Source organism: Dipodomys merriami, unplaced genomic scaffold, assembly GCF_024711535.1.
Source record: "Dipodomys merriami isolate MVZ:Mamm:240054 unplaced genomic scaffold, mDipMer1.0.p SCAF_21, whole genome shotgun sequence".
Classification (NCBI taxonomy): domain Eukaryota; kingdom Metazoa; phylum Chordata; class Mammalia; order Rodentia; family Heteromyidae; genus Dipodomys; species Dipodomys merriami.
The window spans coordinates 138109-208570 of NW_027203493.1; the positions used below are offsets into that span (position 1 = coordinate 138109).

The 70462-nt window shown below is 48.4% G+C and overlaps 2 protein-coding genes across 6 annotated transcripts; both read left to right on the forward strand.

Moving 5' to 3' along the window:
- Positions 1-16443: 16443 nt before the first annotated feature.
- On the forward strand, positions 16444-40043 carry LOC138833780 (organic anion transporter 3-like). Of its 3 annotated transcripts, none has more exons than XM_070032077.1 (12): positions 16444-16627; positions 18432-18511; positions 19958-20327; positions 32715-32818; positions 33211-33365; positions 34382-34550; positions 36973-37096; positions 37285-37400; positions 37755-37969; positions 39013-39121; positions 39256-39459; positions 39546-40043. In XM_070032077.1, exons 1-12 carry the CDS (start codon positions 16595-16597, stop codon positions 39643-39645), a joined length of 1779 nt encoding a protein of 592 aa, XP_069888178.1. In that variant the 5' UTR covers positions 16444-16594; the 3' UTR covers positions 39646-40043. The 3 variants fall into 3 exon arrangements, with proteins under 3 accessions (XP_069888178.1, XP_069888179.1, XP_069888180.1); XM_070032078.1 differs by having other exon boundaries at positions 19991-20327; XM_070032079.1 differs by lacking the exon at positions 16444-16627 and having other exon boundaries at positions 18360-18511.
- Positions 40044-49824: 9781 nt separating this feature from the next.
- Positions 49825-59427, forward strand: LOC138833781 (solute carrier family 22 member 6). 3 transcript variants are annotated; one of them, XM_070032082.1, is made up of 11 exons: positions 49825-50520; positions 50766-50869; positions 51115-51269; positions 53317-53485; positions 53895-54018; positions 54177-54292; positions 55879-56093; positions 56213-56321; positions 57534-57737; positions 58009-58144; positions 59093-59427. In XM_070032082.1, the coding sequence occupies exons 1-10, from the start codon at positions 50155-50157 to the stop codon at positions 58097-58099; spliced, it is 1653 nt and encodes a 550-aa protein (XP_069888183.1). In that variant the 5' UTR covers positions 49825-50154; the 3' UTR covers positions 58100-58144; positions 59093-59427. The 3 variants fall into 3 exon arrangements, with proteins under 3 accessions (XP_069888183.1, XP_069888182.1, XP_069888181.1); XM_070032081.1 differs by having other exon boundaries at positions 58009-58135; XM_070032080.1 differs by having other exon boundaries at positions 58009-58130.
- The last annotated feature ends 11035 nt before the right edge of the window (positions 59428-70462 follow it).

Here is a 70462-nt window from a genome sequence, read left to right on the forward strand (position 1 = left end):
AAATGGCAAGTGGAAGGACTTGGGGCTGAAAATGTTGGTAGAAATGTCCCTAGCTACTTCTGACATCTGGCGACTAGGTAGAGAAGTCAGGTGACAAAGGCAAGAATATAAATTCCTGTTCAGTTAATAGGTAGACAGGTATAGACATTGGATGGGCAGGCTTCTTACTTCTACTGACCTCCCGGCTCAGGTTAATTTTGAAAGGGCAGGCACAAAGTAGCTGATGTGACATCTCCTCTTACTCCCTTCCACGTTCCCTTGTTCCCTAGACTGGCTGAGTCTAGGTGCTCGTTTCTGGGATGGCTTGTCCCAGTTGGTATTCAAGATTTGAACTCAAGGCCTGGGCACTGTCCCTGAGCGCTTCCGCTCAAGGCTAGCACTGAACCACTTTGAGTTATAGTACCACTAGTATTCAAGGAGATTTGAACTCAAGGCCTGGGCACTGTCCCTGAGCACTTCTGCTCAAGGCTAGCACTCTACCACACTGAGTTATAGTACCACTTGCAGAGTTTAGCTGGGAGACGGAGTCTTAGGGATTTTTTAGCCCGAGCTGGCTTTGAACTGAAATCTTTGCCACAAAAGCCCTTTATTATTTCCGATTAAAGCAACAAGGAGATCAAGTAGAATAAGTAGAGCTTACCTGGTTCTTATCAAGAATTGTCAACAAATATTCTGAAATGACAAAACTCATTAGATGTGATGAGAATTTTAGCACAGATATGCCCAGTATTTTAGAACCACATAGTCAGTAGTAGAATACACAACACAAATCAAAAAAGGCACAACTTAAAACCTAAAATTTCGACAACGTTTAGACATCTTTGCTAACAAAGCATATCAGATGGTTGGACCTCAGTTACCAGGGCCTGTGAAAAGAGCAACTTGTTAGCAAGGCACCTTAGAATAGATGGAGTAGTAAACTTAGTGGAAGGTTAAGGGTCAGATGGGGCCAAACCCTTAAGCCACCACGTGGCCAAGATGGCGAATTCAAGATGGTGAATCTCTGAAAGAATGCAAAGAAAGCCTGAATAGATTAAGCCTACATTGGCTAGCCTTTGAGAGGGAACCTGGGGGGGGGGGGGGGTCCCTGACCCAGCCTGCGTCGCACTCTTCAAGGCACAAGCCAAAAAGTAGAGTCAGTCTGGTGAGTGAAGGAGAGCTGACCAGGCAGAAGCGGCGTCCCGACTTCCCCCAGAGCCCTCTAGAGAGAAATGGCCAAGCCCCCAAAACCAAGCGTCCTCAGCTTCAGAGGTGACCGCCTTTCAGCTAAAGGCCGTAGGAGCTCTCTGGCGTGGCGCCACGTCTGGACAGAGACTGAGTGACAGAGAGCCATAGAGTACTTTCACTCACCAGAGTAGAGAAGTGTGGACGTGGATGTGAAGGCAGCAATGGTATCGATGCGTTGATTCCGCCGCAGACAGACTGGTTCGCAAAAGGCCGTCAGAACTGCGGGTATTCCTCAGAGCAAAAAGGGAAGAACAAAAAAAAGAAAAAAGAGGAAAAAAACAGAGAAATCCCAGCTATCCTGACTTTAAGCCTTTATCCGAGTCACGGCACCATTTATGTTAGGTTTTTAAAAAGAGGTAACCGAGTAAGAACTGCACCAGCACGCACGTGGTATTCAGATAAGGGGTAGGTTTATTCAGTAGACCTGCTTGGACCAGGCAAGGGTGGCACTCCACGTGGCTGGGAAAGGCCTGGGAATGAGAGAGAGCTGGGAAGAGAGGAAAGAGAGAGAAAAGAGCAGAGAGAGGGGTAAGAACAGTAGCACTCACGTGGTATTCAGGTAAGGGGTAGACCTGCTGGGACCAGGCAAGGTTGGCACTCCACGTGGCTGGGAAAGAGAGAGAGCAAGAGAGCAAGAAAAGAGCAGCAAGAGCTAGAAATGAACAGAGAGAAAAAAGGGAGAGTCTGGGCCTGGGCTAGCCCTTATGTAGGGTATGGGTGGGGAAAGCTGTGGCCACATCAAATTCAGATGTGACCTCAGCGGATGCAGATGTGACCTCTTCCAGGTGTCCCAGTTGCCTAGGTAACGCAGGTACTGGGTGGAGACTTTGCTGCGAGGAGGGTGGAGTCTGCTCGCCATCCAGGAGCGGACCTTACACCTTATAGTAGCTGTTTAAACTAACCTATCATTTTGGTTTGAATTGGTGGCATGAATTTGGCAGGCAAAAGGCTGGGTTTACATTTTGGCGGGCAAAGCCTATTTCCTGACCCTGAGGTATCTGTGGGAAACTCGTATTGTAAATCTCAGAGGTGAGGGAGGCATTAAAGATGGGCCAGTTTGGCTCCCCCTGGACAGGTTCTATTTGAAGTCATCTCTTAGACTTCTGCTTCCTGTACCCCTAAAAACTGCCACATTTGCTGATATATCCAGTAGTGAAAAAAAAATTGCAGAGGTCTTTTTTTTTTTTTTTCTTTTTCTAGTCATGGGCTTGAACTCTGGGTCTGGGCGCTGTCCCTGAGCTCTTCAGCTCAAGGTGAGCACTCTACCACTTGAGCCACAGTACCACTTCCAGTTTTCTGATGGCTAATTGGAGATAAGAGTGTTAACGACTTTCCTGCCCAGGCTGGCTTTGAACCTCAATCCTCAGATCTCAGCTTCCTGAGTAGCTAGGATGACAGGCTTGAGCCACCAGCACCCAGTGCAGAGATCTTTATTTATTGGTGGTTGCTCAGATTAAATGACACAGAGATGAACTGTACTCTTTTGACATGGCACAAAGAGGCATTCATTTGCTGTGACAAAATCATCCTTTCTTGCCGGGCACCTGTGACTTACACCCATAATCCCAGCTACTGGCTAATATTTGAGGATCATGGTTCAAAGTCAGCTGGGGCAGGAAAGTCCGGGAGACTCTTATCTCCAATTAACCACTCAAAACTCAGAAGTGGTGATGTGGTTCAAAGTGGTAGAGCGCTAGCCTTGAGTAAAAGAGCTCAGGGACAGCACCCAGGCCCTGATTTCAAGCTTCACAATCAACACACACACACATGCACACACACACACACACACACACACACACACACACACACATCCTTTCTAAACTTTCTGGAGATTCTTGGTAGCGTTGGCTTCTGGATTATTCCACTTGGGAGGCACATCGGGAACTCATCAGAATGGAGTTTGTAAAGTTTGGGTAACAGGAGTTCCTTTGTCCACAGAGACGCAGAGCTGCCCCGCTGGGCTGGTCTCAGACAGCGCACGTCACTGGGGAGGCAGGACCAACGCTGAAAGACTGGAATGACGCTGTGGAGGCCTCGCAGACGGGTCCTCATGCCCCACACTGGTAGAGTGGGGTGTGCTGGGTGCTGTACAGAGAAGTGAACATCATCCATCACCACCCACTAGTATCAGGTCAAAAGAATAGTTCACAAGGCTGTGGCTGTCTTATCAACTCTCAGTTTGGAAGCCAGATATCTATCACCATAGCTGATCTTTCTTTTTTTGTCTTTTTTGTCCGTCATAGAGCTTGAACTCAGGGCCTGCACACTGTTTCTGAGCTCTTTTAGTCAAGGCTAGCGTTCTACCACTTGACCCATAGCTCCACTTCTACCTGTTTAGTGGTTAATTGGAGATAAGAGTCTCATGTGCTTTTCTGTCTGGGCTGGCTTTGAAGCATAATCCTTAGATCTTAGCCTCCTAGGTAGCTAGGATTACAAGTGTGAACTGCCAGCACCTAGCTTTCTCCCTCCTTTTTTATTTTAATACTTGGCAACTGGGGATTTCCTGTGGGGTATTTTCACCATTCTTGAGTGTTATGAATGGAAGTATACGTCTGTGGGGTGTGTGTGTGTGTGTGTGTGTGTGTGTGTGTGTGTGTGTGTGTGTGTGTGTGTGTGTGTATACTAGTGGTACTAGGACTTAATTCAGGGTCTAGCCTCTGTCCCTTAGCTTTTTCACTCAAGGCTGGTATTCTACCACTTGAGCCACAGAGCTCCACTTCTAGTTTTTTGTTTGTTCAGTTGAGATAAGAGTCTCATGGACTAACCTGCCTTGGCTGGGTTCAAACTGTGATCATCAGATCTCAGTTTCTTGATTACTTAGGATTACAAGTGTGAGCATCCAGCTCTTTGCTTTTCTTCTTTCTGCTAACTTATATATTGCTTTTGCAAACCAGTTCCTCATGAGATGAGACAATGTGCCTTCTCAGCTCTCCAACTTTCAGCCCTTGGTCTGCATGGATCAGAGGTCCTTCACAATAATGTACAGGTTACACCATACCCAGGAAAGGGTTAAAGCAGAACCATGGGGTTCAAAGAGGCCTTACCCTAGGGAAAGAGCAAAGAAGGGTACAGATGCAGGTCACAGCAGGTGGCCTCATAAGATACTGGTGCAGGACCCACAGGCAGTGTTAAAGGCAGCGCTCAAGGTACAGAGTGGGCAACCAGCTATATACAGAGTTGAATCCAGGCAACAAGACATTTTTCAGGCTTACCGGATCCAAACAGATGGCACTTACAGTGGGTCCTTGGAGCTGAAAAGAAGAACCCATTACATGCATGTCAGCAAAAAATAAACAGGATAGGGCTGGGAGGTAGCTCGATGGCAAAGCGCTTGCCTAGCAAATGCAACGTCCTGGGTTCAATCCCCAGTACCTGAACTAGGCCCTGAGAGGAGACTGGAGCTGGGACAGCTTCCTTACAGGTTTTGTTTTTGTTTTAGGGATTATAGGAAAAACAGGAACGTTGGCTCTAACCAGCCCAGTTCTTGGAATGAAAAGAATGCTTCTAGGTCCCCCCCTCTCCTTAACGACTTGACCCACCTTCATTGTTCTGTTAAGGACTAGCCAACTAAACAGGTAGCTGGTAATCCAGTAATCCGGCTCATGCTGTTTACTATAACCCCCGCCTTTTCACATGTATAGGTGAAACTCCACTAAACACCTTTGTATATGTTTACCTGAAGCCCGATTTACCACCGTTGAATTTGTGAGTCATTTAAACCCAAAATGATAGGCTGGTTTAAACAGCCGTTATGTGACAAAGTGTAACCTCACTGGCCACCTGCGTGTGGTCTGGTATGACTGTACAATCTTTTGGGTGTGTGACAATCTCATTGGTCACCTACATGGCCAGGCTTCACCTTGTGATTTTTGCCTTTAAAAACCTAAGCATGTGGGCCGCTCGGGGTCGCAGTCTCAGCTCCCGAGCCTGTGCTGCGGCCCTGGCCCGTCAGTGTAGGAACCTTCTCAATAAAGTTGCTTCTTTAATAACAACTTTGTTGCGGTGGGCTCTGTCACTCTGGACGGCTAGGGGGGCTTGCCTGCCTGAGTAGGGGTCTTCCTACTACAGTACCAAAAAAGAAAAGATTAAAAAAAAAAACAAAACAAGCTGGGAATGTGGCTTAGTGGTAGTGTGCTTGCCTATCATGCATAAAGTCCTGGGTCCAATTCTTCAGTACCACATAAGTAGATAAAGCCAGAAGTGGTGCTGTGACTCAAGTGGTAGAATGCTAGCCTGGAGTGAAAGGTCAGGGACAGTGCCCAGGCCCTGAGTTCAAGCCCCAAGACTGGCAAAAAAATTAAATAAAGAAACATGATAGAGCTAGTGTGTATGGCCCAAGCCTGTACTCCTAGCTACTAAGGAAGCTGAGATCTGAGGATTATGGTTCAAAGCCAGCCTGGGCAGGAAAGTCCATGAATAGAGCTGTAGTCCAGAAGTAGAGCTGTAGTTCAAGTGGTAGAATGCTAGCCTTGAGTAAAAAAAAAAAAAAAGTTCAGGGACAATGCCCAGGTCCTGAGTTCAAGCCCTAGGATTGGCACTAAAAGGAGAAAAAATATATAGAAAAAAGGAAAAGAGCTGGAATGGGTGTTAACTTCCTCCATGGTTTCATTCAAAGGGCTACTACTTCCAGGGTCTTGAGGAAGCATTCCTGGCTGAGAAGCTGGGGAGCAGCTTGCTTTTGAGACGTTTTCCTTGCCTGACAGAGAGGCAAAGAACCAACGGGCAAGGGTTCTAAAGTTAAAGGTCTGCAAAGAAGCATGGAAAGTCTCTTTCTTCCCCTTTGTTCACTGGGGGGGGCGCCTTGGGTGTTACAGCTAAGCTTATTTTCCTTTGTTTGCATTTGGATTCACCTTTATATACCCAAAACACAGCCTGGTGAGCCCTCCCCTTTCCTTTCATCTTCCCTCTGCTCTGACGGCCAAGGGGAGGAAACAGCTGGCTGCACAATGCATTCCCCCTGCTGAAAAAAGCCCAGGCCAACTTGAATAAAAGCTTCATAGTAGAGGAGAGAGGAATGTTTTCATTTAGATTTAAGTGAGGGTTCTAAGCTTTTTTTTTTTTTAACTGGTCCTGGGGCTTGAACTCTGGGCCTCAGCTCTGTCCCTGAGCTTTTTGTGCTCAACTTGAGCCACAGCTCTACGTCTAATTTTCTTGGTACACTAGTAGGAGACAAAAGTCTCACTGACTTTCCTGCCCAGGCTGGCTTTGAACCATAAGCCTTAATCTCAGCCTCCTGATCACCTAGGAGTCCAGTTGTGAGCCACTGGCACCCAGTACATCCAAATTTTTGAAGATATAGTAAAATTGAAAGAGCAGTATAATCAATACTTATTTAATTTGCCACTTAGATTCAAAGTTAGTAAACTGCATGTATTGTGTGTCCATGGAGAATTGGCTCTATGGTCCACTTCAGATGCCAAAATCCATGGTTGCTCAAGCCACTTAGATAAAATGTATGACTAAGGCTGGGAAGGTGGCTTAGTGGTAGAGTTCTTGCCTAGCATGCATGAAGCCCTGGGTTCCATTCCTCAGTACCACATACATAGTAAAAGCCAGAAGTGGCGTTATGGCTCAAGTGGTAGAGTTTTGCCTTGAGCACAGAGAGGCTCAAGGACAGTGCTCAGGCCCTGAGTTCAAGCCCCAAGACCAGCAAGAAGAAGAAGAAGAAAAAGAAGAAGATGAGGAGGAGGAAGAGGAGGAGGAAGAAAGAAAGAAAGAAAGAGCTGGGTGCCAGTGGCTCAGACCTGTAATCCTAGCTACTCAGGAGGCTGAGATCTGAGGATCACAGTTCAAAGCCAGCCCAGGCAGGAAAGTCCGTGAGACTCTTATCTCCAATAAACCACTAGAAAAAAAAAACACTTCTGAGTGGCACTGTGGCTCAAGCAGTAGAGCATTCGCCTTGAGCTGAAGAGCACAGGGACAGCGCCTAAACCCAGAGTTCAAGCCCCACAACCGACCAAAAAGAAAGAAAGAAAGAAAGAGAAAAAAGGAAGGAAAGAAAGAAAGAAAGAAAGAAAGAAAGAAAGAAAGAAAGAAAGAAAGAAAGAAAGAAAGAAAAAGAAAATGGATGACTATTTATATTAAATCTACAGACAAGCTAGGTGAGGTGGCTCAAGACTATAATCCTAGATGCTTAGGAAGCAGGAATTGAGGTCCAAGGTCATCCCTTGTCAAAAAATAAAAGCAAATAAACACACACACACACACACACACACCACACAAAGAGCTGGGCATGATGGCACAAGGCTGTCATACTAGCACAGTACACAAGCACAAATAGGAAGATTAAAATCCAAGCCAGCTGGGCATAAAGTGAGACTCTATCTTGAAAATAAGCATACCAAAACACATTGTACTCATGACCTAGCTTATGGGCTTGAAATCTCTTTGCACAATTACAGAAGAAGGAGAAGGGGAAGGAGAAGGAGAAGGAGAAGAAGGAGGAGGAGGAGGAGTATGGGGCGGGGGGGGGGGGGGAGGAGGAAGTGGGGAGAAGAAGAATCAACACTGAAAGGGGCTGGAGGCCTGGCTCCAGTGGTAGAGTCCCTGCCCAGCAAGCAGCCGGACCTCAGTTCAAATCCCAATAATGCCGAAACAAAAACAAACCCCAAAAGCCTACATATCCCCTCCCAAATTCCTTAAGTCATCTTTAGACTATCTGTAATACCCAGTACAATGTAAATGTGACCTCGGTGGGTTTTACCCCATACTGTTTAGGGAATGGTGAAGTGAGCAAAAGAGACAGATACAAAAGGGAGGCAGAAAATTCGAGGGCAGATGTTAACAGCAGCAGTTTTCTATGTTCCTGTTATAATTCTAAACTCACTGAACAATAACTCACTCCTTTCCTCTCCTCTCAACCTGGGAAAAGCTCTATTCTACTTTCTGCCTAGTTTAATTTCCCTTCTCTAGGCGGTTCCTGTGAGCAAAAAGTATACACCATTTCTGTGCCTGGCTCCTGCGTCTCACTTCGCACAACATTTTTCAAGACACATCTGTGTTGTAGCATGTGCGGGCCTTCTTCTTTAAGGCTGAATCATGCTCCATTGTATGATTGTGCCATTTGTGTTTACGTGTTGATTGAAGGCTGGGATTCTTACAAAAATGTCTGTCCCGGTCAAGTCCTATGCCTGCCGGAGCTGCTCTAAAAACCTCCACCATGGCCACCAGGGGGCGCACTAGGAACGCCAAGGTCCCTGCACAGAAGCTGGTGGGAGGCAGAGGAGCAGGGAACCTTGCACATACCAATGCACATGTAGGAGCATGCAAATGAGAACAAAGCTGATGGGAAGGGCTGGGAGTCGAGGAAGAAAGCCAGGAGCTCAGCACAGTGAGAGGGCACCTCTGAAAGCATGGCCCAGTCCCCCAAATAGAAAGACACCACAGGCCACCCAGCCTGTCCTCCAGCCCAGAAAACCAGGCACTAGGTGAAGTGGTGAGAGGGAGATTGCTCCCCGCAAGGCTTGGACTCCGTTCTTGCCTCTTTCCAGCATCAGTGTCTTGCATGTATCTCAGATAAGGAAACTGAGGCTTGGTTCTTAATAGATTGTCCTGAATAAGTACTGGAGGTATGAGCTGTTGGGGCCCCATTGGCTCACACCTGTCATCCTAGCTACTCAGGAGGCTGAGATCAGAGGATCTCAGTATAAAGCCAGTCCGGGAAGGAAAGTCTGTGAGACTCTTATCTCCAATTAACCACTAGAAAGAAGTGGAGCTGTGGCTCAAGTGGTAGAGCACTCGCCTTGAGCACAAATGCTCAGGGACGGTGCCAAGGCCCTGAGTTCAACCACATGGACCGCATAAACTTAGCTGCTCCAGGTCCAGTGGCCTGATTTCTTCTCCCATGCCTATGACGTGTGTGTGTGGAGCCTGGGTCCCTGGTTCATCTGTGAGTCTTGAATCTGACGAGACCTGTGGCTTGCTCCCGAGCACAGCGCCTCTGTGCCGCCCAAGCTCATCCTCGCTGCTTTTGGAAGTCATCTTAGGCTGACCAAAATTTCCACCAGTGTAAATACTTCCACTTTTCTCCCATGCGTTGGTGCTAAGCCCATCACTCCCCCTTGTCTTTGGATCCGAGTCCAAGAGCTGACATTTATCCCTGTCAAATTCTTGTTCACTCAGCTGACAAACATTTGTTCGGTGCCCACGCTGTACTGTGCACTGGGGATACAGAATCGAAAGACAAGTCCCCTCTCCTTAAGAACCTCACACATGCTGGGCGCCCATGGCTCACGCCTGTAATCCTAGCTACTCAGGAGCCTGAGATCTGAGCATGGCAGTTCAAAGTCAGCCTGGGCAGGAAAGTCCATGAGACTCTTATCTCCAATGAACCACCAGAAAACCTGAAGTGGCGCTGTGGCTCAAGTAATAGATTTCTCATTTTGAGCTGAAAAGCTGAGGGACAGCGCCCAGGCCCAGAGTTCAAGCCCCATGACTGACCTAAAAAAAGGAGCTCGCACAGACCAGTGCCAGTGGCTCATGCCTGAAATCTTCACTACACAGGAGGCTGAGATCTGAGGATCACCATCAGAAGACAGTCCAGGCAGCAAAATCCATGAAACTCTTATCTCCAAGTAATGACTGAGAAGTTGAAAGTGGAGCTATGGCTCAAGTGGCTCAAACCTTGAGCCCAAAAGCTAAAGGACAGTGCCCAGACCACCAGCATCAGACACAACAGTAGCCACCAGGGCAGAAGCATCTGCTATGTGCCAGCTGCACGGGCTGTCATTATGGCTGCAGTCCAAGTGATGCTGTCCCCATTTTGCAGATGAGAACATCAAGATTCAAAGAGTTCTGTGGCTGTTGGGTTGGGAGGCATACATAGCTCAGTGGCAGAGCGTTTGCCTGCCATGTGTGGCCCTGGGTTCCATTAAGAATGGAACCACACACACAATAAAAGTGACATGTGAGAGGTGTCCCCTCCCCTGTCTGACATCTCCCCCACCCCAACCCAGGAGGGAGATTGATTGGAGGCAGGACAGGGAGATGGAGCTGCCCAGGCTCTAACATCTTCCCCTATGTCTGCCTCTTCTCTCTTGCATCATTTTCTCCCAGAGGCTGAGTGCATCTTGGATCACTCAGCCCTACTGCCACGCAGAGGGAGACCAGAGCAGAGCAGGCCTGTGCAAAGACTTCAGGCCAGAAACAAGCCCTCCCCCCCCCCCCCCCCCCCGCAAAAGGCTCCACACTCTCAACCAGAACCCAGAGGTATAGAGACAGGATGTGGGTAGACAGCTTCACGGCACCACCTGTATCTTCACAGCCCCATAGAGCTGGAACTGCCACTGAGCCTGTGCAGTTTGGGGGTTTTGTTTTGTTTCGTGTTGTTGGGTTTTTTGGGGGGAGGAGGGAGTTGGTTGTTTTGGGGGGGTTGGTTTTTGTGCAGATTTTTGGTACTAGAGTTGAACTCAGGGCTGCATGCTTACTAGGCAGATGCCCTACCACTTCAGCCATGCCTCCAGCCATTTTTACTGTAGCTATTTGGGGCATAGGGTCTCGTGTTCATGCCCAGGCCAGCCTGGACTGTGATCTTCCTATTTATATTTTCCACATAGCTAAGCTAGCAGGCCCTCACCATCATGTTGACATTATGGTCTCACTAAGTTTTTGTCAGAGGTCAGATATTCCTGATTTCTGCCTCCTAAGTAGCTGGGATTACAGGCATGAGCCACAACTCTCAGTTCACTGTGCCCGTTTTGTAAGTGAGAAAAGTAAGATTCCAGGATTGATCACTCTTCTGCTGAGACTGATTCCTAAAATCAGATTGGGGGCTTCTGTTACCCCCCAAAGGGTAACAGCAAGACTCTGCCATGGATAAACACACAGAGCAACAAAGACCTGTGAAACACTGTTTAGAAACCACCAGTTTATACCTATTATCCTAGCTACTCAGGAGACTGAGATCTGAGGATCGCAGTTCAAAGCCAGCCCAGGCAGAAAAATCCTCAATACTCTTATCTCTAGTAAGCCACTAAAAAGCCAGAAGTGGAGGTATAGCTCACATAGTAGAGCACTAGCCTTAAGGGAAAAAAAAAAATGCTAAACAGGCTGGGAAGGTGGCTCAGTGGTAGAGTGCTTGCCTCACATGCATGAGGCCCTGGGTTCCATTCCTCAGCATCACATTAGCAGAAAAAGCCAGAAGTAGCGCTGTGGCTCAAGTGGTAGAGCGCTAGCCTTGAGCTGAAGAACTGAGGGACAGCGCCCAGGCCCAGAATTCAGGTCCCATGACCAACCAAAAAAAAAAAAAAAAGCTAAGCAAGAACCTAAAGCCCTGAGTTCAAGCCTCAACACTGGCACCTAAAATGAATTTATGTAAACTCCCCAGTATAGATTTTCATCCTAATAGCGCATCTGCTAAATGTGAAATCACCACATTCTGAACCATGACTTCAAATAGCAGCACATACACCAGAGCCAGGGTCCATCTTCACCCCGTCCCACTGGGCCGGAAGAGGACGGGCAACAAACCAGCACCTGATACATGATAAATGCTACCCCAAAATAAGGCATGGCTGGAGTTAGGATACTGCCTGCAATACTGTGGCCCAGAAAGGCTTCCCAGGGGAGGTGACACTTAAAGAGACAAGGAGGAGGCTTAGGGGAAAAAAATACAATCTAAAATCCAGGCATTGGTGGCTCATACCTGTAATCCTAGCTACTCAGGAGGCTGAGATCTGAGGATCATGGTTTGAAGCCAGCCCAGGCAGAAAAGTCTATGAGACTCTTTATCTCTAGTTAACCACCAGAAAACAGGAAATGGCTCTTAGGCTCAACAAGATCGAGTGCTAGCCTTGAGCAAAAGCTCAGGAACAGCATCTAAGTCCTGTGTTCAAACCCATCTCACACACACACACACACACACACACACACACACACACACACACACACACACACACACACACACACAGAAGGAGGATGACTGCCATGAGGGGACAAATCCAGCTACTCCTATCATGTGGTATAACAGAGAGGAAACCACAGAGGAAGAAAGTGAGTGGGACAATATCCCCAGGGTGCCTGCCACCTAACCCAGTCCACGGATTCCTGCCCTGCCATTCTCCTCTGTGGGTCTTTGAACCTCCAAAGCAATGCTGTATGCATCTTCTCCATCTCCCTCCCCATCTCCTTCTTTCAATGTCCCTTGGTGCACAAAGCCCAAACTAGAGAAGGTGCTAGATAAAATGTCTGCCCAATGAATAACTTCCTGATGTCCAGCAAGGGAGGGATAAAAGAGCAAATCCAAGATGGAGCTAGCTTCTTCTGTAAGAACGCACTTCACTTGGGGTTTGAGGCCCTCTGCATGGTGCAAGCAGAGAAGGCAGAGGGATTCCAGAAGGGGGAAAGGAGGGAGTCGCCTACACAATTGGAAAATTTTCACACAAACGTCCACATTTCAAGCTATTTTTAAAATATCTGAAGATCTAGCAACCCGATGCCTGCAGATCTCCACGGCAACACCAGCTGGTGGCCGGCAGCAGCTGCCCCCTTCAGGCTGGACGTGCTCTCTGCAGACTCCTCACCACCCCCAAGACTAACCCTGGATCAAACAAGACATTTCCATGAGCAAAAAGCCATGGGAAGCATGCTATCTGTCCCTTTAGCTTGCAGCTAAACAGCATTGGCCTGGACTGAAGCCCTTAGTCTGGACACTTGTTCTTGGTGGGGAGGGGGAAGGCGGGTATGAATAAGGAAGATATGCAGATCCACATAAAATCCTGTGCCCTGGGCTGGACTTTTCTGAGAAGGAAAGGCTCCAAAACAACTACTCCATTTTGAGGAAAGACATGCCGTTTGCAAAGTCTACCAGCAGGGGGAGACTCTCCCCTCCATTCCTTCAGTGCCTCCCAGCTCTGGGCCATTCCTAAACTTCGCCCAGATTGCTAGGATCCAATGACAGGAGTAGGTATAATCCTAACCATCTAGATCCAGGGAGAGGCCTGCCTCCCTGTCCTTTGTCACTTGAGGTGATGCCGAGGCCCAGCCTACCTGATAATATGAAGGTCTCAGACAGGGCTGGCTGAGCCAGAGCCTGTGCCACTGCCCCGGGAGCTCTCCAGAGTCCCATCCATCTCAGAGCCCTTCTTTAGCCTGTGCCCTCCATATGGACGGACACCCTTCCTGTCCTTCCTTCTCCCCACAGCATTCTCTTCCTCCTCTTTGTCCAGAAAGACCCTAAAATTAAATACCATGTGCTTTTCTCTGTGTTCAGGCTTTATACACTCTCTACAAAAACCTCAGTGGTATTTTACAGGTAAGGAAATTTAAGCCTTCACAGATTTTAGTTTTGGTTTTTCATCTTCCCGAGACCACCAGGTAAGAAGATAGTAGGACCTTCTGGAACCCCTACTCTCTTCTTTCCCCAATCTCCATTCCAGGAAGGGAGTTTTAAAATCAGCCCACAGATGGGAGGAGGACCAGGCCCTGGGTGGAGGGCATCCTGAAGCCATCTCACACAAGACAGCTATTCTACAAGAGTTATCAAGAACAGGGACTGGATCTGGGGGTCTCTAACAAGCAGGAGATGAAGTCCAGGGCTGAGAAGCCACTGGGAAGTTCCTTGAGAATTCACTAATTACCTTCAGGGGATATTATGAGTTGTCGGACAGGACCACATGTGCTACTACAGCTCCTGCTTTAAATTCTTGACAGCTGGATAGCAGGTGAGGGGCAGCTAGCAGCCAGCTGCTGGAAGTTGTGTAAGAAGCAAGAGACCTAGACTCTGCACAGACTAAGCTTGACACAGTCAGCTCTTGGGGCCCAGTGGATCAAAAACCTCCAGGGCTTTCTTGTTCCCATTCCTAGCAAAACAGAGAAGCCAAGAGGATCATCAGCCCCTCAGATGCTGTTAGAGATGTCCCAGCCCCTAAGACCAAAGCTGCCAGCCCAGGGTAGGAAGATAAATGTGTGTGTGTATGTGTGTGTGTGTGTGTGTGTGTGTGTGTGTGTGTGTGTGTGTGTGTGTGTGTGTGCCAGTACTGAGGCTTGAACTCAAGGCCTGGGCACTGTCCTGAGTAGCTAGGATTACAGGTGTGAGCCACCATATTGGGCCTATTAGTCATTTTTTTTTTTTGTCACTGTGACCAAATACCTGACTGAAACAACTTAAGGGGAGGAAAGGTTTATTTTAGTCCATCATGGGGGGGGGGAGGGGGCGCAATGAGCAGCTCACATGGTGGTGGGCAGAATGCCTGGGAGGACTTTTCCTTTTCTCATTTTATCCCCTTGCCGCTGGGATACATGGCCCCCACATCATAGCCTCTAGAAATACCACCATATCCACTTGTATACTTTACAAATCTCCCCTCGAAATGATCCCGCATGACAGCTGCTGACCAAACTAATTTTATCTTCTATTTTATCTCCTATGCACTCTCATCTCTCCCCAATTCTGCTGACCTCATTCCACCCCAATCCTCAGAGCTCAGTGCCAACGCCACCTTCTCCACACAGCGCGCTCACCCTCTCCTCCACTCTGGTCATCTCCTGCAGCACTGAAATCAGCCTCCTTTGTGCTATAATTGTTTCTAAACTGCTGTCTGCTCTGACTAGCAGACTGGAGGGAAGTGGAAGTACCATAGCATGGGCCCTCAGATGTACAAGCTCATAATATACGCTAGGTGGATGGATAAGTAGATGAGTAGATGGGTGGGTGGGTGAAAGAATGAGTGAATGAGTGGGTAGATGGATGGATGAGTGGATGGGATGGATGAATGGATGGATGGATGGTGGGTTAGATGGATGAATGGGTGGATGGATGGGTGGGTAGATGAGTGGATGGATGGATGGTGAATGGACAAATGAATGAATGAGTGGTAGGCGCATAGAAAATTCAGTGAGGTTCCCTGGTATCCTACTACTCCTGAGAAGGGAAGTAAGATTTCCCTTTCTCAGTCTTTCCCCATCTGGTGAAGCTGAGGTCCACTTGCATTCCCACAGATAAGATGACCTTAGACTAGATGGTTTCAGAGAAAAATATGCGCTCCTACTAGGATCTAACAGAGCACTAGGGAAACTAACTGAACCTAGATCAGCTTGAAGGAGATTCTGAGTGTTTAAACAAAGATGAAAAAAAGGAAAAAGGAAGGAGAAGGGGGAACAATTTCAATATCTTAAATTAATTTTTTAAAAAAGCCAGGTTGGATGAAGTAAATTTAGGACCACAGCAGGTAAGAAAAGATGGGTCTCCCAACAGAGGAGAGGCGTTGGATGGGGGCAGCTCGAGACAGAGGATGCCAACAAGAAGGGTAACTGAGGGGTAAGAGAGGAGGAGGGGGCTCTGGATGCCAAAGCAGCTCTTCAGTCCTCTGCTTTATATAGCTACCTTATGAACCCAATATATTGTTTGAATAAAAAGTTTTGAGGGGCAGGCACCAGTGGCTCACACCTGTAGTCCTAGCTACTCAGGCAGCTAAGATCTGAGGATCATGGTTCAAAGCCAGCTGGGGCAGGAAAGTCCATGAGACGCTTAATGGACCACCAAAAAGCAAGAAGTGGAGCTGTGGCTCCAGGGGTAGAGTGCCCACCTTAACCAAAAAAGCTCAGAGACAGTGCCCAGACCTTGAGTTCAAGCCCCAGTACCAGCACACAGAAAGCGGAAGGTGGGGGAGGCACTTTGATGTCTTTTGGTGGTGGTTGTCGTAGGACTTGAACTCTGGGCCTGGGCGCTGTCCTCAGCTCTTCAGCTCAAGGCTAGCGCTCTATCACTTGAGCCACAGCGCCACTTCCAGTTTTCTGGTGCTTAATTGGAATAAGAGTCTCATGGACTTTCCTGCCCAGGCTGGCTTTGAACCGCTATCCTTAGATCTCAGCTTCCTGAGTAGCTAGGATTATGGACATGAGCCACCAGCACCTGGCTTTTCTTTTCTTTTCTTAAAAACACCATTTACCTAATGAAGAGAAGCCAGAGAACAGAGAAAAGCAATTCCCCCCTCTGCCTGGCCCAAGGTTAGACCAGTGCATCCCACAATCCTTAATATAACCTTAAATCTGGTTCAGGTACCAGGAGTCCAGCGCCATCCATTAAGCACTGGAGGCCAGGCGGGGACACAGGACTCCTCTCCGGCCCCTCGCTGGGCAGTTGGGGATGTGCAGGCTGTGGCTCCACCCCAGTGACCTCAGGGAAGTCACCAGGCTTCTTTAAACAATGCCAGGGGGGCCTCGACGACCCAAGCCAATTAAGAACCTGACATTTTCTAAGCCCAGTGAACAGCGGAACCGGAGGGGAGACCTACGTCCACAGCCCAACTTCTCCTGCAAGCCTCCCCGTCAAAAATACCTTCCTACCACAAGCCCACGGCTGCCTTGGGGGCATAATTTAATCTTCCTTTGATGACTGCGGGATGATCTTGCCCTGGCTCCGGCCACTTGGATGAAGAACGTCAATAACTGCTCAGCCCAGGTGGTAAGGAGAGAGGAGGGGTGAAACCCGAGTTAACCAGCTGACCCCACACAGGGCGGGGGGGGGGGGGGTAAAGCACTGGCTGGCACCCCAGAGGGAGGAGCCATGGGAGGCTGGATGCCATTTTCATGGAGGAAGGAGACCCAGAAGAGAATGGAAAAAAAGCTCACCCCAGCCAAAAAAAAAGGGAGCACTCAGTGGGTCCCTCCCTAGCATTGCTCCTGGCCCTCCCAAGAGCAGATGGGATTTGCGGGGAAGCAGTTTCCAGGGGGTTCTAAAAGTAGATATGGATCATTAGACTTCATAGAAAACTTGGGCTCACCTTTCCTGCCATTTTCTGGCTGGGAGATGCCAGGCAAGTGACTTACCTCCTTGCTTTTCCCATTGGTAATGCAGAACAGTAACAGGGCGGCTATGAGGGGTAACTGCCCCCAAGGGGGCTGCTTGAAGATGGGGTTTGAGATGTAAGTCTCTACCAGAAAGGACTCGAAACTGAGGGACTCTCCTGGGCTGGATGTTTGGTTTGCTTCAGTTGGTTTCGTTTGTCAAAGCGTCCTACATTTTGTGCAAGAAAATAATACACTGTGTGCACACACACGTGTGTGCGAGCTTGGACTTTGGCTTTCTGGTTCCAGGCTGGTGCTCTACTAGTTGGAGCACAGCTCCACTTCTGGCTTTTTGCTGGTTAATTACAGAGAAGCGTCTCATGGACTTCCTTGCCCAGGCCAGCTTCAAGCCTCCTGATTTGATTTCAACCTCCTGGGTAGCTAGAATTTACACATGGGAGCCACCAGCACCTGGCTTCAAACACACAGTGTTGGGAAAATAAAGGGAAAAGGATGGAAACAGGCTGGACTGGATCTTCCACAGGCAAGGACTGTTTATTGAGATAGAGCAGCGAGGGACACAGCCTTCCTGCCGGCTTGGAGACTGTGTGTACGGCTAGGACAGGAGCTGGGTTTTATGAGGTCTGAGCAAGGAGGCAGAGGTTAATGAAAAAGCCACTAGGTCAAGGGAGGTGGGGGGGGGTGCTTTTCGGTTGGGCCCATGATGGAATGTTTACAGCCAGGCTTAGGTAGATTACACTGCCGGCGTCAGGCCATCTGCACCTATGTTTGGTGGCTTGCCTGGTATCTGTATGCACCTGGGAAAACAGGGTGGGAGTCGACCCTTCCCACAGTATATTAGATCATTTAAATCATACTCAGGGGAAAGAAAAGGAAATGCAGTGGGTCCCCCCGCACTGCAAGCACCTAGCAGAAGAAGAGCAAGGTCGTGGAGTACCGGTGGGATGGAAGGCTGGCCAACTGAGTTGGGGAAGACGCAGACCAGAGGCTCTGTCTGCTCCATGGGCCCCAGACATGGCGGTCCTGAGGCAGCAAGGACACCTCCTGGAAAGCGATCCCCATATATCTAGCCGTGGGCAGGAGACGGTGATATAATGGAGAATTCCCAATGACTGGTCTCAGGACATGAGCTTTGAAGGCCACAGGACCCTCACGCCAGACAGACCCCTTCCCAGACTGTTCCCTGGGAGAGCCTGCCTGCTAAGCCGTCTGTCCAGGCAGCAGCCCTGTAGGCTGAGCCATGCCGTTCCCTCACCCCCCCAACCCCCGGCCCTGCCAGCCTTCGCTGAGGCAGCCCTTTCAGGCTGGGCTTGGTGGGTTCACAAAAATTCTCCCTGCCAGTGATATTAATCCTCTAAAGAAAGTCAAACATTAGCCCAGGAAACAGCTTATGCCTTATATAAGGCCCCCCTGGGGGAGGTACAAACACAGCTTGTTGGAGCTGAGCTATTGTCCAACAGCGGCCAGACCCCAAGAAGGAAAGAGCACGGACTCAGCTACCTCTGCGCCCAGCCCCGCCGGAGCCAGCCCGAGCCAGCAGGTAAGAATGGAAGGAGGGTCTCTCAGCCCAGAACCCAGGGCTCACTGCCCCCTCCCCCCACGCCAGGCCCCGCTTCCTCAGTGTGGCCCGTGGAGGCCCAGATGCCCTCCAGGACCTACCTGGGCTCTTTCGGATATTCTATCTACGGGGAACAAAGCCAGGAATGGAGGCTCTGGGCTGGGGGAGGCCCTTGCGCGTAGTTAGCCCTGGTGGGTCTGCCAGCGGCAACGGGGGTTGTCCCCCACCCACTTCCGCTGCACATCCTGTAGAGCCAACATCTAAGACTTGGCCATGTACTCCCTGCTATGCGGCCTGCATTGTGTGGACTGCATTGTGTGGATGTGTGAATGCAGCATGTGTGACCAGCCTAGGGGAGCATGTGAGTGTGCACACACATACACACACATGCACACCCATCCATGCATACATACACACAGGCACACGTACACAGATGCACACACATACACACACAGTACATATACTAGCCTAGGGAAGCATGTGTGTCCATGCATGCACATACACACGTGCATGCACATACACTCATGCAGCAAGTATGACTAGCTTGGGGAAGTGTGTGCATATACATAGACATACATATATACCTGTGCATGTGTGCAACATGTGACTAGCCAACAGGAGTGTGTTGTGCACACATATGCATCCAAACATGCACACATGCCACACACATACATGCAGCATGTGTGCTAGCCTAAGGGAGTGCATGTGTGCTCAGGCACACACGTATACAGCACACACACATACATACTCACATGCACATGTCTGCACACATACATCCACATATACATATATACATACATGTTGCATGTGTGACTAGCCTGGGGGGGTGCATGTGCACAGGTACACACTCACAACTGGGGCTCTATGAACCAGACTAAATGTCTACACAGTTGAGGGCCCCTCACCCTACACCTGGACAGACAGCCACAACCGATATCCCTACACAGCTCCATGCAGCTAGGTACGTCTATATCATCCCTGTGCATGCACACGTGAATCCGTGTGTCCTCACATCAGTGTGTGTGTGTGTGTGTGTGTGTGTATGCACACAGAGCTTGAACTCAAGTGCTGAGGCTCTGTCCTTAAGCTTGTTTGCTCAAGACTGGCACTCTACCACTTGAACCACAACTCCACTTCTGGCTTTTCGGTGGTTCACTGGAGATAAGAATCTCCAGGCTTAGTCTGCCCGGGGCTGGCTTTCAAACCATGATCCTCACATCTCAGCCTCTTGAATGGCTAGGATTACAGGTGTGAGCCACTTATGCCCAGCTTTGTCCTTGCATCTTTACCCTGTATGTACACATAATCCCACCCGTGTTTACACACATACCTGGACACATCCTCAAATGTGTGCTCCCATACTGCTCCATAGGTCTATGTGTCACATACACACACACACTCACACCCACCCTCCCCTCTGCACCTCAGGCCTGGTCTACAGTTCTGGTTCATCTCCCCCAGCACCATGACCTTCTCAGAGATTCTGGACCGTGTGGGCAGCATGGGCCCTTTCCAGTACCTGCACGTGACCCTGCTCGCACTCCCAATCCTTGGCATGGCCAACCACAACCTGCTACAGATCTTCACGGCCACCACCCCTGCCCACCACTGCCGCCCATCCCCCAATGCCTCAGCAGAGCTCTGGGTGCTCCCCAGGGGCCTGGATGGAAAGCCTGAGAAATGCCTCCGTTTCATTCACCTGCCCAACGCCAGCCTGCCCAATGAGACCCACGGAGCCACGGAGCCCTGTCTGGATGGCTGGGTCTACAATAACACCATGGACACCATTGTGACGGAGGTATGTCTGCCCCACCCCTCCCCCAGTTATTTCCGGTCCCCCCACATACCTTGCAGCTGAACTTCCAGGATTCCAGGACAAGATGCTAGGCTGGCAGAGGAAGGCTCCAGGTCCAAGTACATCAATGGCAAAGAGGGTTCCTTTACAATCCAAGTCAAAACATTGATCGCTTCCATCAACAACTATAGAGGTCCGGGTGGCTCAGTTCTGAGCTCTGCAGATTTGCAAAACTGTCCAGGCATTGATGGCTCATAAATCCTAGCTGAGATCAAAGGATCATGGTTCAAAGGTAGCTCAGGCAGATAGACAAACCCAAGAGACTCTTACCTCCAATGAATCACCAAAATGTAGGGAGTGGAGCTGTGGCTCACGTCATAGAGCTGCAACCTTGAATGAAAAGGCTGAGGCACAGTGCCCAGGCCCTGAGTTTAAGCTCTAAGACCAATGAGTGTGCATGCGCACGCGAACGCACGCACCCACGCGCACACACACACACACATCTCTGTTCCTGCTGGGTCTTCAGCCTAGTGGGGAGACACCAATGAATGAAAGCGCCACACAGAAGTTTAGAAATTCCATCTTTCAAAGAACTTTGTGCAGTGACCTTAGACTCTGACCTATGCCTGGGCTGCGTGGGAGACAGGAACTGATAAGCATTAAAGAAATACTCTCTGGAGCTGAGATGTGAATGGTAGGCAGAGGTTTAGCCAGGCCATGGGGGGAAGGAAGAAAACATCTTGTGCAAAAGGTAGCAAGGTAAGAGAGAGTTCAGGGAGCTGAACAGACTGGCAGGCAGTGTGCACCTCCCATTCTAACGCAGCCCTTCATGGATTTGCTGGCTGTCTGGAAACCAGAGGTCTTCAATGACAGGCTAGGCAGAAGGACATAGCAGGAAGAAAAGGAAGAAAAGGGGTTGTCATTTCTTCATCTGCTGACCTGCCAGGTCCATTTCAGTGCACTGTAGGCAGTTTTCATTTGATTCCAGCAACAATGATTTGCTGAGAGTACTGTCTATCTCCTTAATAGATGAACAATAAATAGCTGGGAAGTGGTAGCTCATGCCTGTGACCCTAGCTACTCAGAAAGCTGGGATCAAAGGATTCAAGTCCAAAGCCAACTAGGGCAGAAAAATCCATGAGGCTCTATCTCCAGTTAAACACCAAAAAGCTGGACGGAGAGCTGTGGCTCAAGTGGTAGAGTGCCAGCCTTAAGCAAAAAGCTAAGAGTCAGCACCCAGGGCTTGAGTTCAAGTCCCAGGACTTACAGAGAGGGGGTGGAGGAGGAAGAGAGGGAGAGGGAGAATAAATAAAAAATACTAAAACTCAGAGAAGGGAAACAGTTCTTCATCATCCCATAGCCGGTCAGTTTCATAGTTGGAATTGAAAGGTGAAGTTCATCAGTACAGAGCAATGTTTGTGGGTGTTGAAACGAAAACCAAATGAAGGAAGGCAAGTTGGCTTCAGGGTGGAGGCAGCATGTGAGGAGAGAGGAAATTTTCATTCCCCGCTGGAAACCATGAGCCCCTGGAATGCAAGATGCAGATTTTGTCTCATGGGAGGAACTACATTGCTAAGCCAGGGATTCATGCCACCCTATGGGGACAGTGTCCCGTAATCCCAGGGCATGTGGCCTCTTCTAGGGCAGTATTACGATCTCTAACAGATGAAGAAACTAAGGCCCAGGGCTGGGAAGGTGGCTCAGTGGTAGAGTGCTTGCCTTGCATGCATGAGGCCCTGGGTTGGATTCCTCAGCACCACATAAGCAGAAGAAAAAAAAAAGCCAGAAGTGGCGCTGTGGCTCAAGTGGTAGAGCGCTAGCCTTGAGCTGAAGAGCTGAGGGACAGCGCCCAGGCCCAGAGTTCAGGCCCATGACTGGACCGCCTCCCCCCCCCAAAAAAAGAAAGAAAGAAAGAAACTAAGGCCCAGCCTGGCTTACAGACTTTATTTCCTCTATAGATAGAGGTTGGTGTTCAATCCCAAAGGAATTATACTTGGTCTATGTAATTTTCCTTCTTTGAAAACAAATATTTACTTATATGCATAGCATTTGTTATGTGCCAGATACTATTCTCATCACTTCACACATAGAAACAGTCTAGATTTTTCTGAACAAGTTTCCCCTAGGGAAACTAGAGCACAGAGAGGCTGAGTCATTTGCAGAAGGTCACAGACCTATTAAGTGGCAGAATCAGGATCTGAACTCAGGCCTGGCTGCAGTGCTGTGCTTCTAACTGTTCTATTTGTGGCTCTGACTTTGCCCCCAGATGAAAATTCCCACCTCCCCCCCTGCTTCAAATATAGTATGTGAAATGTATCAAGTATTCAAAATATTTCTTGATTTTCAGGCCATCTACAAGGTTAGAGCGGCTGGTAGAGTTTTAGTGTAGCAGTCTGTTGACCCATCAGCAAGTTTTGCACAAGAATCCATGACAAGAGGGGCTGGGAAGGTGGCTCAGTGGTAGAGCGCTTGCCTTGCATTCATGAGGCCCTGGGTTTGATTCCTCAGCACCATATAAGCAAAAGAAAAAAGCCGGAAGTGGTGCTGTGGCTCAAGTGGTAGAGCGCTAGCCTTGAGCTGAAGAGCTGAGGGACAGCGCCCAGGCCCCGAGTTCAAGCCCCAAACAAACAAAAACAAAAACAAAAAAATGATAAGGGACAGCAATAAGACCCTAAGTTTAGGCCCTAATATTGGTGCGCGTGCGCACATACACACACTACAGGAAGTGCTTAAATAGAACCATCACTAACAAGATGTTACACATGTGCGAGAAGTGTGCACACTGTCAAAATGAGCACATTTAGTGGTCACAACAGCTCTCTGAGGTCAGCACCTTAAGGATCCCGTTTTCAGGGATGAGGAAACTGAGGCACGAGTCACTAGCCCAAACCACTGCAGTTGCAAAAGACAGAGTCAACCTCCAGGGAGCCAAGCCCCAGAGCACATGTTCCATACAGCTGCATACCTCCTGACCCCAAATCTGTCAGACTGCCCATGCGCCCTGTGCCCTAAGGGTGGATGGCCTGTTCCACAGATGGGCCCTTTTCCATCATGGCAGCTTCTCCAGGGCATGGCGGGTCTCTTTCCACCCAAGCCTGTCACCTCAGGACTAGGTCCGTAGCCCAGTGTTCACTCAGTGCTGGACGAAGGACCCTTCCGTGGGAGGATATGCAAGATTTCCTCCCATGAGGATGTGGAATTCCCTCTTGCATTGGCAGGGACACATCCTGGTGGCTGGCACAGGTGATAGGCTTAGGGCCCAGTCAAGCATCAGTTTACCTCTGCCAGCCAAATTCCCAGTCACCATTCCAGCCACTGCAGCCAGCATCCCAGTGGGGCTGAACTCTTGGCTGTGTCAGATCTCATTTAGCTTTGCCTCCGGCTCTAGCTTTCTGGAGACTCCCTGCTAGGAGAACTCATGGTGGGGGGTAGAGGGGGGGGGAATGAGGGGATTCTCTAACCAGCCATGGACACTTTAGTGGGCAGACTCAGCACACCAATGTCAACAGCACACAGCCAGGGAGGAACCCTCTGCCTATTTGTTCATTCAGCCATGGCAGATACAAGCTGTGTCTGCTGGCGTTCTGGCTCCTATGTTGTAGATACAGAGCGTGGCTGAGTGTGTCTCTTGTTCAGAGATTGAGGGCTGAACGCGCAGGCTCTGGGATGGGGGGCGGGGCAGTGTAATCATGAAGGCAGGGATATTTGGCAACATGCAAGCTCAGTCCAAGTGATCCTGGTAGGTAGAGGCACAGGACCATTTCCTAGACCAGCAGCATGGGCTAGTCACCCGGAGGCAGGCAGCCAGGGTTCACATCCTGCCCGGGCCGACTATGAAAACATGTCACAACTCTCAGAAAATCTGTTTCCTCATCTATGAAAGGGGACAAGAAAGCGAGTGAGAAGGGTAAAGGAACCAATACATAGCACCACGGGAAGGACAGTACTTTCTGACCACAGGGCCGGGGGGTGGGGTACCTCCAAGGCATTTAATTAGCCCTAGTAGCTACTTCTACTAAGTCAGAACTAGAGGACTTACTCCATGTGTGTTAGAAGGGCGCATGTCACTTAGGCATGCTCAGGCCAGGCTCTGAGGATCATGGGGCTGAGGCCAGTGGTGTGGGGCTGTGAGCGATAATTCCTCTTCAGGAAACTTAGGGCCCAGCATCCAGGCAGGGACCTCACACTTCGCAGACATAAAAGAGAGGCCTTTGTATTCTTCTGGATGTCTTAGCAAAGCTCCTTCGGGAAAGTCCTGACCTCTTCTTTGCTGCACCAAGAGAAAGGAATGTGTAGTCTCCTCAGCCAGGAAAGCTTAGGGGATCAGAAGAGGGATGGAGACACCGCTCCATCCCTGGCTCAGAGAGAGGAGGTGACTAGCCAGGGTTACCAGAGAGAGGAAGGATGTTGGGGGGAAGATAGTCTGAACAGTCCTCCCGATCCTGTCTCCTACACAGACACACTTGCTGGAAAAGCAAGGAGTCTGCCCAGTAAGATCTCCACTCCAGAGAGAGCTCCCTCTTGAAGAATCACTGGTCACACCTCTGACCCTCTTCTATCACCAAATTCCCAACCACCCAGCTCCAGGACACGCATCCATCTCTCACATCCACTCTGTTCCAGCTTCCTACTCCTACCGGCTGCCCTCAGCCCTGCTGGACTCCAAGCATTGGCCATTTCCTCTTATACATTCTTTTCTAGCCCTGGATCTTGACTTGAGAGCCCCACCTTGCTCCCAGTGACAGCCCTAACCTAGAGAAACCCTGGCCACAGACACTAGAGGGACGTGGGCCTTCTGCGGGCTCTCTGGATTCAAGAAGTCCCTCTGTGAACATCTCCTTGTATACAGGCCTTGAGCTAGCAGTGCTCTGCATTCCTCCTGCCATGGACCTGAGAACCAGGGCTGGCTACCATCCTCACCACACAGAGGACTCCACTGAGCTCATCTACCACATGTGTGGTGGATCAGACTCCGGATCCCAGCATCCGTGCCCCAGTTATCACATCACATGACCTAGTGAGCCTCACAACCACATGTGACCCTCATTACCTAATGGCCAGTGTGAATGAAGGACCCACTCTTTTGCAGGTGTAGTACTGGGGGCTTGGTACTCTCTAGGTCATTGCTTACAATCCTGCAAAGCAGGTGCCATGGACCTACAAGCACAGCTAAAGAGTCTGAACCACAGAAAAAACACACAGCTCTTAAGTGGCTGAGCTGGGAATCCACATCCTTTGGAAGTCCCCCCACCCACCCTAGACGCTTGGTACACAGGGAGCTAACAAGGCTGGAGAACACACAAGGGCAGCAGTGATGTCCCATGAGGTCCGAGCTGGCTCCAAAGGGATCCCGAGCTAAAGTAGTTTGTTTCCTTGCCCTCAGTGGGATTTGTGTGTAGTCAGATTTCCTCCCACTCAGCAGGGCTTCCATCCTGGAAGGACTGGCAGGGTTGGTAGGCCCTCTATGATGCACCTTGCATCTACCCCCTCAGGAAGTTCACTTAGCCCCTCTGCTTGTTGCTACTCTACTTCCCATCTGTCCTCACGTCACCCTTTGGACTTAATCAGTTCACCAAGCTCTAACCTTGCCTCCCTCCTCAAACTGCACTTCTGCCCTGAGCTACACTGCTTTACCATGGCTCAGAATAAGAGCTCCCATTTAGATGTCTTTCATCTGGCAGTCCAAGGCTCAAAGCATGGCACACAGCGAGACCTCAGAGAGCGGTGTTCATGGTCAAGGACCCCGGGGCAGGGGTGGGGGGTGAGGCTCAGCAGAACTGAGCCGAAGGATTTTCCTTGAAATGAACAGAGCTAGGTTGAACAAGTCACCTACCCTCCAAAGCTCAGGCTTTGGGGGGAAATGGCCATCATAACAGCAGCCAATGTGACTAGCAAAGCTTTCCTCTGAGCTTCCTTCCTGACCACATTCCTATAGAGGACACAAAGGAGCAGGTGCTCTTCCCTTTCTTTTCAGAATTCCATTCCCTTGAGCGTCAGTTATACTCCAAGAAAGGAGCATTAAAGTCAGTACTGGAGTTAGTATATGAAGAGTCCATGTGCTGTGTAGAATTTCCCCACATGGAGGGGCAAGATGCCTGGCTCCATTTGACTACCCACATCCCCAAACTACATACCCTAACCCAGCCGTTTAACTCAGTCATTATCCATTAAACAAATGTTCACATTTACTATTACCAGCTATTTTGCTAACTGCCAGGGATAAAAAAGTCAAATAAGATGCTCTCTGCCTTTGGTGAGGTGACAGAACATAGAAGAGAAAGTAAACAAGTAAATAAGTAGCTAGAGTGCCATGAGGCAGTGTGCCCTCTGCCGTCAGTGAATGCTGGGAGCGGAAGAAAAGAGAGGTCCACCTCACCCACAGTGGGGCGTCTGGGCATCCTAATGGTCCACTTCTTAAATATTCATTGCCCACCTGCTTGGGTCAGGTACCCAGAAAGGAAGTTCCTGGCATTAAATATGTGTGTGTGTGTACATATATATATATATATATATATATATATATATATATATATATATATATATATATACTTCTTCAAGATCATACACACACACACACACACACACACACACACACACACACACATATACAGACATGAACTATCAACACCTAGCTAACAAGGCATTATCTCTGTATGTCTCTCTCTCTCCTCTTCTTACAAGACATGGGGGTTTAAGGGCTCACTCGGCTCCTGTATGCGCCCACTTTAACTTGGCTAATTATATCTACAACTCTTATTTTCAAAGGTCACATTCTGAACCTCTAGAAAGTAGAGCTTCACTGTGTCTTTCAGGGGGATATAATTCAGCCCATAATTGTGACACATGTCAGGTCTGAGCCCCATGGATTTGTTTTGCCCTGCAGGGAAGCCACAGTCACATTTTTCTTATCCGTTCTGATGAGCTTCATTAACCATGAAATCTCTGGGAGCAATTTAGAGTGCAATTGAAGTCCAATATCTTAAAAATATTTAACCACAAGGCAATCCTCCTTCTTACTGTTAAAACTTCACTGAAGTACGTTAATTGCCCGGTAGACGAACTGCCAGAGTCTTTTCTCCAGTCTCATTGTGAAGTAATAACATTTCTCACTGCCATGTGGTTGTGATTTGATACTTGATACTATCCATCCCGACACAGGCTCACTTTGAAGAGGAGAGGCTCTCCAATCTCTTCCCAGTATTGAGAGTGTAGACCATGTGACCTCTCATATAGATGTAGACATATTTTAAACCTCTAAGGCTTGACATCCCTCTGTTCTTTCTATGGAATGCTTACTCATTCAAGTATTAAATGCCTATTAGATGCCAGGTACTGTTCAATGATGAAAATAGAGTCGTAAACAAAACAGACCTTTTTTTCTTTTTCTTTTTCTGTTGTTGTTGTTTTCTGGTTCTGGGGCTTAAACTCAGGGCCTAGACATTGTCCCTGAGCTTTTATGCTCAAAACTAACACTGTATCACGTGAGCCACAGCTTCACTCCCAGAATTTTTGGTAGTTAATTGGAGATGAGTCTCATGGATGTTACTGTCCGGGTTGGCTTCGAACCAGGATTACAAGTATAAGTTATTTGTACTGACTAGATTCTTGATTTTATTTATTTATTTACTTATTTGCCAGTCTTGGGGCTTGAACTACATATTGTCCCTGAGCATCTTTTGCTCAAGGCTAGCACTGTACTTGAGCCACAGGACCACTTCCAGCTTTTTCTGTGTATGTGGTACTGAGGAATTGAACCCAGGGCTTCATTCATGGTAGGCAAGCACTGTATCACTAAGTCACATTCCCAGCCCCAACATGATGGGGTTTTTTTGTTTTTCAGTTTTTGATTTTTGGTCCGTCATGCAACTTGAACTCAAGACCTGGGCGCTGTCCTTGAGCTCTCTCGCTCAAGGCTAGAGCTCTACCACTTTGAGCCACTTCTAGATCCTTGATTTCTTAGTATCATGAAGGTTAAGATGTAAATCTAATTTTCATTTGCAGTCTCTTGTGGGATACATCCAGATAGGCTATGTCACTGTAACAAAAGAATCGATTATAATTCATGGCTTAAAGAATATAGATAGGCTTCCCTTTCTTACTGCTCTGCTATCTTCAATATCTGGCTTTCAGCCTTGTTCCTGCCCTCGCCATTCCTATCCACAGGAAGGGAGAAAGAACCCAAGTCCAGGCCAGGGATTTCCTCTGAAGCAAATGAAAAACAGCCAACGTATTTTCTACCATTTCTTTATCAAGAGCCACCCACCTTCAAGGTCACCGGGGAAATGGGAGATTGACGGTAGATCTTTTCCTGTAGATTTTTCCTTCAGGGCTTCAATACACAGCATGCCACAAAGTATCGGCAGTCTCTCAAGCTACCTACTATTACTTCCTCCTTATCTTTTCCCTCCTCTGCCAACCTCTGTCCCCCACCAGCCAGGCCCCTTCCTAGCTAGAAGGGATTGCAGGTTTACTGGGCCACTCTGGGCTACGCTGGGACAACTTTGGGACCTGGAGTCTTTATCGACCCTCACCCTCTCTTGATTTCAGAAGAAGAAAGTAGAAGAGTTCCCTGGGCTGTGTGGCTCTGCCCCTATCCTGTTTTATGTCCAAAACATTCTTAGGAGGCATTTCTAAGCCCTCATTACACAAGTCGTTTGTGATGGCTGGAGCAAAGGGTGAATGCTGGTATTAAGGAGATTAGCACAGACAGCCAGGCCAAGATCAGAGCACAGAAAGCTTTGTAAACTTGTCCACAGAGCTTTACACAAAAGGCAAGAGGAAGCCAGTGAGAACTTTTGGTAAAACAGAAACTTGATTGGAGACAGAAGTGTCGAAAGCAATTCTGATCATCAGGGAGAGAAGAGGAAAGAAGAAATAAGAATGAAGTTTGTCATAGCCAGGCACTAGTGGCTCATGCCCATAGTCGTAGCTACTGACAAGGCTGATCTGAAGATTGCTGTTCAAAATCAACTTGGGCAGGAAAGTCCATGAGGCTCTTATCTAAAATTAGCCACCACCAAAAAGCCAGAAATGGAGGTGTGGCTCAAGTAGAAGAGATCTAGCCTTGAGTGGAAAAAGTCCTGAGTTGAAGACCTACTATACACACATACACACACACACACACACACACACACACACACACACACACACACACACACACACACACACACACACTTAATCTGTCACAGTCACCCCTATATGTCTCAGTTTCCTCATCTATAAAATGGGAAACACAAGAAGACTGTTGTGAAGATTAAAGCAGTTAGGGCTGCGAATGGAGGCTCACACTTCTACTCAGGAGGTTTGAGGCCAGTGAAGGCAAAAAGTGAGATTCCAGCCAGGTACCCGTGACTCACACCTATAATCCTAGCTATTCAGGAGGCTGAACACTGAGAGTCACAGTTTGCAGCCACTCAGGATAGGAAAGTCTGTGAGACTCATCTCCATTTAACCATCAAAAAGCCAGAAATGGAGCTGTGGTGCAAGTGGTAGAGTACTAGCCTTAAGTGGAAAAAAATAGAGACAGTGCCCAGGTTCAAGCCCCAGAGCTGGCATACAAACTAAATGAGACTCTATCTCAACAAACAAGCTGGGTGATTCACAACTATAATCCCAGCTACAGCATCAGTAAGAGGTTCATAGTCCAAGGCAAGCCCTGGACAAAATCTCATATCACTACCAGAAAAATAATTAAAGCAAAAAAGACCTAGAGACATGGTTCTAGCAACAGAGGGTCTGCCTAGCCAGCCTGGTGCCCTCAGTTCAAATGCCAGGACAGGAAAAATAAAGGTAAAATACAGAAAGAGCTTGTTTAGAACAGAGCCTGGTACTTAGTAAGTAAATATCAGCTGTCACTACAAGCCAAGGACAAATGCTAAAACCTAGACTAGGACAGTAGTGAAAATATAAGAATCCAGATTCAAGCAATATTTTTTGTCTGTGCCAGTCCTGGGACTTGAACTCAGGGCCTGGGTGCTGTCCCTGAGGTTTTCAGTTCAAGGTAAGTGTTCTACCAATTGAGCCACAGCTCTACTTCTGGCTCTTTACTTGTTAAGTGAAGATAAGAGTCTCACAGACCTTCCTGCCCAGGCTAGCTTTAAACTGTGATCCTCAGATCTCAGCCTCCAGAGTAGCTAGGATTACATGCATGAGCCACTGGCACCGGGCTAAGTTTTTAAATAACTATTTTTACATGAGAAGGCTGCCAGTCATTGAGAAGTGACAAGAGAGTCTATGATGTCCCTGTGATAGCATCTAAATGGCTTTATTTATTAGTTACACAGGGCCTCGTGCTTGCTGAGCTTGCTCTACCACTTGAGCCATGCCTCCAGCCTGGTTTTTTTGCTAGTTATTCTGGAGATGGAATCTTGTTGTCTTTTCTGCCTAGGCTGGCTTCAAACTGTGATCTTCCAGATCCCAGCTTTTTAAGTAGCTAGGATTAGTATTAGCACCCAGCAAGTTGCATTTTCAAGCAGAAATCTCCTGGTCTGGGGGCCAAAAGAGAGGTTGGGTTGGAGATGTGGATTTGGGATCTTTAGCACAAATAGCAGTTTCAGCTGTAGGAGCAAGTGGCAGGGCCTGAGGAAAGTCAATAAAGAGGAGGATCTAGAAGGAGTCCTGGGGAAGTTTAGGGGCTTCGTAAGTAGATAGAGCCCAGGAAGGAAAAGAAAGAGTAGAAGCAAGAAGAAACAAAGTAGCAGTAGAAGCTAGTAATGTCTACAACTGCCAAGATTAGCAGGTTAGGATACAGAAGCCCCAACTGTATTGATTTAAAAAGAAAAAAAGCCCCAGACAGGTGGCCCAGTGATAGAATGTTTGCCTTGCATGCATGAGGTCCTGGGTTTGATTCCTCAGCACCACATAAGCAGGAAAAAAAAGCCAGAAGTGGTACTGTGGCTCAAGTGGTAGAGCACTTGCCATGAGCTGAAAAGCTGAGGGACAGCGCCCAGGCCCAGAGTTCAGGCCCCACGACCAGAAAAAAAAAAAAAAAAGAAAGAAAGAAAAAGCATAACTTAAGTACTACTATCAGCAAAATGATTTCCAAGGTGCAATTCTAAATAGAACAATTCAAACTGTCTATTTTAACAGCTATCTAATTTATAAAGTAACATGTGAATAATTAATAGAAACACCTATAAAACTATCACTTTGCTAAGTGGTTGGTGAGAAATAAGAAACTCAAAGATTTGTGTCCCTGGGCTGCCTTTGAACCTTGATCCTTAGAGCTCAGCCTTCTGAGTAGCCAGGATTATAAGCATGAGCCAACAGTGCCTGGCAAGATGAAGAAACCTGAACACATACAAGTCAGGAGAGAGAAAGACTGAAGGTGTAGGCTGGAAGGTGGTGGCAATAATAGAGCAATGTCCCTGTGGGGACAGAGGATGCGGTCAAGGGTACAGGCTGACCGGCCTTGTATTTACAAGGGAAGAGAAGAGATATCGAGGAGCCATAGGGACATAGGCAGGACTAAAGGGAGGAGGTTATGGACAGATGTGAATGGGACAGCTGAGCAGACTTGGAAATCTACATGACAGACCACATATACTTGAAAGATGTAGTATTCAAACATCTGTGTGTCAGGGCAGGGAATCAGTGGCTCACGTCTATAATCCTAGCTGTGCAAGAGGCTGACATCTGAGGGTTGAGGTTGGAAGCCAGCCCAGGCAGGAAAGTCTGTGAGAATCTTATCTCCAATTAACTACCAAAAAGTCAGAAGTTGCCGGGTGCCAGTGGCTCATGTCTGTAATCCTAGCAACTCAGCAGACTAAGATCTAAGGATTGCAGTTCAAAGCTACCCCAGATAGAAAAGTCCATGAGATTCTTTTTTTATTTTTTGCCAGTCCTGGGGCTTGAACTCCAGGCCTGGGCTCTGTCCCTGAACCTCTCTGTGCTAAACTAAAGGCTAGTGCTCTACCATTTGAGCCACAGCACCACTTCTGACTTTTTCTGCTTATGTGGTACTGAGGAATCAAACCCAGGGCTTCATGTAAGCTAGGCAAGCACTCTACCACTAAGCCACCTTCCCAGCCCTCCATGAGATTCTTATCTCCAATTCACCACCAGAAAATCAGTGCTATGGCTCAAAGTGATAGAGCACTAACCTTGCGTGAAAAAGCTAAAGGACATCACCTAGACCCTGAGTAATGGTGCACGCACACACTCACACAGACTATCTATATCTATAGATATAGATAGATATAGATATAGATATGGGTTAGGGACCTTAGAGCCACAGGCAAGCCTAAGGAGCCTGGATCAAGTGGAAAGAGGAATTGGTGCCAGGAGGCAGGGCAGGGAAGCAGGGGTGCAGGGCAGGGTAGTGGCAGAAGGGCCCATGTGTGAGGGAGGGTCTGTGCTAAGCCGGGTTGGCCCTTCCTTATTCTTGTGCAGTGGGATTTAGTGTGCAGCTCTGGCAAACTGAAAGAGATGGCCCAGTCTATCTTCATGGCGGGCATCCTGATTGGAGGTCCCGTGTTTGGAGAACTCTCTGACAGGTGAGACTTGGGCCGGGGGAGGGGTGGGCCCTGATCACATCTCATTTCTCCTTGAAGTCTCTGGTCTCCCCAGACCCAACAGAAAACCATCGGTGGCTCTGTGGCCTAAAAGCTGCTGAGACAAACCGGGGAGCTGCGAAAGGCTGCTTAGAGATAAGTGGTCCTTTGACCTCTGCTCAGTCAGCTAAACTAGAGGTGGAAAAAAATAACTCATTAACTCGGCACTCCACCAACTTGTTAATGAAAACAGCAATTACTAGCAAGGGTCTGTCTAGGGGAGGGAGGGAGTCATATGCTCTACTGGGTCCTGGTGGAGGAGGAGGGGAGGCAGCCCTTTGTCCCACAGCCTGCAGAGTCACTGGCCCTGGCCCTTCCTTTCCTTTGAGCTGCAGGTTTGGTCGGAAGCCCATCCTGACATGCAGCTACCTACTGCTGGCGGCCAGCGGCTCGGGAGCTGCCTTCAGCCCCACCCTCCTAGTCTACATGCTGTTACGCTTCCTGTGTGGCTGTAGCATCTCCGGCATTACCCTCAGCACTGTCATCTTGAGTGAGCCACACCGGTGGGAGGGGCCGAGGAACGGGGGCCTTGGATAGCTCTAGGCAGAAGCTGAGAGATTGGGCCTAAGTCTGCTTCCATCAGAGAGCTCCTATGGTCAATGTATCACCCCACTCAGAACTGCAGAGGCCCTAACTGGACATAACCACAAACAGAATAATGGCAGCTCAATATTGAGAATGTACCCTGGGCCTAGCACTCTGCTAGGCACACACAGTTTCATTCAACCTATTCACAAAGGGACAAGGGGGGGGGGTGTAAAACTATTATATCTAATATACGGATGAGGAAATCAAAGCAAAACAAAGGAAGCCACTTGCCAGTGGAGAAGCGGTGGTCAAGTGGATAAACTGAAAGCCGGGCGCTAGTGGCTCACACCTGAAATCCTACCTACTTAGGAGGCTGAGATCAGAGGGTTGCATTTCAAAGCCAACCTGGGCAGGAAAGCCTGTGAGACTCCTTTTTTTTTTTTTTTTGCCAGTCCTGGGGCTTGAACTCTGGGCTTGGGTGCTGTCCCTGAGCTCCTTTTGCTCAAAGCTAGTATTCTACCACTTGAGCCACAGCTCCACTCCCAGCTTTTTCTGTGATTAATTGGAGATAAGAGTCTTACGGACTCTCCTGCCTGGGCTGGCTTCAAACCCCAATCCTCAGATCTTAGCCTCCTGAGTAGCTAGGATTATAGGCGTGAGCTACTAGAGCCTGGCTGAGTACCAGCTTTGAATGTAAAAACCCAGCAAGAACACAAGGCCCTGAGTCCAAGTCCCAGTACTGGCACATACACACAAATAAAGGAGAACAGGCTGGGAAGAAGTTGAACCCAGGCTTGAGTCCTGTATAATTAAGCTGCAGCTATAGCACCTACAAAATGCACCATTGGAATCAGGACAGAGTCACATAGCTAACGGGAAGCAGAAGCTGGTGCCCCTTCTTGTTGGGGCGGGACGGGGGAAGTGGGGTGGGGGGCTATCGGAACTCTATCTAGCCTGGTCCTTGATCTCTTCTCACAGATGTGGAGTGGGTCCCCACTTGGATGAGGGCCATCTCGTCTACAGCAATCGGGTACTTCTACACCTTTGGCCAGTTCATTCTGTCCGGCCTGGCCTATGCTGTCCCCAAGTGGCGCTGGCTACAGTTCACTGTGTCTGCTCCCTACTTCATCTTCGCCCTGTCATCATGGTATGTGATCCTCCCTTTCTCCCCCATCTCCTATCATAGGCACCCTCCCACCAGGACACTGCCCCCAGAACCAAATGAGAGGATCTCATTCATAACCTAGGTGGCCAACTCTGTCCCCAACACCCTGTTCCCAGAGTCAAGAAAGGTCACTCCAGGGAGAAGGAGCTACATACATAAAAGCAAGTTGCAGGGCTGGGTGCTGATGGCTCACGCCTATCATCCTAGCTACTTGGGAGGCTGAGATTTAAGGATTGTGGTTCAAAGCCAGCTTGGGCAAGAAAGTCTGTGAGACTCTTATCTCCAAAAAACTACTCAGGAAAAGCTGGAAGTGGCTCTGGGGCTCAAGTGGTAGAGTGCTAGCCTTAAGAAAAAGAGGCTCAGGGGTGACACCCAAGCCCTGAGTTCAAGCCCCGGGACTAGCACTAAAATTTTTTAAAAGAATGAAAAAGAAAACGCATGTTGCAGGAGGAAACAGATGTGTGGGGGACACTTGGAAACTCCCTGCAGCTGAAGAAGGGGGGAGGGGGTGAGTCAAGGTAGATGGGACGGGGAAAGCGAGGTATCATATTCATGTGGAAAGCTTCCAGAGGGTTCTACCAGGCCTGGACAAGGTTCTGCTGGTGAAAGAATAGCCCAGAATAGACCCACATGGGAGGGAGACAAACAACAGAAGAGAGATTTCGGGGAACAAATCTGAAAGATAAATGTGGAGGAAGAATCTTCACAATGAGGGAGACTTCAGAATTTGAAATAGGAAAGAAAGGAAAACTCAAGCGGGAGTCTCAGCTTGGGAACCTGGGCCAATTGAAGTGCCTGAGCGACACTGGCATGAACATTACCGACATGTCCAACCCAAAGCCAAGCTCCAAGGAGGAGCTGGGCCTCGGGAAAGCATTGTTGGAGCCCCAGTCCTGGAACTGACAAGTGGGCCCTGGAGAGTCTGAAATCTTAGAGCAACCTTGGTTGAGCATTTCTTATTAAGCACAGGCCCCATTCCAAACATCAGCCTCGGTCGTCTCTGACCTTTATGGCATCACTGTGGGATGGGGGAATCAATGTCCCCATTTAGTAGATAAGAAAACTGAGGCTCAGAGAAGAAACCAATTCTGCAAGGTTACATGGAAATGAAATGAAAAGAGCAGTTCCTAGAGAGGGCAATGAGAAGGAGAGAGGAAGAGAGGAAGGAGAGGGAGAAGGGGAGAGAAGAGGGAAAGGAGGAAGGGAGGGAGGGAGAGAGGGAGGGGGCAGCGAGGGGGAGGGAGGGAGATGGTGAGTGGGCCTGGGGTAGAACCAGAGGCCTGTCAACAGGCTAAGCTGGGAGCAGAGAAGGAATAGGAGGCAAAACAGGAGCACCGGGTTCAGCAGAGTACAATTGAGAGCTTAGTCTCTTAATTGTATAATTGGGCTGGCTACTAGTGGTTCACACACCTGTAATCCTCACTACTCTGAAGACTGAGATCTGAGGATCAAGTTCCAAAGCTGGTCTAGGCAGAAGAGTCCATGAGAATCCTATCTCCAATTAACTGGCAAAACTCCAGTGGAGGTATGGCTCAAGTGGTAAAATGCCAGCTTTTCCAGCTTTGAGAAGGAGGAGGAGGAAGAAGAAGAAGAGATGGAGGAGGAAGAAGAGGAGGAGGAGGAACAGGAGGAAGAGGAGGGAAAGGAGGAGGAGGGAGAGGAGGGGGGGAAGAGGAGGAGGAATTATTCAAGCCCCAATATTTGCAAAAGAAAAAAAAAACTATAACTTGGGCAAGTCTCACCCACTCTGAGCCTCAAAGTTTTCCTAGGTCAGCTGGGGATTCGATCCCCTACTGCTCACTAATTGGAAGCCACAGTGCCAGTCTCAACTTGAGGAGGCTGAAGCCCAGGCCCTGGCCATGATGTGTGGGAGGAAGCCTTTGGTAATCTTGGGGACAGCGGGCTCAGAAAACAGACAATAGAAGGCCACAGATATCCACACACACCCCTGAGAGTGCAGGGACTATGATCCTGCCCTTTGTCCCCCAAAGGAATGAGAAACTGAGCCCCACACAAGGCTGGGGAGGTAGAGGAACAGGACCCCCCAGAGGCACAGCCTGGAACATGTTGTCCCCTCTCCTACGCCTATGGCCTGGGGCTTCCTGGCAGAGGAAGATACCCAACAACAACAAGCAACCCATGTAGGGGGCAGAGGAGAGGCTCTTCTAGACTGGGAAAGAGAGAGAGAGAAAGAGAGACGATGCTGGAATTTATCCTGGCTACAGGCAGCCCAGGTGCAAAGCTGGGCCAAGTCTAAATTCCATAGACTCCACAGCCAGACCGATCAGATTTCCTAGTTCCCCTATCTGGTGACTGATATTCCTTCAGTCTCTCAAGGTGTGTGTGTGGGGGGGGGTCCTCTGGAATGGGGGAATCATTAGGATTTGACTCTCTCCTTCTCCAGGTGGACCCCAGAGTCTATCCGCTGGATGGTCCTGAATGGAAAGTCTTCCAAGGCCCTGAAGACGCTCCGGCGAGTGGCTGCCTACAATGGCAAGAAGGAGGAAGGGGAAAAGCTCAGCTTGGAGGTTGGTGTGGCGGAGGCTTACAGTTGGAGGTTAGGCCCAGTGCTTGGGGGCCAGTGTCTCCACTTGCCTCTGTTTCCTTGGCCCCCAGTCCACATTCCATCTGGTTCTCCAAATGGGCCCTCTCAAGGCAGCAGGCCTGCATTCCCCTCCCTTCCTCTGCCGCACCTTTCCTTCTCCTGTGTTCCAAGGAGCTGAAACACAACCTACAGAAGGACATCTCCTTGGCCAAGGTGAAGTATGGCTTAGCTGACTTGGTCCGGATACCCACCCTGCGCCGCATGACCTTCTGCCTTGCCATTGCCTGGTAAGTCACCATCTCTATCCATACCTGCCAAGGCCAGGATGATGAACCCGGAGTCCCTCCAGTCCTGTTATTCTCTGGGTGGGTAGGAGGGGTCAATTGTGAGCATCCTTGCCATGACCCTCTAGACCATACCTGTGTCAGACATGGCCAATCGATCCCAGAACTCTCCCACTAAATCCAAACACAATCCCCCAAGCCACAAAGTCACATGTAAACAGAATGCAATCCATTGTAGATGGTACAAGAAATGAAGCTATTCATCCGTCCTCTCTGGGGAACCAATGACCAGTACGGGAAGAGGCCTCAGCCTGGTTGAGACATGAAGGTGCCAGCCAATCCATCTCTGTCCTTCAGGTTCTCCACTGGTTTTGCCTACTACAGTTTGGCTATGGGGGTAGAAGAATTTGGAGTCAACCTCTACATTCTCCAGATCATCTTTGGCGGAGTGGACATCCCAGCCAAGTTCGTCACCATCCTCTCTATATCCTATCTGGGCCGGCGCATCACTCTGGCTGCTGTCCTGCTCCTGGCGGGAGTAGCCATCTTGAGTCTCATCTTTGTGCCTTTAGGTGAGAAGCTGGGGATAGATATGTCCTCCAAAAGTCTCGTGGAAGATGCTGCCGCGGGCCGGAAAGGGGGGGTGATCTAGGATTCCAGCTCTGTTAGTCCTGCGTCTAATCCACTGCGCTGCCTTGAACGAGTCCCTGTAATCTCTCCAGAGCTTAGGTTATTCTCTCAAAGCTCCTTTCCAGACCTTACTTGGACTTGGAACAGCATGGCGTATGAAGGAATGTTTGAGGCGTGGCTGTGTCCTGCCTGAGGTTACTCGCTGAGGGGATGAGCTGATGTGGAGGAACTATAATAGAGTCCAATGCTCAAGGAAGCACACACACACACACACACACACACACACACACACACACACACACACACACACACACACACACACACACACACACACACACACACACACACACACACACACACACACACACACACACACACACACACACACACACACACACACACACACACCCTACTCCACCATGATCTTGAAAAGAGCTACCTTTCTTTCTTTTTGGCCGGTTCTGGGGCTTGAACTCTGGGCCTAGGCACTGAGCTCCTTTATGCTCAAGGCTAGCGCTCTACCAGTCGAGCCACTGAGCCACTACCAGCTTTTTCTGTCATTGATTGGAGATAAGAGTCTCACAAAGTTTCCTGCCCTGGGCTAGCTTTGAAACCTGATCCTCAGATCTCCATCTCCTGAGTAGCTAGAATTACAGGTGTGAGCCACCAGCGCCCGGCAAGAAGCTACTTTTGATTTTATATAAATGTTTGTTGAGAACATCCATAAGCTTCCGACAGATCTTGAAGTGTTGAAGAACAACATACATAGCGAAATATAAATTAGATTAGGGAATCAGAAGAGGGGGGTGGGGTGGGATCAGAAACAAAGCAGAACACAACAGGCATCGATTTCGGAATAGCCGAGAGGCTGTTATCCAGTCTTACGTTTGGGTTTGAGCTTCCTGGCAGTGGAAGCAAAAAGGGAGAAAGGGTTGATAAGGAGGGTCCAGAACTCCACGGCACCCTACTTTTCTCCCCTTTGAAGACATGCAGATGGTGAGGACAGCAGTGGCCGTGTTTGGGAAGGGATGCATGTCCAGCTCCTTCAGCTGCCTCTTCCTCTATACAAGTGAACTCTACCCCACAGTCATCCGGTACGTACTGGACCAGGGGCGAGGCACGGGCAAAGGAGACAGAGCCATGTGGGACTGTGGCATCCTCCTGCCCCAGGGCCATCCTCTAAGGACCACACACACAGGCTACCAATTCCTGCTCTGAACTCTCCCAGACAAACAGGTATGGGTGCCAGTAACCTGTGGGCCCGAGTGGGCAGCATGATAGCCCCGCTGGTGAAAATCACCGGTGAGGTGCAGCCTTTCATTCCCAATGTCATCTATGGGACCATGGCTCTCCTGGGAGGCATTGCTGCCTTCTTCCTGCTTGAGACTCTCAATCGGCCCTTGCCAGAGACGATTGAAGACTTGGAAAACTGGTGAGCTCTCTGCCTTTGGCTACATGTACCAGATGGGGGACGCACGGGTCAGGGTGCAGGGCTTTTCCTAAGCTGTCTGTCCCTAGGGTCCGGCAAGGAAAAGAGACAAAGCAGGAGTCAGAAGCAGAAAAGGCATCCCAGAAGATTCCTCTGAAGCTTGGTGGATCAAGCCCGGATCCCAGCTGAGGACAACAGAAGCCTTCTTCTCTTCCCTCCAGAGACAGATCCTAACCAGGATCCTACCTGCCTCTGAGCTCCTCGGGTACCTCAGGGGTGGGGGAGGCCGTGGATGGATCCAGGGCCTAGGAATGAAGCTTTCTGAGGCTTCGCCACCACCCCCTCAACCAGAGCCTTCAGTCCAGCCCTGGCATGTTTGAACTTTTAGCCCTGGGTCTCTTTCCCTAATCCCTACATCCTCCCTGCAACCCAGGCCCGGACATTCTTCTGTCTATTCCTTCTCTTCCAGCCACTTTTCCCTCTTCTCCTGAGGCCCCTCCATTCAGTCCAACAGAGATACTTTCCTCTCTTTTCCCCAAACCTTTCCTTTGGTGGGAAATTTCAATAAACAGTGATAAAGAACTCCACCCATATTGCTCAGGGATGGGGATAGGAAAGAACACTGGTTACCATAGAGACCAGTGCCCGCACACACCTGTCCATCTGCACTTCAAGGGCATACAGATTGGACACACAGCCACATGCAAGCTGGGCTCATGCGGACATGTGCAATCTTCCCTACTCTGTGGTGCTATTACCAATGACCATAGGCTAGGTACAGGAGTTCTGCCTTATTGCCAGATTCCTTATACACTGTTTTGACCAAGTACATTCAGAAAACTAATAAAGATCAAAAGAAATTTCAAAACAGTATTTGTTAATTCACACATACACACACAAACACACACACACACACACACACACACACACACACACACACACACACACACACTACCCAGCTTAGTTGATGCAGAAAAGCTTTCAGCTCCAGGGTAAACATCAGTTGTGTTTAAATTGTTGTCTGGTCTGATGAGTGTTTCCCAGCCCTTAATTCTGTGAAAAATCTGCCTCCTCAAGCCAGATGCCAGGGGCTAATGCCTACTATCCTAGCTACTCAGTAAGCAAAGATCTGAGGATCATGGTTCAAACCCAGCAGGACCAAGAAAGTTTGTGAGACTCTTATCTCCAATTAAGCACCAGAAAATCTGGAAGTGGAGCTGTGGCTCAAGTGGTAGAGTGTTAGCCTTGAGCACAAAAATGCCAAGACAACACCCAGGCCCTGAGTTAAGGTCCCAGGGACCAGCAAGGAAAGAAAAAAATCTGCTTCCCTAAAAGCAAATAGTGCCCCCCGCCAAAAGGCAAGGTAAAAGTTTTGTTTTGTTTTGTTTTGTTTGGGTCCGGTCGTGGGGCCTGAACTCTGGGCCTGGGCGCTGTCCCTCAGCTCTTCAGCTCAAGGCTAGCGTTCTACCACTTGAGCCACAGTGCCACTTCCGGCTTTTTTTCTTTTTGCTTATATGGTGCTGAGGAATGGAACCCAGGGCCTCAGGCATGCAAGGCAAGAGCTCTACCACTGAGCCACCTTCCCAGCCCCGCAAGGTAAAAGTTATGATAATCCCCTCAAGTCAAAAAAAAGGGCACATAAGGGGCTTAATTTAAGTGTCAAAATGGAAATTTTTGATTTATCAAAAAGTAGTATGTGTTTAGTAGAAACAGAACAGGTATAGGGAAAAAAGTGAATCAAGCAGCCACAATAAAGCATGAAACAACATGTAGTTTTGGTGATCAGTATTAATATGTACAAGGGTAATTTTGTAATAGCAACGCAACCTACTCAATGCAATTTCAAGTTATGGGTGCTTGGGCATACTGTATGACAGAATAGGCACACTGGAGTAATTTTAGAGTATTGAACTCTATGCATCTTGCTATCTGTGGGTTTTCTTCTATGGAAGAAATCCTCATTCATTCCAAGAGTCACTTACCATTTCTAGACAAAGACAAGCTATCGCTCACAGTTCTGGAAACTGGAAAGACTTGGGATCAAAGCATCATCTTTGAGTATTCAATGAGGACCTTTTTTTCTGTGTCCCCATGTAGCAGACTAGGAGAAGAGGGAAAGACCAAAGCTGATTCCCTCCAGCCTTCTCATGAGGCATTAATCCAGTCATGAAAACTGATCTGTGTTAGTCAGCTTTCTGTTGCTGTAACAAATACTGTACCTGAGATAAACAACTTCAAAGGAGGAATGTGTCACTTTGACTTACAGTTCTGGATTTCAAGCCACGGTCACTTGGTATATTGCTTTGGGGACAAGATAGAACAGTTAGCTGGGTGCCAGTGGCTCACGCCTGTAATCCCAGCTACTCAGGAGGCTGAGATCTGAGGATTGAAAAGCCAGCCTGAGCAGGAAAGTTGTTGAGGCTCTTGAAAATCAGAAGTAATATGGTGGCTCAAAGCAGTAGAATACTAACCTTGAGCAAAAAAATCTCAGGGACAGCACCCACACCCTGAGTTCAAGCCCCACAATTGACAAAAACAAACAAACAAACAAAAAACAGTATGACAGGAAATGTCTGGTGAATTATATCTCACACCATTGTGGTCCCAATATCACACTCAAGGACCTGTCCCCAATGACCTAACTTCCTTCCTCTAGGCCCCACCTCCTTAGGGCCCAACCCCTCTCAGTAGCTCTACTCTCTGGGATCAAGCCTTTGACAAAGGACCCCTTGGGAGATATTTAAGATCCAAATTGTAGCAAGAGCACTTGTGACTTCATCATTCCCCCCACCCCAGCAAGAGATCTGATCTCTCAATATCGTCCCAATAAGGATTAAATTTCAACACCAATATTCAGACTTCAACAGTCTGCCTGTATGAGTGCTTTGTTGTATGTGTCTTTCACACGTGTGCTCAGAACTGTCACGGATGTCACCTACACATCCCGACATGCCAGTGAACAAATCACAGAACCAGCTCAGCGTGGCTGCAGATAGAAGCTATGGCTCTTCTATCTTGATCCATGTCCCAAAACTGCATGCCCGATGAACAGTTCTCTCTCCTATTTACCCAGTTCATAAACTGCCCCAGCCCCTCACACATGACCAGCATTTGACTTCTCCCCATCCAACTGTACACTTGGCTCACCCTGATGGCCTCAACTTGGGTCACTGCTCCCCTCCCTCCCCCCCTCCACAGAAAAAATATCCTCTGTGGCTCCCCAGAGTTTGGTTGAGGGCCTATTCATCACGTAGTGACTGGTGCCTGCGATTGTGTCTTTGGGTGTGTTTCTCCAGAGGCAGATCCCAAGACAAGGATTTGAATGCAAGAAGTCTATTTGGTGGAAGATCCAAGAAAGTGGGAAAGTAGGAAACCGATCAGAAAGGAGAAGAGGAAGAGTGCACAGGGCAGGATTCCACCTTGCCAGCCTGGCACCCAGTCTCATGGGAAATTCATGGGATTCACCATTTAATCATTTTAAATACAGGATTCCCTTAGCAACCTTGAGATAATCTGGGGCTGACACCCAAGACCAGCTTTGGGCCACACTACCCACTGCCGTCTGACCTCTGCTCTGGGATTACCGAGCTTCATCTGGTTTCCACCTCGGACTGTGATTTCTACCTATGAAGTTCCTACCTTGGAGCCTATGGTCAGCTTAGAAGACCAGCAATACCTCCCTGACTGGGTTTCCATCGAGGGAGAATTGTCTCCATACTGTCTCCCCTTTGTCTCCCCATCCCTCAGCAGTCTTAGATTCAAGATTACTATTACAATTTTCTGGCTATGATTAATCCCTACACTGTTTCAGAGTACTTATTGAAGACACACAGTGAGAGAAGGGAAGATACCAAGAAAGCTCCTCCCACTCATATATCCGGACTCATGGGTAACTGGGCTGATGGTCAGGATGGGCCACCAAATCCCCATTTCTCCTCCCCACTGCTGCTATTCCTCTATATCCTCAGCTATCCCTGAGTCAGGACTCCAAATGGCTTGGTGAAAGACCACCCAATATAGACCACCTCTCTTGGGAATAGTCCTCATAATGGGTCACCTCATTGGTCACTCGTGTCATGCTCCTGATATACATGTCAAGCCTGAGGGAATTCAGAATCTCTACCAATCAGGAGAGCCAGCGCACAAGGCGCTGAGTTTGGTTTGGCTGAGACTCTCCCTCCTCAGAATGGTGCTGGGAAGCCAGCGAGAATGTGGAGTCTGCTTAAACCACTGAGTCATTGCAAACCCATGCTGAAGGCCTGTGAACTCATGTTATTGACATGAAAACAATCACAAATAATATATAACAATAATAAAACAAATAATAAAACTTACCTGTAGCCCTATCGTTTGAATCCCACGTGTAGGGAACTCTGAACCTGAAAGAGGTTGGAAGGCTGCCTCATCAGTCCTCCAAGGGCTAATAACTGGGCCCTGCAAAGATTGAAGCAGACAGCTCTGGAGAGGGTTAAGAGGCTGGAATGACCTCCTTTGGGCTGGAAGGGCTGAGAACCAGACAGATACAGCAGAATAGACATTTGAATTATGCCTAGGTTGCAGGCTTCACCCCAAACAATAAGGGAGCCAGTTATTCAATACATACACAAACTCTGTCTCATGCCAATGACTGTAATAACAAAACAGACTGATGTCAATGATGTCCTGTTTTCTGCACATACCTATGATAACCTTCCCTGTACTACATGAAATAATAGCTTGCTTATGGGAATCTGGTGTGCAGAAGCCGGTGAGCACTGGTTCCCCGCTTGCTTAACTCATTCCCTGTCTGTTCTTACTTCTCTGGCCCCCGTACCCTGTCTTAGCACGAGACAGGACAGCAAGCACACCCCAGGATGCAGAGAAACAGCATGTATGTAACAGAATAAAGTTATACAAAGTCAGCACTTATCCTCAATTTTCTGGGATGAGCTGGTGGCTCACACCTGCAATCCCAGCTATTCAGAAGGCTAAGATCTGAAGATCATAGTTCAGAGCCAGCCCAGGCAGAAAAGTCTGGGAGACTCTTATCTCCAATTAACTGGCAAAAAAGCTAGAAGTAGAAGGATAGCAGTATAACTCAAATGGTAGAGGGCCAGCTTTGAGAAAGAAAAAAAAAAGACAAGCAAAAACATGATACCCTTCCTGCCCATGTAATTGTAACTCCTCTGTACAGTATGTTCACAAATAAAATTAAATTAAATTAAAAAAAAAAAAACATGATACCCTGAGTTTAAACCTCACTACTGACACTAAAAGAAAGAGAGTAAGGAAGGGAGGGAGAGAGGGAGGGAGGGAGGAAGGAAGGAAGGAAGGAAGGAAGGAAGGAAGGAAGGAAGAAAGGAAGGAAGGAAGGAAGGAAGGAAGGAAGGAAAAAAAGGAAGGGAGGGAAGGAGAAAAGGAAGGAAGGGAGGGAAAAGAAGAGAGGAGAGAAGAGGAAGAGGAGAGGGGTAATGAGGAGAAGAGATCTGGAGTGTGACTGTTTCTAAAACAATCAGAAGAAAAGTCAAATGCTGAATTCTAGATTTGACTGCTATATGAGAATGGATCATTCATTTGCCTCTCTGAGCCTCTGCACAGGGAGACGCCTTCCTCAGATGATGTTGTGGAACTCTATGGCTCTGAAGAAGTTCCTACCCCGTAGCTCAAATTCCTGGATTTGACATCTTCCTACTAAGCATGGCCAGACTATAAATCACATTCCAGTTAGCACACTCAAGTTCTTGGTGCCTATATGTTCCTTAAAGGAGTGTTCCTGGCTCCACAGTTCATTTTCCAGGAGAGCATTTGCATCTGGAAATTCTCCATGAACGGGGAGAGGGCTGGGGAATCCCTTATCCACACAGATAATCCCAGAAGCCAACCGCAGTTCAGCCCCCAGAGTCTCCAGTTGAGACTTCGCGGGGACCAGCCAGGCTGGGAGCTGGTCAGATGCTAAGGAAGGCATTCTTCTCCAAGGCAGCTGAGACACAGGCTAGGGAGGGAGGCGCTTGCAGGAGCCCACCATCACCCCTGCCGCCCTCAGAATTCCACCCACTCCCCTAGGAGGGCACCAAGTCCTAGCAGGAAACTGGCCCTGTAGTCCCCCCAAGCTGTTTGTCCAGCTGTCCTGCCTCCCCATGCCACCAGCTCTTATATACCTTGGCCTGGAGAATGTTATCAGGCATCTGGACTGCCCTTAGGCCCCAGCCAAAACCAACACTGGGTGGGAGGAGGAGGCTGGGCTGAGGCACTGCGCTGTTCTGGCCTCCCCCCTTCCCTCTACACATATGAAATCAGATTGTTGCCCAGAGCTCTTTGGCTAGACCATCCATACATCAAGCTGCTATTAAAACAATCCCACCTTTTAAGCCAGGCACCAGAGTCTCATGCCTACAATCCTAGATACTCAGGAGGTTGAGATCTGAGGATTGTAGCTCAAAGCCAGTCTGGGCAGGAAAGTTTGTGAGACTTTTTTGGGGGGAGGGGGATGAAGTGAGGGGAGGTCATGGGGCTTGAACTCAGGGCCTGGGTGCTGTCCCTGGGCTCTTTTGCTGAAGGCTAGCACTCTACCACTTTAAACCACAGTGTCATTTCTGGTTTTCTGGTTTTCTGGAGATAAGAGTCTCATGAGATGGACAACGCTCATGCCTGTAATCCTACCTACCCAAGAGGCTGAGACCTGAGGATCACGGTTTGAAACCAGCCTGAGCAGAAAAGTCCCTCTCCAATTAACTACTCAAAAAAAAAAAAAAACCAGAAGTGGCTCTGTGACTCAAAATGGTAGAGCACCAGCTAGCCTTGAGCAAAAGAGCTCAGAGACAGCACCCAGGCCCCAAATTCAAGCCCCACCACTGTACAAAAAAAAAAGTCTCATGGACTTTCCTGCCTAGGCTGGCCTTGAACCCTGATCCTCAGATCTCATCCTCCTGTGTAGCTAGAATTACAGGTATGAGCTATGGGCACCTGGCTCTATGAGACTCTTATCTCCAGCCTTAACCAGAAAAAAAGCTGGAAGTGGAGCTGTGGCTCAAGTGATAGGGCACTAGCCTTGAGCAGTGAAGCCCAGACCCTAAGTTCAAGACCCAGAATCAGTACAAAAATAATAATAAAGTTCACCCAAGTGAGTAAAGTAGCTGGTGGCCTGGACAGGCCAAGAATAGCAGCACTTGAGAAGCTAGGCTCCTCTGTTAGACTCAAGGAAGTCCAATTTCATTTCCACTCTCAAATAAGAGTGCAGGCATTTTTAGAAATGTGTTGATAAGAAAACCAAGTGCCAGTGGCTCATGCCTGTAATCCTAGCTACTCAAGAGGCTGAGATTGAACGATTTCAGTTCAAAGTCAGTTCAGGCAGGAATGGCTGTGAGACTCTTATCGCCAATTAACCATTAAAAGGCAAGCAAGGTAAGATCTCCAACCCCTGCACCCCTGGCATTTGGGTCAAGTTAACTCTTGGTTGGGCCTCACAACCAAGATGTCCTAGGCATTGTAGGATGCTTAATAGTACCTCTGGTTTCTGCCCACTACAAACCAGTAGAATCCACTTCCCCAGCTGGGACAAGCAAACACCTCGCCAGACACTCCTTGGTTACAGAGCCAAGAGAAGGTGGAAAGGATTGAATTCAAGCAGATGGATTCCAGAGTCCATATTTTACATAATATGCATAATGCACATAAGTGAAACTTAGCAACCTGTTCTCAATATCCTTAATCTATGTGAGCCAATCATTCAGATCCCACTGATACTTATCCAATCAGAGCTCAAAGCTGCCCTGATCCTGAGTAAAAGTGAGGAATTCAAGTGATTCTAAGTATCTAAAAATAAGTCCCTGCTCTGGGTGTATGTATGTGTGTGTGTGAGAGAGAGAGAGAGAGAGAGACAGACAGACAGAGCAGAGCAGAGCAGAGACAGAAACAGAGACACACACAGACTGAGAGACAGAGAGACAGAAAATTTTGTGGGTTGTTTTTTTGTTGTTGTTTTTTTTTGGTCAGTTGTGGAGCTTGAACTCTGGCCCTGGGCGCTGTCCCTCAGCTCTTCAGCTCAAGGCTAGTGCTCTACCACTTGAGCCACAGTGCCATTTCGGGTTTTCTGGTGGTTTATTAGGGATAAGAGTTTCACAGATTTTTCTGCCTGAGCTGGCTTTGAACTGTGATCCTCAGATCTTAGCCTCTTGAGTAGCTAGCATGACAGGCATGAGCCACCGGCACCCAGCAAGATGGAAAATTTTGAATCAAGATAAATCCAAGAAGATGAATTGGGTCCTAGCTACTCAAGAAGTTGAGATCTGAGGATCACAGTTCAAAGCCAGACCTAGCAGAAAATTCTATAGGACTCTTATCTCCAATTGCCAGACAAGGGGCTGGGAAGGTGGCTCAGTGGTAGAGCGCTTGCCTTGCATGCATGAGGCCCTGGGTTCAATTCCTCAGCACCACATAAGCAAAAAGAAAAAATCCGGAGTGGCGCTGTAGCTCAAGTGGTAGAGCACTAGCCTTGAGCTGAAGAGCTGAGGGACAGCACCCAGACCCAGAGTTCAGGCCCCATGACCAGACCAAAAAAAAAAAAAAAAAGAATCTCCAATTGCCAGACAAAGAAAAGCAAGAAGTAGAGGTGTGGCTCAAGTGGCAGAGCACCAGCCTTGAGTAAAATAGCTAAGGGAGAGTACCCAAGGTCTGAGTTCAAGGGCCAATACTGACAGGGAAGGGAAAGGGGAAGGGGAAGGGGAAGGGGAAGGGGAAGGGAAAGGGGAAGGGGAAGGGGAAGGGGAAGGGGAAGGGGAAGGGGAAGGGGAAAAAAAGGAGAAGGGGAAGGGGAAGGGTAGGGAAGGGACCTTGGAAGAGAGAATACTCATGATGTTGGGTCTCATTCTCCAGAGCAACCTCTATTGTTCCTTCCAATTGAACAAAGTTATAATACTGTAAGATGTTAGTTGTCCCCAGAAGACTAAACATAGTTTACCAATTTAGCAAATAAGAATATGGGATACACTAGGCACCAATGGCTCATGCCTGTAATCCTAGCTACTCAGGAGACTGAGATCTGAGGATCACAGTTCAAAGCCAGCCTGGGTAGGAAAGTCCATAAGACTCTTATCTTCAATTAACCACCCAAAATCCAGAATTGCAATGGTGGCTCAAGTGGTAGAGCCTTGAGCAAAAAAAGTTCAGGGGGCCTGGCACCAGTGGCTCATGCCTGTCATCCTAGCTACTCAGGAGGCTGAGATCTGAAGATCACAGTTCAAAGCCTCAATTAACCACCAAAAAAGGGCAGAAGTGGAGCCATAGCTCAAATGGTAGAGCATTAACCTTGAGTAAGAGTCAGGGACAATATCCAGACCTGTAGTTCAAGCCCCAGTACTGCCCCCACCCCTGAAAAAAAAAAAAAAAAAAAAAGCTCAGAGACAGTGTCCAGTGCTGAGTTCAAACCCCAAAACTGACAACCAAAAAAAAAAAAAAAAAAAGAACACAGGATGCACCAAGAACCAGTGGGTCATGCCTATAACCCTAGCTACTTGGGAGGTTGACAATGTAAAGATAAGGGTTCGAGGCTAGCCCACCCAGAAAAGTTCATGAAAGCCCTTCTCAACCCATAGCTGAACTGTCATCCTAGCTACATAGGAAGTTGAGATCAAGAGATTTGTAAGTCCAGGTGAGCTTGGTCAGAAAATTCTGCAAAATTCCATCTCAGCGGAAGAAATTGGGCATCATGGTATACATCTGCCGCCCCTAATGGGAAGCTGAAATAGGTGGATTGCAGTCTAGGCCCATGCTTAGGCAAAAATCAAGGAGTAATTTATGACAGCAATAATCACTACAAAAGAGGGCTGGAGCCACCAGCTCACCAGTAGAGCACCTCCCTAGCGAGCATGGAACCCTGAATTCAAACCCTAACACCTCCCAAGTGAAAAAAGAACACGAGATGCCTAGTCAACGATGAATTTCAAATCCATGAATAATTTTTAGCAAAAGTATGTCCTATGTGATATTAGGGATCTATCCATATTTCAAAAAAATACATATGAATTGATCTAAAGTCCAGATTCAGCTGGACCTCCTGTATTTTCTCTGGCAACCGTCCCCAAAGACAGATGGTTTGGACCCCATCCACTAAAAAGGACAGAAGCCTCTCAAGAGTCCATCACTATTCCCACAGCCCAGTTTCCTCAATAGAAGGAAGACAAAAAGTCACCCCCCCATCCCCTAGTTCTGCCTCCCAGGTGTCCCTCTGGCCCTCTTGGGACAGCCCCTCTCCCCATTCCCATCTCCATCCACCCTCCCCTGCCCTTTATGCCCACTTGGAGAATTTCCACTGACACAAGGGTTAATCCTTCTGATACCAAGTCACACTTTAACTCATTCTCTCCAGGCCAAAGATTAAAACCTGCCGGGAGAGGGGTCAGGGCTCCAGCACACCCTGAGAGCTGAGTGATCCCCGACCCCCAAAGTCAGGAGAAGCTTCAAGGGAAAGGGAGGGCCAGAGCCAGACAAGAGGAGGGAAGGAGGGGCGGCCCACCAGGCTGTGGTCCCCCCACAGAGCCGGCTCGGTTTCAGCTCCTGAAGCTACTCAGCTGCAGAGACAGCAGCAGCCCAGCTCCTCAGAAGGACAGACAGACAGACAGACAAACAGACAGACAGATAGAGACAGACAGAGGTCCTGGGACTGGAAATCCTCAGCGCCCACCCCCACCCCCCCAACCATTTGGCCTGGTCTGGTCCAGCCCCATGGCCTTTAATGACCTCCTGAAGCAGGTGGGGGGCGTCGGCCGCTTCCAACTGATCCAGGTCACCCTGGTGGCCGTGCCCCTGCTCCTGATGGCATCCCACAATACCCTGCAGAACTTCACTGCCGCCATCCCTGCCCACCACTGCCGCCCACCTGCCACTGCCAACCTCAGCCGCGACGGAGGGCTGGAGGCCTGGCTGCCCCGGGACAAGGACGGGCAGCTTGTGTCCTGCCTCCGCTTCACCTCCCCCAAGGGACTGCCTCTCTCCAATGGCACAGAGGACAACACCACGGGTGCCACGGAGCCGTGCACTGATGGCTGGATCTATGACAACAGCACCTTCCCCTCCACCATCGTGACCGAGGTGAGGACGCGGGGCCCCGGGGCTATGCAGACTTCAGACAGATGTGGGAGCTGCTAAGGTTTTTTGTTGATGTTGATATTCCAAAATGTTCTCAGCTACCCAGGCCAGGGAGGTGGGGAGAGAGGGTGACATGAACCCCAAAGGTCCAGCCTGGAGGCAAGTAGAGGGGTCTTCCTTGCATTCAGGCTCAGCTCTGCCTGATTCTCGCCCCCCACTTCTCCCCTTCTCCCCCCCCCCACCCACAGTGGGACCTTGTGTGCACCCACAGGGCCTTCCGCCAGCTGGCCCAATCCTTGTTCATGGCAGGGGTGCTGCTGGGAGCCATGGTGTTCGGCTACCTGGCAGACAGGTCAGTCCTGGGTAAGCCGAAGGGCTGGGCTGGGAAGCAGGGGACTGGACTCAGGGTGGGTGATCTGGGTCCCCAATGGGACCTGATTGGTTTAAGGGCTAACTGTGCCAGCCTTATTAATTAGCACTTCATAGATCTTCAAAAGACCCCAGGCCTTGCCCGGGACAGGTGCTCCTGCCCTGGGCTCCTCTGGCCCCCAAGAAGTCCACAGGCCCCTGTCACAGGCTTCCCTGCCCCCACCACAGGCTAGGCCGTCGGAAGGTGCTGATCTTGAACTACCTGCAGACGGCCGTGTCTGGGATCTGCGCAGCCTACGCACCCAATTTCTCTGTCTACTGTGCCTTCCGCCTCCTGTCCGGCATGTCTCTGGCTAGCATTTCCATCAACTGCATGACACTGAGTGAGGATTGCTACCAGCCCAGCCCCCTCTGACCACCTAGCCCCCTTCCCAGCCCTGTCTCCCAACGCCCAGCCTCTCTCTGAGCCCTGAGGGCTCTCAGGCCATTTGTCATGAAGTGACTCAGGCAGGCCAGAACCAAGAGGCACCACGGATTGGTAAGAACCATAGCCAAAGGAAAAATACATCCCATCCAGACAGGACAAAGACACTCAGCTGTTCCAACCAGTCCCACAGTCTAAGGGCAGTCAGATTTCCCCTGCCCTTCCTGCTTTTGTTCTGAGATATGTAGCCTAGTCTGACCCTGAACTCTCAATCCTCCTTCCTCAGCCTCCCAAGTACTAGGGAGTACAGGCCTGCACCACCATGCTTGCCTTTCCACCTCCTTTTCAAAAATATTAATGTAAAACATCCAGCCAGGCACTGGTGGCTCACATCTGTAATCCTAGCTACTCAGGAGGCTGAGATCTGAGGATCACGGTTCAAAGCCAGCCCAGGCAGAAAAAGTCTGTGAGACTCTTATCTCTAATCAACCACTAGAAAACTGGAAGTAGCACAGTGGCTCCAGTGGTAGAGCGCTAGCCTTGAGCTGAAGAGCTCAGGGACAGTGGCCAGGCCCAGAGTTGAAACCCCACCACCAACAAAACAAAACAAAAACAAAACTCTAGGTTATTTTAAAATACTTCAATTAGCTCTAATATTTCCCCTTTTTTCTTCTTGTTTTTGGCAGTATTAAGGGTTTGAACTCAGGACCTCACTACTTAAACGATGCCCAGCCTCCCTCCCCCTTTTATTCACTTTAGTTTTAGTTTTGTTTTGTTTTGTTTGTTTGTTTTTGTCAGTCATGGGGCTTGAACTCTGGGCCTGGGCGCTGTCCCTCAGCTCTTCAGCTCAAGGCTAGTGCTCTACCACCTGAGCCGCACGCCACTTCTGGTTTTCTGGTGGCTTATTGAGATAAGAGTTTCACGGCTTTTCCTGCCTGGGCTGGCTTTGAACCATGATCCTCAGATCTCAGCCTCCTGAGTAGCTAGAATTACAGGCATGAGCCACCAGTGCCCAGCTTCACTCTAGTTAGCGTTTCATGCTTTTGTCCAGCCAGGCCTCGCAAGCTCCAGACTGCAATCCTCCTACCTCTGCCTCCTGCTGGGATTATAGCTATGAACTACCATGCCCAGTTTGTTTTAATGATAGAGTCTCACTTACTTTTTGTCCAGGTTGGTCTCAAACCCTTATCCTCCTTTCATGCTTCCCAAGTAGCTGGGACTACAGATATAAACCACCTTGCCTGGCAGCTCTAATATTCCTAAATTAGGACAAGCCAGCATTACACAGACCATAGTTATGGACTGAGAACGGTATATTGATGGGCTGTCAATGTGCCTTCTCTGATAGATTACACATGCAAACACACACACACATGCACATGCACACGCACACACACATGCACACACAGAGTCTCTCAGATGAGGAACTTGAGGCTAGGGAGAAAAAAAAGGATTTACACATCATCTTCCAAGCCCAGAAAGGCTTGGGGCTTCTCTGCACTAAAGGAAGTAGCTAGGACAGGACATCTGAGGATCGAGTTCCAAAGTCCAATGTTAAGCATTCAATATCTGCTTCCGCACACACTGGGAAGCCAGCTGGGCCTCTTCAGACCACAGCCAAGAGGAAGCCTTAACCCCACCTTGACTGGCCCTCTAAGATGGAGAAAAGCCACTGCTCTGGTCACCGAATAGCCAAAGAGCCACTGCTGTTGAGGATAGACTGAGCAGTCAGCGCTGCTCTAAAGGAGGTTCTAACCAGGACAGTGGAGTAGGAGAGCAGCAGGGGTGGAGAGGGGAAGTTCCTGAGGATCCTGAACCCACCTCCCTACCCGTTCCATAAGTCCCTCAGTCTCCCTGTCCCTGCACTCAATCTCCTGTGAAGCATCTTTCATGGGGGAGGGAAGGAGGACTGGAAGGAAGGGAAGGAAAGGGAGGAAGAGGAAAGGGATTCCCTCCCACCTAGCAGCCTAGTTAATCACTCCGTCCTGCTCTAATCCTCTCTCCAGATGTGGAGTGGATGCCCATCCACACACGTGCCCACGTGGGCGCCCTGGTTGGCTATGTCTACAGCGTGGGCCAGTTCCTCCTGGCCGGGTTCGCCTACGCTGTGCCCCACTGGCGCCACCTGCAGCTGCTGGTCTCTGTGCCTTTTTTTGCCTTCTTCATCTACTCGTGGTGCGTGGGCCCTGGGGTGGGGGGCAGTACCACAGGAGCTCCTCTGGGCACAGGACATCTCCCAGAGCTGGGTACACAGCATCGGTCAAAGCCAGAAGGCCAAACCTAATCCAGTGCTTCCCCAGGATTTGAACCCAAGGCTTTGAAGAGAGGGTTCGGTGTGAGGGCATCCTGTCCTCAAGCATTTCCCAGCTCTCTGGGCTGCCTGCCTTCCCCCCGCACCCCCACTACACACACATACCCCTCACCACCCAGCACCCAAGAGCTGACCTTCTAGGCCAGGGCAGAAGTATTACCAAGCTGAGCATTTAAATTAAACCCCACCACCAGTCCCTGGAAATAGCCTTCACCCAGTCCAGATGAAAGGAACTGGGGTCATGCTGACCCCATCCCTCATCCCCACTCCCAGGTTCTTCATTGAGTCTGCCCGCTGGTACTCCTCCTCCGGGAGGCTGGATCTCACACTGAAGGCCTTGCAGAAAGTGGCCCGGATCAATGGAAAGCAGGAAGAAGGGACCAAGCTAAGTATAGAGGTGAGTCATCCCCCAGACTCCCTAGGGTACTCCATTAGGGTTCAATCTCAATCTCAACACCCAGGACCTGGAGCAGAGGGAGGGGGCATCTCTGAGTAAGGGTTAGGTTGAGAGGATTTTTTAGAAGTTCAGGCCCTGGACCCTGCCCTTCCTCTCAGGTGCTCCGGTCCAGTCTGCAGAAGGAGCTGACCACCAACACAAGCCAGGCCTCAGCCATGGAGCTTCTGCGTTGTCCCACCCTCCGGCACCTCTTCCTCTGCCTCTCCATGCTATGGTAAGCCCCAAGACAGACACAGTCTGACACACAGGTAGACCGACAAAGATAAAAGGCAGACTAGGGATGGAATGAATGCCATGGATGGAAGAGACCTAAGAGCTGGAGCAAAGGACCACCCATCTGCTCAGAGCAGCAGTAGGAATACTGAAGAACCAGAGCCCTTCCACTCCAACTCTCAGTTCCAGTCCCCAAACTGGACATCAATCTCCCTAGCTTCTCTCCCCAATTCTGCTCCCATATGAAAACATCTCACCAGGACCAGTGGCAGCCAGAGTTGACAGAATTACATACCGGCATGGTACAACACACTAAGAAACTTCACCAGCCTGGTGTCTGCCAGGAATACAAGCATAGACCATAACAGAATAGACACTTAGCTCTGTAAGTACACTTTGGCTAAGGATGATATAAGCCTAAAACCTTCTTTTTTCTTTTACCACCCTGCTTCCCACCACCAAGAGGAGTGTGGTCAGAAGAAACAATCCTAAACCAATTACTGGTGGCTCACACCTGTAATCCTAACTACTCAGAGAGGCTGAGATCTGAAGATCACAGTTCAAAGCCAGCCTAAGCAGGAAAGTCCATGGGACTCTTATCTCCAATTAACTACAAAAGGCTGGAAGTGGAACTGTAGCTCAAGTGGTAGAGTACTATCCTTGAGCACCAAAGCTCAAGGACAGTGCCCAAGCCCAGATTTCAAACCCCAGGACCAGAGAAGAAGGAGCAGGAGGGGGTGGGGGGGGGGAGGAAGAGGAGGAGGAGAAGGAAGAGGAGGAAGAGGAAGAAGAAGAGGGGGGGGAGGAGGAGGAGGAAGAAACAATTCTGTCCAGGAATTATTTGATTCCAATTTTGAATTTACTCTCCATTGTGGGTTCTAACCAAAAAACCTGAGCTTCCTTTTGAGGGTGTTCTCAAATCTTAAGACTAACATCCATTCCAGGACCACGGACAGATCTTGATGGGTTTTGTTTTGTTTTGTTTTGTTTTGGGGTTTTTTTATGTTTTGTTGTTATTGATGATTTTTGTTTTTGCCTCTAAAGATGTGGCTTGAATATCCAGCTGTCCTTCAGCCGAGCATTAACAGATCTTATACACATGTAGATTTTTTTTACATATAAATCCTACACAGTGCTGGGCACTGGTGGCTCACACTTGTAATCCTAGCTACTCAGGAGTCTGAGATCTGAGGATCTCAGTTCAAAGTCACTCTGGGCAGGAAAGTCCATGAGACTCTATCTCCAATTAACCACCAGAAAACTAGAAGTGGTGTTGTGGCTCAAAGTGGTGGAATGCTAGTCTTGATCCCCCACAAAAAGAGCTCAGGGACAACACCCAGGCTCTGAGTTCAACCTCATGACAAAGAAAAAAGAAAGTCAGGAAATGTGTTGTCTAATAGTAGAGGACTTCCTTGAGCCTTAAACTGTAGTTTAGGCATGCAATGAAATGTCTGAAGAAATACTAGCCAAGGTAGACTCCAGGTCCTTAAGCAGGCTCTTCTGAAAAAGCACCTTCCTTTAAACCTCTCTAACAAACTCCGGATCCCTCCTTCTCTCCAACCTCCCCCTCCTCCTCCCTGCACTCAGGTTTGCCACTAGCTTTGCCTACTATGGGCTGGTCATGGACCTGCAGGGCTTTGGAGTCAGCATCTACCTAATCCAGGTGATCTTTGGTGCCGTGGACCTGCCTGCCAAGCTCGTGTGCTTCCTCGTCATCAACTCCCTAGGTCGCCGGCCGGCACAGATGATCTCACTGCTGCTGGCGGGCATCTGCATCCTGGTGAATGGGGTGATACCCAAGGGTGAGCACCCCAGGAGCACCTTCACCCCTCATCCTTAGCCCTACCCCCAGATCTAATCCAACTTCCTGGAAGAAAAAGGAGACCAAGTTCTCATTGTCTCCTCTCTCTTTTCTCTCCAGAGCAGACAATTGTCCGCACCTCCCTTGCTGTGTTGGGGAAGGGCTGCTTGGCTTCCTCTTTTAACTGCATCTTTCTGTATACCGGGGAGCTGTACCCCACCATGATCCGGTGAGTGGGAGACTAATCAGGGGACAGCTTATAGAAAGATTTTTTTTCTTTTTGGCCAGACACAGTAATTCTGAGATCGGAAGATTGTGGTTCAAAGCCAGACCAGACAAGAAAAGACTGTGATAACCTTTATCTTCCATTAACTAGGAAAATGCTGGAAGTGGAACTGTAGCTCAAATGGCAGAGCATCAGCCTTGAGTGAAAAAAAAAGCTAAGGGAAGCAATCTTAGCCTGAGTTTAAATCCCAGAACTGCCACAAAAAACAAAAACAAAAACAAAAAACCTCAAGCTGGGCACTTGTGGCTCACGCCTGTAATTCTAGCTACTCAGGAGGCTGAGATCTGAGGATCCATTCAAAGCCAGCCCAAGTAGGAAAGTCCATGAGACTCTTATCTCCAATAAACCATTCAGAAAACTGGAAGTGGCATAATGGCTCAAGTGGTAGAGCTGAGGGATGGCATCCAGCTCCAGAGTTCAAGCCCCACAACTGCAAAAAAAAAAAAAAAAAAAGGAATCACCAACTGGGGCTAGGCAGGAAACCAAGAGACATGTCTTAAGTCATGAACTGAAGATTTCCAAAACACAAGTTAGAAGCTACCACCAAATCTAAACTGGATCTTAAACTAAATGGTACATCTAAAACCAAAGACACAGACATGATCATTAATTCCCACCACAGGAACCACACCTGATAATGTGCCAGCAGCACGAATAAACATACCACTACTTTGCTCAGGCCAAGATAGGGGGTGGGTCTTATTTCATTAAGAAACAAAACCAACAGCCAGGTACTGATGGCTCATGTCTATCATCCTTAGCTACTCAGGAGACTGAGATCTGAGGATCAAGGTTCAAAGCCAGCCTGGAAAAGCCAAAGAGACTTTTAGCTCCAATTAACCACCAAAAAGCCAGCAATGAAGCTGTGGCTCAAGTGGGAGAGCACCAGCCTTGAGTGAAAAAGCTAAGCATGAGTGTAAGGCTTTGAGTTCATAAAAAAAATTTCCGGAGGATCTGAGGATCATTGGTCCAACCCAACAGCACAGGAAACTGAGGCCCAGACCATGAAAGGGACGTGTCCAAGACCATGCAGAAAGTTAAGGACAGAGGCAAAAATTCAGTCTTCAGTTTTCCAATTCTCTGGTCGGAACCCTTGCCAAGGTGGCCAGTGTGCCCCACTAGTGCCCTAATCAACACCCCACCCCAACCCCACAGGCAAACAGGCTTAGGAATGGGCAGTACCATGGCCCGAGTGGGCAGCATCGTGAGCCCACTGGTGAGCATGACTTCTGAGCTCTACCCGGCCTTGCCTCTCTTTATCTACGGGGCTGTCCCCGTGGCCGCCAGCGCCGTCACCGCCCTCCTGCCAGAGACCCTGGGCCAGCCGCTGCCAGATACCGTGCAGGACCTGGAAAACAGGTGGGCTGTCACTGGGAGAGGAGAAGAAACTTATCTACACAGCCAGGCTGGGGTGGCATTGAGACTCCTACCCAGGCTTCCAGATCAGGGCTCTTCCATGCCCTCTTCCCAATTCTTCCAGGAATATCCAGCTGGGGAGGGGGGGGGGTAGGTGGGTAAGGCAGATGGGTGGGGTATGTGGGAGTCGTTGCACAGCCCAGAGGAGACCCTATCCCCACTTCCCTAAGACTGCATATCCAGGGATCTGCTTTTCCTGCTTTCCTTCCCCCAGGAGGAAAAGGAAACTGAGGCAACAGCAGCGAGAGCAGCAGAAGCAGATGGTCCCACTCCAGTCCTCATCAGGAGAGAAGAATGGACTCTGAGCACGGAGGGCCTGCCAGAACTCCAAAGGGAGTAAGGTCACACAGGTCCTCTGGCGCCCCACACAAGGGGTGGAGAGAGGGTGCCAGCCAAGGACAGGGGAAGCTAGAGTTCTCCTCCCCAAACTGACCCCTATCAAGAACACACCATTAAAAGTTGGACCATGTGCAGCGTCTAAAATGGGATGACCACTCAGATCAGCCAGCTTGGAGACCCAGAGCCCACCGAGTGCCAGGCTCCCCCACTTCTTCCCTCTGCCAACCCCCACAACTTGACAAACCATAGACACCTAGAAAAGACTCTTCTTCTCTTACCTTAGCCCCTCTTTCCCGCCTCTCCTTCCTCCTCTCTCTCACCGGTAACCTATTAAGTACCCCCTGAGAGTTCTAGCTAACTAGTTTAGGCTCTGCCCCTTCTGAAAAACCGGACAAGGAGACAGGAAGGAAAACAGCCAATCTGAGACTTTGTCTCAGGCTCCTCCCCCTCTAGGAGAGCAGGAGGGAACTTGGCAACCAAGGGGGAGATAAAAGATACCAGCTTCTAGTCCAGTGCCTGTGGCTCAGGCCTATAATCCTAGCTACTCAGGAAGCTGAGATCTGAAGATCACAGTTCAAAGCCAGCCCGGGCAAGAAAGTCCATGAGACTCTTATCTCCAATAAACCGCTCAGAAAATTGGAAGTGGTGCTGTGGCTCAAGTGGTAGAGCACTAGTCTTCAGCTGAAGAGCTGAGGGACAGCACCCAGGCCCAGAGTTCAAGCCCCACGACTAACAAAAACAAAAAAACCTCACAAGGCTGTGGGAGGTGGGAGATTTCCCAATAACTCAGCATCAGGACTCAGGACAAATACGGCAGAGCTGAAAAGAGCATCACCTGCTCCCTTTCCCAAACTCTCTAGAAGTTTGGTCTTTTCCCTCACGCTTCCCAAAGAACCTGGCCAAGGAGACAGGACTGAGGTTGGGAGATGGGACACCTGAATCTCATCCTATTTCTGCAGATCTTGAACACCTGGAGACCAGGCAACAATCCTGCCTCACAATCCTGCCAGCAACTCTGACATGCTCTGACTCTTCATGGGGCTCTCTCATCTCTGCATTCCTGGATCACCTGATACCGCATTGACCGCAACAAAGGTTTCCCAGAGCTAGCTGCTTCCCACCGGTACCAGTCCTGAGTACTGCCTTGCACAGTTCATACATCAATATAGAACCAATGTAGCTCCTGGCCTATACACATCCTGTGACCTTCAGCAAATAGAACTTGCGTTAGTCTGTTTCCATTACTATGATGTCATACCTGAGGCAGGCTGACTTTATAAAGAAAAGAGGTTTATTTTGGTTCCTGGTTCATTCCAAGGTTGAAAGCTCACATCTAGTGATGGCCTTCTTGCTGGCAGAGTCTCCAAGCAATGTGGATGTTGTATAGCAAGTGGCAGGGCATATCTGTGTGTCTCCTTCAGTCTTTTCTCATGAAGTATTAAATCTTGCCAGGTACTGATGGCTCACGTTCTGTAATCCTAGAGACTCAGGAGGCTGAGATCTGAGGATCATTGTTAGAAGCCAGCCCAAGCAGGAAAGTCCAAGCGACTCTTATTTCCAATAAACTACTCAGAAAAAGCCTGAAGTGGCACTGTGACTCAAGTGGTAAAGTGCTAGCCTTGAGCACAAAGAGGCTCAGGGACAGTTCCCAAGCCCTGAGTTCAAGATGACCAAAAAAAAAAAAAGTCTTAAATCTTAAAATCTGTCTCCCGATAGCCTTACCAAAACTTACACATTTCCCAGAATTCTCACCAAAGGACAGATTAAGTCTCTATCCTCTTAATACCTCACAATGAGGAATAAGTTTCAACTCATAAACTCTCAAACAATATACTCAAACTATATTCAAGCCTTAACACAATCCTGGCTTCTACCCACTTCTTTTCTTTCTTCCTTTCTTTCTTTCTTCCTTTCTTTCTTTCTTCCTTTCTTTCTTTCCTTCCTTCCTTCTTTCTTTCTCTCTCTCTCTCTCTTTCTTTCCTTCTTTCTCTCTTCCTCTCTCTTTCTCTCTCTCTTTCTCTCTTTCTCTCTCCCTTTCTCTCTCTCTTTCTTTCTCTCTTTCTTTCTTTCTCTCTCTCTTTCTTTCTTGTCCCAGTCCTAGGGCTTGAACTCAGGGCCTGAGTGCTGTCCCTGAGCATTTTGCTCAAAGTTAGCACTTTACCACTTGAGCCACAGCTCTACTCTGGACTTTTGGTGGTTAATTGGAGATAAAAGTCTCTCTGACTTTCTTGTCTGGCTGTTTTAACTGTGATTCTCAGATCTCAGCCTCCTGGGTTACTAAGATTACAAAGTGAGCCACCAGCACCCAGCTTTGTTTTGTTGTTGTTGTTAGCATCAATTACTTGTACAAGTAGGTTTCCTTTTTTGTTGTTGTTGGTTGTGGGGCTTGAACTCTGGGCCTGGGCGCTGTCCCTCAGCTCTTTAGCTCAAGGTGAGCACTCTACCACTTGAGCCACAGCGCCACTTCCAGTTTTTTCTGCTTATGTGGTGCTAAAGAATAGAACTCAGGGCCTTATGTGTGCAAGGCAGGCACTCTACCACTGAGCCACCTTCCCAGCCCACAAGTAGGTTTCCTTTTGACATACCCATGTATGCATACAACGTATCGTGATCAGACTCACCACTCCCATCACTGTCCCTTGTCTCCCCCTCTACCAAATACGGTTTTGTGGGATAGTTTGGATTTTCTGTTTGTGTGGGGCGAGGGGTACTAGGATTTTAAACTCAGGGCCTCACGCTTGCTAAGCAGGAGCTCTACCACCTGAACTACTTTCCCACCTCCAAGACTTTTTTTCTGTTGGAGTTTGAAGTCAGAGCCTCACACTTGCATGCGAGCACTGAGTTACTCCTCTGGCCCTCTCCTCCTCCCCCTCCCCCACCCCCCTACCCCCCCACCCCCACCCCTGCTTCTAAGTCACCAATAGGCGACTTCTGACTCTACCTCTGCAAAGACTCACTCCAATATTGGCCCTGATCTCATGCTCTGCCCTTGGCCCTGAGCCTGAGTTCTGACATTGTCATGCCCCAGCCCAGTGGCCTCAAATGCCATCTCCAGTTAGAACCAGGATCCTACCCTCAGCCAGTGGAGCCTTTGTGGGCGCCCTCAGTTTCTCATAAGAGGCTAGGTCACTCTGATTACAGCAGCAAACCACCTGTGCTGGCCTCCCCCTTCCTCCCTAATCAGCCTAGTCGGTTTGTTCAAATCAAAATCAGACCACATCTCTCTGCTCAAAACCTTGCAACACCAGTGGCTAACACCTGTAATCCTAGCTACTCAGGAGGCTGACATCTGAGGATGATGGCTTGAAGCAATCTCAAGCAGAAAAATCTTTGAGACTCTGATCTCCAATTAATCAGCAAAAAGTCAGAAGAGGAGCTATGGCTCAAGTGTTAAGAGTACCAGCCTTAAGTGAAAAAGCTAACGGGTAGTGCCCAGGCTCTGAGTTCAAGCCCCAGTACCAATATAAAAAAAAAAAAAAACACCTAAAATGTAAATGATTGGGTCTTAAGCAGGTGTCAGTGGCTCATACCTGTAATCCTAGCTACTCAGGAGGCTGAGATCGGAGGATCAGGGTTCAAAGCCAGCCCAGGCAGAAAAGCTCCCATGAGACTCTTTTCTCCAATAGACTACTCAAAAAAGCTGAAAGCAGCACTGTAGCTCCAGTGGTAGAGCACTAGCTCTGAGCACAAAGAGGCTCAGGGACAGCGCCCAGGCCCTGAGTTCAAGCCCCAGGACCAGCAAAATAAATAAATAAATAAATGAGACTAGGTCTTCTTGCCATGAAGTGCTGTGTCACCTTGAGATGCTACAGAGTCCTCACCTGCAAGACAGCCCGCACCACATGCAACTCTTTGACTTTGGACTTCTAGCCTCCAGCGGTGTACTCGATCACGATACAGCAGCATGGCTGTGGCCCAGCCGGTGAGTTAGACTCACCCTGGACTTTGATACAGGAGTCAGTAATGCACACATAGGGTACAACACAAAAAGCCCCAACCTGCCAACAACGGTTTCCTTGCCAGGCTAGTTCTCTGGCCACACTGCTCAAACCCAGGTTTCCTGTCTTCTCCAGTTCTCCCAATTTCCCAATAGACTATCATGAATACCACTGCTGACTAAAAAGTAAAGTAAGGGCCAGTGACTCAAATCTGTACTCCTAGCTACTCAGGAGACTGAGATCTGAGGACTGTAGTTCAAAGCCAGCCCTGGGCCAGGCACTGGTGGCTCACACCTGTAATCCTAGGTACTCAGGAGGCTGAGATCTAAGGATCGAGGTTCAAAGCCAGCCCAGGCAGGAAAGTCCGTGAGACTTTTATCTCCAATAAACCACCAGAAAATCGGCAGTGGCTCTGTGGCTCAAGTGGTAGAGCACTTGCCTTGAGCTGAAGAGCTGAAGGACAGCATCCAGGCCTAGAGTTCAAGCCCCATGACTGACCAAGAAAAAAGCCAGCCCTGGGAAGGAAAGCATATGATCCAGGACACCCTGGTGGCCCCCACCCCACTCCCCTCTGGTCTCTCACATCATTTTGCCACCATCTCTACCCATCATTGCCAACACCAACCTTGGGAAGAGGGGGGTAGCACTGGAGGCCAGGACAGGAGAAAGGGGCCTTATGTTCACTTTACTCCCCCAGTGGCACAGAGGTGGATAATACAGAGGTCTCAGAGCTGCACACATGGTTGGATCTCCAGCTGTACCTTCCTGTCCACCGTGTGACTGGGGGGAGAAAACTGGACTCTGCCCTCTTCCATCCTATGTGCTGTAGCCCCACAGACAAACATAGAGTGTGTGACCCTGACTTCAACGTGTGTGACTGTGGCAAGAGCCTGAAGTTACAGGGGGCTTGCCCAAAGTACAGAAGAAAGGATTATGCTTAGAATCAAGGGGGGTTAGGAGGTTCTTGGCAGAAGACACGGAAATGACTACAGAGAGATTCCTTCCCTGTTTCCACCAGAGAAAGACACAACACAAGAGTTTATATTCCACCTTGGATTCTCAGAATGCCAAAGGATTCTGGGAAATTGGACACTACCCCAAGGTAGACAGGTAAAAGAAGGGTAGGGAGAAAGGAGGAAAGTAGAAGCACTGGGAACATTCCTGCACAAGAAATTCTGTCTTAAAGACAGAACCCATCTCTAGATCTCATCTAGAAATAGCTACCAGTCGTAGGGGTTAGGGGATGGACAGAAGCTCAGGAACTAAGGTGGAAAAGATAACAGGATTGGGTAATGGGGGGAGGGCTTTCATTCTAGTGATTTGTTTCCTCAACTCCCAAACACACATGCACACATGCACAGCTGCATCCAATTCTGGTCCCCACCCCCGGCCCGCTTTGTAGTTCATCAGGCTGTTCCCTGCCCTTTGTAGCTGTCACCATTGATCACATGTTTAACATCCGTTCTAGTCAATGATCTCTCGGCTGCAAAAAAGAAAAAAGACCTCTCCTGTCACCTTTTGAGAAACCAGGTCAGGGCTTCTAGGTTAGAAAGATTTCAAGGAATTCAAGGACAAGAAGCAAGGTGCGTTCAGGCTTCATGAAAAGTAAAAACTAGAACCAGAAATTGCCACAATGGAGACATCAATGCATACTTATTCCATTTCTCTTTCTCGACCCATTTTGTCTATGCATTTATTTTTTGCAAGATGATCACCAGTCCCAGGTCCTCAGAATTAGAGGTGATTATCAATTAGAACATTGGGGCTGGGAAGGTGGCTCAGTGGTAGAGTGCTTGCCTTGCATGCATGAGGCCCTGGGTTCGATTCCTCAGCACCATATAAGAACAAAGAAAAAAGCCAGAAGTAGCGCTGTGGCTCAAGCAGTAGAGCGCTAGCCTTGAGCTGAAGAGCTGAGGGAGAGCACCCAGGCCCAGAGTTCAGGCCCCACAACCGGACCCAAAAAAAAAAAAAATCAATTAGAACATTTCTGAATGTCTTAACTCCATTGGGGAGGAGGGATTTGTTTTGTCGGTCTTGGGGCTTGAACTCTGGGCCTGGGTGCTGTCAGCTCTTCAGGTCAAGGCTCAAGGCTAGCGCTCTACTACTTGAGCCACAGCTCCACTTCTGGCTTTTTCTGTTTATGTGGTGCTAAGGAATGGAACCCAGGGCCTCATGCATGTGAGGCAAGCACTCTACCACTGAGCCACCTTCCCAGCCCCAACTTAATTCCATTTTTTAGGGGCTTACTACTGAGGTTTGAACTCAGAGCCTTGATTTGCTAGGCAGGCACTCTACACTAGAGCCTCGCCCTCAGCTCAATACACATTCTCAGGAGAGGTTCTGATTGGCTTAGTGCCCCTCTTGGATCAAGTATACAGTATATACTTCATCCAGTAAGTGCATATCAAAGGTGAGTATAGTGGAATGATATGAACCACTATCCATTAGTCAGGATAGTGGTCCCTGAGAAAGGGCATGCTGAAGTCAGCCATAACCCCCACTTCCTAACACAGCATCTGTCTGAAACTGGTAATGCTGACTAAAAAGTAAAGTAAGAGCCAGTGACTCATATCTGTCCAGGAGACTGAGATCTGAGGACTGCAGTTGAAAGCCAGCCCTGGGCTGGGTGCTAGTGGCTCACGCCTATAATCCTAGCTACTCAGGAGGCTGAGATCTGAGGACTGAGGTTCAAAGCCAGCCCAGGCAGGAAAAGTCCATGAGCCTCTTATCTCCAGAAAACCGGAAGTGGTGCTGTGGCTCAAGTGGTAGAGCACTAGCCTTGAGTTAAAGAGCTGAGGGACAGGACCAGGGCCAGAGTTCAGGCCCCACAACCGACAAAAAAAAAAAAAAAAAAGCAAGCAGTGTGTTGGGGTTGGAGGCGTGGCTCAGTTGGTAGAGCACTAGCCAATGAGTGAAAGCATTACAAATATAGTTTGATTCTCCATCTTGGAGGGAAAAGAAAAAAAAAAAAAGGAAGCAGTGTGATCCAAAAGCTTATCTAGACATCCAGAGAAAGAATCGAAATGAATGAGCATCTTAGATCTCCTTCTATAAAAAGCACTCCTTAGTAATTTCTCTCATATTTATTTATTTAATATCAACAACTGACAAAACCAGATGTAGTTCTCTCCTTCTCTGGGACAATTCTAAATGTGTCTGCACCAAGATGCCAGGATTAATCTAGTTCTCTTCTCATGGGCACTGTTCACTGATTGATTATCTACCACCACTACACATGAGCAAGGCGCACTAACAGACCTATTTTGTTGTGCTGGTGGCTGAGGCTTGAACTCAGAGCGTGGATGCTGTCCGTTAGCTTTGTCTCTCAAGGCTCGTGTTCTACCACTTGAGCCACAGCTCCACTTCTGGCTTATTGCTGATTAACTGGAGATAAGAGTCTCAGGGACTTTCTTTGCAGGCTGGCTTCAAACCCTAGTCCTCAGACCTCATCCTCCTGAGTAGTTAGGATTATAGGCATGGGCTACTAGCACCCTGACAGGCGTATTTTGTGAGCACAGCCAAGATAATGTCAAAGCCTATAGCTATCTCCTTAAGATCATAGGCAGCTAACATAACCCAATATGTAGCTGGACCTTCTGGTAAGTTAAGTAAATGAAATGGCTCACAAACCAACAGGGACTTAAGCAAGAAGCTTAATCACAATGAAGACTCTTCACGCAGGCCAAATGACTATATCTACAAGCATAAGAGCATAGTTGGTCTATCTGAGAAAGGCATGACCCAAATTACCAATAGCTCAAAGAGATACCTCAACAGTCTGAATACAAAGTAATGTATAGCTTTGTCCATAGCTCCAGAAAAATATGCTAGTCATAGATTATAATAAAAAAAATCCAGCCTAACTTCTCATTTTCTTTTTTTTTTTTTCCTTTCTTTTTTTTTTGTCGGTTGTGGGGCTGAACTCTGGGCCTGGGCACTGTCCCTCAGCTCTTCAGCTCAAGGCTAGCACTCTACCACTTGAGCCACATCACCACTTCGGGCTTTTTTCTGCTTATATAGTGCTGAGGAATCGAACCCAGGGCCTCATGCATGTGAGGCAAGCACTCTACCACTGAACCAACTTCTCAGTACTCTCTTGTTATTTTCTACTGAATTAAATATCCTGGGCAGTAAATAGCAGCTTCTATCTGAATCTATGTTAGTTGGGATTCTTGTTTACAAGTGTCTGTAAATCAAGTCTAACTAGTTTAAACATTAAAAAAAAAAAAAAGGTGTATGAAGAGTCTCAACCAAAATATAAAATGGGCCGAGGTGGAAGGCCCTAGAGACAGGGGGGTCCAGGGCTGTGACATCACCAGGATCTCTGATGCTCTCATCTCTGCTTGTTTCGCATGCTAGGCCTGTCTACCGTACCCAGAATCTTTTGCATAGTGGCCACTTGTCATTCTTGGCGCAATCCTTTTTAACTTAATGGCCAATGTGAAAAAAGGCTTCTATTTTCCAGCTCCAGTTTCGAAAACATTTTATGAAAGATTGATTGGCTGAATTGGATCATGTGTTTACTTACACTGGTCCCATGACCAGGCAGGGGCCATGGGTGGTTATGAATGAACTTTCCTGCATCTCCTGTCCACTCCTCCACTCTAGATGAACCACAGCCACCATTTCATCTCTCTCTCTGTCTCTCTCTGTCTCTCTCTGTCTCTCTCTGTCTCTCTCTCTCTCTGTGAGTCAATCATGGGGCTTGAACTCAAGGTCTGAGCGCTGCCCCTGAGATTTTTCCCTCAAGGCTAGCACTCTACTGTTTTGAGCCACAGAGCCACTTCCAGGTTTCTGGTGATTAATTAATTGGAGATAAAGTATCATGCACTTTCCTGCCCAGGCTAGCTTTGAACTGCAGTCTTCAAATCTCAATCTCCTGAGTAGCTAGGATTACAGGCATGAGCCACTGGTTCTCAGCTTCACCTCTTTTCTTACTGGAGTTGCTGCCATTTGTTACCTTTCTCTTTCTCTTTCCCCTAAGGCTAGTCTTACAGCATCTGTCTTCTATCACAGCCTTTATCAAGTTAGAAGTGCAGGGCTCTCTTAGGCTGCATTTCTCTTAGTCTCTCAAATCCAACGCGGTCTATTTCTGGACTTTGGTATTATAATGTAATTCTCTTTACCTGAGGCATAGAAGAACGTACAGGAACACTGGATCTCTAGGTAGTTCAGGTGTACAAAAGAGACAACAGATAGCCACCGCCCCATAAAAATTTTTGCTTTGGCAACTGACCCTTTAGAACAGAACAGAATCTTAAAGACTCTTTTTGAGTTTTCTATATGCATTCGTTATTTCTACTCTAGACTACATGTGGGTTTCACTGCTGCACTGCATATGGATTTTGTTCTCCTCCCATTCTTCTGCTGTCTTGCCTCTGTCTTATATCTTCTTGCTTCTTAATCTTCTTTTTTTTGGGGGGGTCCGGTTGTGGGGCCTAAACTCTGGGCCTGGGCGCTGTCCCTCAGCTCTTCAGCTCAAGGCTAGCACTCTACCACTTGAGCCACAGCGCCACTTCCGGCTTTTTTCTTTTGGCTTATGTGGTGCTAAGGAATTGAACCCAGGGCCTCAGGCATGCAAGGCAAGCACTCTACCACTGAGCCACCTTCTCAGCCCCTGCTTCTTAATCTTCTGTTCCTTAGTCCCTGTTCAAAATATCCTAACCCAGGCACTCTGGTGTGCCCTACACATATCTCATAGTTATAGTCCATTCCATTCATGTATTTTCACTAAAGTATCATTATCATTCATTTCCAAACTGTTCTAGACATAGCCCCATAACATGTTTCAAATAAAACTTATATAAGGCTACAAGTACCACCACAGTTAATAAAACAGAAAAAAAAATTCCACTGAGCTTGGTAGGATGCTGCATGTCTGTGATCCTAGTACTTGGGAGGCTAAGGCAGGAGGATCATAAATTTGAAGTCAGCTTGGACTAGATAGTAAAACTCTGTCTTGAAAGAAAGAAGGAAAGCTGGGCACTGGTGGCTTATGCCTGTAATCCTAGCTACTCTCAGGAAGCTGAGATCTGAGGATCACAGTTCAAAGCCAGCCTGGGCAGGAAAGACCATGAGGCTCTTATCTTCAATTAAACACCAGAAAACCGGAAGTGAAGCTGTGTCTCAAAGTAGTAGAGCACTAGCCTTGAGTGAACTCTGGCCCTGAGTTCAAGCCCCACAATCAAAACAAGAAAAAAGAAACTTTTCAAATATTGTTTTTTGAAGACTTTATTCAAAGAATGAGATTCTTTTCTTCCATTTCTTTTCTTTTTTTTTTGTCAGTCACAGGGCCCAAATTCTGGGCCTGGGTGCTGTCCTTCAGCTCTTCAGTTCAAGGCTAGCACCTACCACTAGAACCACAGCACCACTTCTGGCTTTTTCTGTTTATGTGGTGCTGAGGAATTGAACCCAGGGCCTCATGCATGTGTGACAAGCACTACCATGGAGCCACCTTCCCAGGCCCATTTATTTTCTTTTTCCTTCTGTTTTTTTGTTCTGTTTTTCCTTATTGTCCTGTCCCTGAGCTTTTCGCTCAAGACTAGTACTCTACTGCTTTGAGCCACAGCACCACTTCCAGTTTTCTGGGTGTTAATTGGAGACTATAGTCTCATGGACTTTCCTGCCTGAACTGGCTTTTAACCTTGATCCTGAGTAACTAGGATTACAGGCATGACGCACTGGCACCCAGCAATATTCCAAATTTCATATCATGTAGTGATTGTAACCATAGGATACTAAAAATCCACAGTAAAAATGAAATTTACAAACAAGGATTTCTTTCCAACCAAATTAAGGTTATCATGTAACTATACTTGAAGGAGAAATTTAATTGGTACACACACACATACATATATATTAACACATCTCAGGGAATTCCCAATCACTCTGGTCATTGTAGCCCCTTTTCCTTTTTCTGTTAACAAAAGTAATGACAGTTTTGCAACCCACTCAAAAGCATTTTTAAATGAGTTCTTAATTATAAAGGAAATGCCACATTCTTAATCATTTCAATTTAATTTAATGGAACACCCTAGGTAGTATAATTTTCTGTAGACTATAGAATTGCTTTATTCTACCTTGATAGGAAATGCTTTGAAGATGAGAATTCTTTTCTTATCTTAATTTAAAAGAACAACAGAATTATCCAGAGATAAAAAGAAAAGAGCTATGAAGCCATAAAAAGTCATAAAGGAAACTTAAATGCTTATTGCCAAAGGGAAAAAACCAATCTCATTTGGATTTTTTTTAGTTATTTGTTAAGATGAACAGTTTTATTGGTCTCATGAACATTTTGCCAGGGCTGGCTTCAAACTGTGAGCCTCTTCATCTCAAGTCCCTGAATTGCTAGACATGAGCTACAACACCCAAAAGGTTTGGTTTATCTTCATTTGTGTATGTGTGTGTCTTTTGTTTTTTGGTACTGGAAATCAAACCCAGTACTTTGGATTTGCTAGGCATGCACTTTGCCACTGAGCTACAGCCCAGCCCAAGAAACCAATCAGAAAAGGCCACATACTATAGGATTCCAACTACATGACACTCTGGTAAGACAAAACAATGAAGACAGTACAATGACTAGTGGTCGCTAGGGCTTGAGGAGGAAGAATGTTCAAGAAAGTAAAAATACTATCTACATGCTGGTGGCTCACATCTATCATCCTACCTATTCAAGAGTCTGAGATCTGATAACCACAATTCAAAGGCAGTCAAAGCAGAAAAGTCCGTGAGACTCCTATCTCCAATTAACCAGAAAAATTCCAGAAGTGGAGCTGTGTGGCTCAAGTAGGAGAGTGCTAATCTTGAGCAAAAAACCTAAGGGGACGGCCATAGCCCTGAGTTCAAGCCCCAGTACCAGCATAAGAGGAACAGGGAAAGGGGGAGAGGAAAGAAAGAGAGAATATAGTAATAGATTATCATCCCAATAGAAGCAGAAAAATATTTAACAAAAATTAGCACCCAAGTGGGGCACCAGTGGCTCATGCCTATAATCCTAGCTACTAGGAGACTGAGATCTGAGGATCATGGTACAAAGCCAACTTGGGCAGGAAAGTCCATGAGACTTTTATCTCCAATTAATCACCAGAAAACCAGAAGTGACTCTGTGGTCGAGCACTAGCCTTGAATGAAAAGCCTCAGAGACAGCACCCAGGCCCTGAATTCAAGACCCATGACCAAAACAAAAAACAAAAACAAAAAAACCTGGACTGGGAAGGTGACTCAGTGGTAGAGTGCTTGCCTTGCATGCATGAGGCCCTGGGTTCGATTCCTCAGTACCACATAAGCAGAAAAAGCCGAAAGTAGCACTGTGGCTCAATTGGTAGAGCGCTAGCCTTGAGCTGAAGAGCTCAGGGACAGTGCCCAGGCTCAGAGTTCAGGCCTGGCAAAAAA

Bases quoted from the DNA above. Each gene is read 5' to 3' on its own strand.
- LOC138833780 (XM_070032077.1), top strand. From the start codon at position 16,595: ATGAAGAACGTCAATAACTGCTCAGCCCAGGTG. The intron at 16,628-18,431 runs GTAAGGAGAGAG...ATTGTCCAACAG, and splicing joins ATAACTGCTCAGCCCAGGTG to CGGCCAGACCCCAAGAAGGA. The intron at 37,097-37,284 runs GTTGGTGTGGCG...CTGTGTTCCAAG, and splicing joins GGGAAAAGCTCAGCTTGGAG to GAGCTGAAACACAACCTACA.
- LOC138833781 (XM_070032082.1), top strand. From the start codon at position 50,155: ATGGCCTTTAATGACCTCCTGAAGCAGGTGGGGGGCGTCGGCCGCTTC. The intron at 50,521-50,765 runs GTGAGGACGCGG...CCCCACCCACAG, and splicing joins CCTCCACCATCGTGACCGAG to TGGGACCTTGTGTGCACCCA. The intron at 56,094-56,212 runs GTGAGCACCCCA...TTTTCTCTCCAG, and splicing joins GAATGGGGTGATACCCAAGG to AGCAGACAATTGTCCGCACC.